The sequence below is a fragment of the Pantherophis guttatus genome, chromosome 4 (genome assembly GCF_059756535.1).
Source record: "Pantherophis guttatus breed Tessera chromosome 4, ASM5975653v1, whole genome shotgun sequence".
NCBI classification, from domain to species: domain Eukaryota; kingdom Metazoa; phylum Chordata; class Lepidosauria; order Squamata; family Colubridae; genus Pantherophis; species Pantherophis guttatus.
This window is the reverse complement of record NC_142066.1, coordinates 9442853-9514941: the sequence shown is the minus strand read 5'-3', so window position 1 is coordinate 9514941 and position 72089 is coordinate 9442853. Positions and strand designations below refer to the sequence as shown.

Below are 72089 nucleotides of genomic sequence, written 5' to 3'. Positions count from 1 at the left end.
GAGAGCTGGGGAAGCCACAGAGAAGATCCTCCCCCGTGGGCCCACCAGCTGGCATTGTTTAGCTGACCGGAGGAGGAGACCAACTCTGTGGGATCTTACCGGTCGTTGGGAGCTATGCGGCAGAAGGCGATCTTGAAGATACCCTGGCCCTGAGCCATGTAGGGCTTTAAAGGTAATAACCAACACCTTGAATTGTGCCTGGAGACCAATAGGGAGCCAGTGCAGCTCGCAGAGAATTGGTGGAATGCGGGTGTATCTAGGTGCACCCACAACAGCTCACGCAGCTGCGTTCTGGACCAGCTGCAGTCTCCGAACACTTTTCAAGAGTAGCCCCATGTAGAGCATGTTGCAATAATCTAACCGTGAGGTGACAAGGGCATGAGTGACTGTGAGGAGCACCTCCTGATCCAAGTAGGGTCGCAATTGGTGCACCAGGCGAACCTGTGCAAAGATCCCCCTAGCCACAGCTGTCAGATGTTGCTCTAATCTTAGCTGTGAGTCTAGGAGGACACCCAAATTGCGAGCCCATTCTGAGGGGGACAATTTCTCCCCCCCCCAAACCAAGGATGGACAAGCAACATAGTCTTTAGGAGGCAATACCCACAGCCACTCGGTCTGGTCTGGGTTAAATCTGAGCCTGTTGACTCCCATCCAGACCCTCACAGCCTCCAGGCACCAGCACATCACATCCAGTGCATCACTGAATTGATCCCTGGAATCTCTGTTCCACATTACATTCGTATGTCCCCACTACCAAGATATAAGATCAAGATTCATTTCTCCTATTTCCCAGAGATTCCATGGTTCACCCGATCTGTTCAGCCTTTATTTCCTACTCCAGGACACAGACCCCAATATAACTCCAAAGGTGGCAAATTTTTTTGCTGCAGTCGTGGCTGAAAAAAAATGGGGGAAGAGACGGGTAACCCCTACAGCAGAGGATCACTAGTATTGTTAGTACAGAGTGTATCTGAGGCAGTAGATGGTGTACTGTCCCATGATCTATCTATATTTGTAAAATATACTCCCCTTCTATGTGTATTTTAATTTGCCCTTTGACCGCAATAAAAGCTTACTTACTTACTTACAGCCTTGTCCACTTCCTCAGGAGTCACTGGCTCAAACTCCTCCCACACAATAGGACTAAAACCCTCCCCTGTCATCTCAGTCGGTATTGCCCAATCAGAGTCCAGGTCCATCCTAATCTGGGTGATTTTATCTGACAGAAACTGTACAAATTCCTCAGCTCTACCCTGCAAAGGCTCCTCCATTCTCCCAATATTAAGGAGGGAGCGAGTTACCCTAAATAAGAGGGTAACTCTTAAGAGCCTGGTGGCATGGCAGACTAAACCACTGTTATTAACAGTTATTAACATCAGCTGCCTGCAATTACTGCAAGTTCAAATCTCACCAGGCTCAAGGTTGACTCAGCCTTCCATCCTTTCTAAGGTAGGTAAAATGGGGACCCAGATTGTGGGGGCAATAAGCTGACTTTGTATAAAAATATACAGAAGTATGAAGGCTATTGCTTAATGCATTGTAAACTGCCCTGAGTCTCTGGAGAAGGGTGGCATATAAATTAAATTAAATAAATAAATAATAAATAAATAAATAAGGTAGCTGGGCGAGAATCAGTGGATGCAATAAGAGCAGAAAAATATGAACATTTTGCCGCCTGTATCACCACTAAGTAAGTCCTAACAAAGGCTCTTAAAAGTGTTTGGTCGGATTCGGATTTACCGGTCCGAATGTGTGTGGATACACAGGCACAAGTGTGGCAAAAAACAAATCAGTTTGAATTCTCCTTCAGGCTTAAAAGACCTTTAGCCTTGTAATCTCAAATAATTTAAAAAAAGTAGTCTGATCTCCTGTCCCTTCCCTGGCCGCCTAGCCTGTTGGCAGGCACTCACAGGTCCTGCTGCTGCTGCTTGCAACGAGCCTCAAATAAAGATATGTGCAGTGTTCATAGAAGTTTGTTCATGTTTGTTTCAAACTATAGTCCGGCCTCCAACAGTCTGAGGGACCATTATCCCTCCTTAATTCACCATTGGATGCTTTGTGTGTGTGTGTGTGGGGGGGGGGTGTTGATTCTTTCCTTCTGTCTGCTTCCAATGACTCTCAATGCCCATCTTGGGGGTTTTAGTTGCAGTCTGAATTGCTGCAGTTCTCAGTCTGGTTTATTGTGTGGTCATCTGAAATATGATCAGGAGTTATTTTGAAAGAAAATCTTGTTTGTTTTATTCCTTTTTCAATGGCCTATTTTAAAGAGCCTGAAGCTGCTGTTGTAATGAAGTTAGGCAAGTGGCAAGAAAGTTTGTGCTCTTTTTCCCTTTGTGGGGTGGATCTTATTAAGTAAATAGATTCCTTGGCTTGAGCAAGTACAGTTTAGGAAGGAGAAAGGCATAAAATGGACAGTTAAATTGGCCACGCCTACCCAATCACATGACCACCTAGTGACGCCCACCCAAGCACATAACCACCTAGCCACGCCCACCCAGTTCGGCCCCCCCAACAGTCTGAGGGACTGTGAATCGGCCCTGTTGTGGAGGAAATAAATCGATGTACCGTAAACCTTTATCTCTATTAAGATCTACTTTAACAAATGAGCCTCTGAAGCAGTTAACAATAAATATTTTTATTTACATAAGAATAAATATCCTGTCAGAGATAGATAGATAGATAGATAGATAGATAGATAGATAGATAGATAGATAGGGATATATGTAATTGCACTAAGCAATGTTAGCTCTGGCTATTCTTCCTCAGAAGAAAAAATCTTGTAAACCATCAGAACTGCATGAGAACTGCCCTTCTAGCTGAATTCCAAAATGCCCACAGTTTTCTAACAGAAGAGCTGAACGGAACTCTCCAAACTGCCAACCGCCTTCTGAACTGTTTTCTGGACTGCCAACGGTTTTCTGTCAAGAATCTCCTTTTATACTGTCAACTGTGACAGTTAGGGGAGGGAACATAGAGATTCATGGAGATTCAAACCCATCAGCTGCCTTCTGATTGGCTCACCCACTTGTCCATTCCAAAAGCCATTAATAGGCACAGCTATAGAGAAATAAATTTTCTCTAACAGGCCCCCTCTTTAAAAAGTTTGAGGACCTCTGTTTTAGAGGGTTCTTAAGGTCACCTGGAGGTTTTCTGTGTCATCAGGGTCACCTGAGTGGTGCAAATGGGTGTGGAGCCTTCTTGGAACTGCTGAAAGGACTGTGTGGTAGACTGGAGATAGATGATGCCTTATCCCTCTCCCTCTGTTGAGAGAGGGCTGTTCAATTTTGAAAGCGCCTTTGGGATAACTTAACCAATGTTCTTTTTATTTTATCTTATGCCTTCAGCCTACGCATGAAACTAACTTTTGCTCTCTATCCATTGCAATCTAATTTCGGATCTTTCAAATCAGAATCATTTATACATTCAAAGTAATATTAACTCATAGCAAATGCCTGGACAAGTTTTTTTCTTTTGTTGTTGTTAATAGCTTTATCGTTGGCGTGAGACCTCATAGAGAACCCACATGATATTCTCAAAAATAAAGACAATGCTAAATGCTTTTTATTTTATCATATTATTGTTTTATTTTTCATTCCTATTTCATATTTTATTTTAATAATAAAAAAAGTGCTGATTCAGTGGTGAAATCCATTTTTTTTACTACCAGTTCTGTGGGCATGCTAGGTGGGTGTGGTGAAGCTTGGTGGGCGTGGCTTGGTGGGCGTGGCAGGGGAAGGATACTACAAAATCTCCATTCTCACCCCACTCCAGGGTAAGGATACTGCAAAGTCTCCATTCCCACCCCAATCCAGGGGAAGTATACTACAAAATCCCCATTCCCCTCCCACTCCTGGTGGAAGGATATTGCAAAATCTCCATTCCCACCCCACTCTAGGGCCAGCCAAAGGTGGTATTTGCCAGTTCTCCAAACTACTCAAAATTTCCATTACCAGTTCTCCAGAACCTGATGGATTTCACCCATGTGCTGATGTACCTTTACATAATATGGAATGGAGGGGAGTTGTATGATTTGTCAGTGTAAGGTTCACATGCTGTCATTAAACGATTGTTTCAAAGTGAATTCATGTAACCCGTCTGTTTTGGTTTGAATTTTGACATTTCAAAAACACAGGACCAAATTTCCTGCAATATAATCACAGAAAGGATAATTTCTTAAAAAGAAGAAAGAGGACTGCAGCTCACTAAATGCCTCATTGGAAAAGTTAGATATGAAGAAGGGGGAGATTAGGAGAACTACCAAAGGAGTATTTCCACTTTTTTTCCTCAGCCGTTCTTGTGCGAACGCTAATAATGCTATCATTAAGTGATCCTAAAGATGCTTTTTCAAGGGAGACATTTTTCCTCATGGAAAAACAAAATCCAGCTGCCTTTTGAAAAAGCACTTTCAGGACAACCATGATTTGGATGACTGACAATCTCCATAGATATCATTAACTGATACTCTGGTGTATAATTACAACACAGACAGTCCTGCTGGCTGACTGACGCCACTCCTGGTAGAGCTTGTGTTAATTCTTGGGTTGAATCGGAAACTAAAAATATAAATTTTCTTATCTGCTGGCTATAAGCATGCCACAGTTGGATAACTAATGTCCAATTCGACAGACATCTTATTATGCCATTGTTTATTTTTCCGGATAAAGACTCTGCAATTTGGCTTTTGATGTTTCCTCAGCCTCAGTGTTGAGAATAAGACCACTTCCAGGCCTTTGAGAGTTGCAGGCCTCAAGAGAGTTTCTCACAAACCATCTCAGCTCTTTTCACAGCTGAGATAATTTCAATTTTAACTAGAATTTGCTGACATGGAAACCAAATTGCTTGGAGGACATGTGAATAGTTTAGAGAAGCCACAGAGCTGCTGTTAATATGTGGATGATTAAATATTTTATTTCCTATAATTGTAAGGTTTTTTTTTATCAATTTGTCTTCTGTCCCTTGTAAAATTTTATCTAATTCATATTGACCTTTCTGAAATCCAAATTGTGCCGAATCTGTCTTATCTCTAGATTTATTTACAAGTATGGCCACCAATCAATGTCTGTACCCATTTCTTTCAGTTCTTGTCTCGATCTTAGTTCTCCTTGATTGTTTAGCAGGTCTTTATTGGTTTTCATTTTGGCAGTGTCCATAGCATTAGGGTAAATCTGTGTCTCTATAGTCGATAGCCATTCCAGAATTTTATCATAGTGCGTCTTTTTTATCCCCTGCCATGTCTGGAACAATGCTTGTCTGATGATGTGTTTTTGAAAATATCCGTGTTGCTTATCTTTTGGGGAGGGGCAATAATAGTAACAAGGTGATGTCCTATTTTTTACATATACAACAAACATGTCAAAAACAACTCCCGCTGGCCGGATGGTCCCATATCTGGCCTACGGGCCTGCACTGGAGATAGCAAGGGATCAACTTCACTGTGCAGGCCCTGGCCCAAACTGACTGGCCACCCTTCCCAATGTGCAAACAGGGGAATCATGCAGGGGCCAACAGTGTCTGGGGCACTTAGCAAGGGCACTCTGGAGTTGTGCAGCCCACGCAGCGCAGATGAGTCTTGATGCTGTGACTGCCAGGCTGGCCCTTCCAGCAGCAGGTGGAGCCACAGACATGGGAGGGACATGCTCCGACCTGCCAGATGTGCTGTGTGGTCAGCTGCCCACTCTGTCCCACAGTCTGTCTTTGCTTGCCTCTGGCCATGACCAGGCAGGCAGCTGTGCAGTGCCTGCAGCAGGCCAGATCGAGTGCCTCCACCCATGCCTCTGTGGTTGGACAGTGAGGTCGAGCATGCAGGGGCCACACCATGGTGCCATCCTCTGCCATCTGTCTCACCTTGCCATACCACAGCAGCAATGACAGCAGGCAGAAGTAGAGGCATGAGAGGACAAAGATGAGCTGGCCCTCTGGTTGTACTGTACAGCCCCCCTTCCCCATCGTGGCTGTGGGCAGGCAAAGATAGACAGTTGGAAAAAGTGGGAGGGTGGCCAAATATTGCATCCAGCTGGCACCCCACCTGCGAGATCACCCATAGTCCTTCTTTTCATTAGACTAGACATACCCAATTCCTGCAACCTTTCTTCATATGTTTTAACCTCCAGGCCCCTAATCATCTTTGCTGCTCTTTTCTGCACTCTTTCCAGAGTGCAGAAAGGATTAATTTGAAGTGCAAAGAAGCTGGAAACCAGATGTATTTGAAACACAGAGAAGCCATAGAGTTTATACAAAACCTTTCATTTAGGTTCACAATGCTGTCACTCCTATAAGTATTTTTTGGGATTAGTTAAGATTATGAAATTCATGGGAAGAAAAAAAAATCCTTGCATTGGTAAATCATAATGTATTAGAGACGAATATTCCTTAAATTCAATTTAATAAAAATGGTAGAAAATTTAGATACTATCCCACCGAGGATAAAGTCACCAGGCTGGTACCACTCAAGTGGAACAAGGAAAGCATCTCTTGTAGGGCAGCTCAGGGGTATTTGTTTGTGCCCCAAGAATATCAGAAGGATATTAAAATCAAAATTTGAAAATCCAAGATGGATCAAAATGTCCATCTCTTTTATCAAATTATAGGAAAGCAGTGGTAAAATTCAAATGTTTTTACTACTGGTTCTGTGGGCGTAGCTTGGTGGGCATGGTATGGCTTGATGAGTGTGCAGGGCCAGATTTTCCTATAGGCTAACTAGGCTTCAGCCTAGGGCCTCAAGATCAAGACGGGCCTACATTCAAATTGTTAGCAAAATTAAAATTACACTTTCACTATAGGTGAAAGGGCCTCATAAGTGGAATAGCCTAAGGCCTCTTTTCATCTAAATCCGGCCCTGTGGGTGTGGCTTGGTGGGCGTGGCAGGGGAAGGATACTGCAAAATCTCCAATCCCTCCCTGGGGGAAGGAGGACCCACTCCTGGGGGAAGGAGGACTGCAAAATCTCCATTCCTACCCCACTCTGGGGACAGCGAGATGGTGTTTGCCAGTTCTCCGAACTGCTCAAAATTTCTGCTACCGATTCTCCAGAACCTGCCAGAACCTGCCAGATTTCACCCAGGGGTGGTTTCTATTTACCTCTGCTACCGGTTCGCAATGGGAGTGCGCATGCACACATGCTTCTGCACATGCACAGATCGTTCATGATAACTTCCGGGTGGGTGGGCAGAGCCTTCCATCACCATTACTACTGGTTCGCAAGAACCAGACCGAACCGGGAGCAAGCCACCACTGATTTCACCCCTGTAGGAAAGTAATACAATGGTCATCCAATGATTGAGCTAAGGTTTATGCCTGAGAGTGCACTTAATGACAAAAATCCATCAATATCTATTTGAGGATCCCTGTGAGTGCCAATTCAAATCTTGGCTATCACCGGGGTGTGAATAGACATTCTGGCAGAAGGGAGAGGCAGAAGGGTCCTTATAGCAATGAATCCAACTGGCCCATTTCCCCCCTTGTGCCCATTTCCCTGTGATTCAAGAGATACTTTATAAGCTTGCATCTTGATTGTTGTTGAATTTTGCTTTTGCTCAGCAAGCTTGGGCCTAACTAAGAAAATATTGCAATTCCTGTAGGAAATAATTATTTTGGTATTGATGAGATAATAAGTGTCGCATGACTTAATATTGAGAAGATGTCAGTTAAGATGATCAAGGGAGAATTACAATAAATATAGGTTCCATTGTTCAAATTCAGGTTCATTTCTTACAATAGAGCAGGACTCCCATTAACCATGTAAAATGAACAGAGTAGTTTAATAGAGAAGACGAAACTTTTTTTTAACCTATTAAGGAATTACACCAAATAGCCCTTTGGACGAGGAATTCATCCACTTTTCCAGCAGAGAATGCTAATGTCAGCAATACTGACATCATGGAATTAAAACACAAACACACACACATAAATATACAAACATGCACATACACACACACATATAGATTTTATTATTTTTACAAATAACTCAAGGCATTGAAAATATCTAACACACTTTCATCTTCCTATTTTCCCTAAATAACAACCCTGTGAGGTGGGTTGGGCTGAGAGAGAAGGACTGTCCTAAAGATAGCCAGATGACTTTCATAGCTAAGGCAGGACTGGAACTCAGGGTCTCCTGCTTTCTAGCCTGATGTGGTATTTTATTAGCCATTGCATGATGGAAAGGGTCTTATCCAAAAGACTAGTGGAAGACACACCCAAATCAAACCAAATTAAATCAAAATTTATTCTGGTCAATGATCAGCATATACTTCTAACGGGATGAGTTAGAAGGAAGATTATGTTTTATATAATGTCCCTAAATTGCAACATTATTAAAATTGGATAATTAGGTACAGTAGATATATATTGGTTGATGGAGAGTGATCCTTCATGAAAACTTTAATTAAATCATTAAAATCTTGTTTGACAGAAACAATGACATCTATAATTTCCTGTAGATAGCAGCACTCTACTCTTTTTGTTCTGTTAATCATTTCCATAGCCAGAAAGAACACATGATGCCCTACATTCTCTTTATAAGTTGCTCCCGGTGGTTTAGCTCAGGCCTGAAAACAATGATGTAGCATTTTGGCAAAAATATGCATCCCAATAATGCAGCACTGGAGGACAAGATGGAGAAGACCTCCACAGCTACCATGGCTTTGCCTTTTGTGCTCAGATAGGCTGGAAAGAAGGAGATTCACACACTGCAAAAGGCCAACATGCTGAAGGTGATGAACTTGGCTTCATTAAAGCTGCCGGGTAATTTACGGGCAAAGAAAGCCACAATAAAGCTGGTGATGGCCAAGATACCCATGTATCCCAAGACACAATAAAAGAAGAAAGTTGACCCCTCGTTGCATTGTAAAATCATTTCCTGGAGCTCTGAGTGCATGTCCAACTCAGGGAATGGAGGGAATGAGAACAACCAAATAGTACAAATACATACTTGGAAGAGGGAGCAAAAAAGGACAATAGAAAAGGCCAATTTTTTTCCCACCCATTTTCTCATCTGAGAACCAGGTTTAGTGGCCATGAAAGCCACAACCACGGTGATGGTTTTGGCCAGTACAGTGGAAATGGCCACTGAGAAGGTGATGCCAAAAGTTGGTTGCCGGAGAAGGCAGGTCACTTTGCCAGGTTGGCTGAGGAAGAGCAAAGAGGAGAGAAAACAGAGCAGAAGAGAGACAAGGAGGGTGTAGGTGAGGGACCGGTTGTTGGCTTTGACAATGGGAGTATCCCTCTGCTTAATAAAAATTCCAAGTACCCAAGATGTCAAGAGGAAGAAACAAAGAGCTGCCGAGGCCAAACCAATTCCTATGGTTTCTTCAAAGGTTAGAAACACCACCAGTTTCAGGATACATCCTTTCTTTTCTTTATTTGGATAATGATCTTCTGAACATTGAAAACAGTCATCCATATCTGGAAGGGAAATCAAGGCATGATTTTATACATTCCATATTTTTGAAAATAATATTTTATGGGTGCCAACTGTTATCCCTCCCATTTTTTTTCTATTGGCTACCAGTTGGATCATGTTTCTAGGGAAATGCAGTTTTTCCATCGTTGTATCACCTGGGACCACCATAAAATAAGCACAACGGAAAGGGCAATTATTCAATCCTGTCTAATAAATTTTCAAAATTATTAAAATTTAGACCCTTTTGACGTTTCCCATTTTTCCAAAACACAGAGAAGAAATCTGTAGGGGTGGATATAAAAGCTCAGCTCTCATGGCATTGTGATTCACAGGTATAGAAATGGATACTCACCTTGAAGAACTCACAAAACTACTTGCTACACTAAAGTAGTGAATTACAATTTGCTTCTATTGAGGACTTGCTGGAATGTCTAACCTACCCTTTTGATTTGAAACCTTCCCTTCTGGACACAGAACACAGTCGTAGCAACAGAATTGTTTTCCTTCCAACCCTTTCTTCCAGGATCCAGGGGAGCAAGGGTCATTACACACAGAAATTGGAAGAACCTGGTGATAAACATAAAAGATTTTTGCAAAGAGAAAATTTTAAGCAATTTGTATTGTTCTTCTTTATGGTGAGAGGAAGAATATTTGAATTCTCAAAGGCTTATTCCAGGTATATTTATAAGGTAAAGGTTTCCCCATCCAGTTGTGTTGAAATCTAGGACACAGAGTTCACAGCGTTTCTTGACCAAGGGAGCCAGCATTGTCCAAAGATATTTTCCATGGTCATGTAGCCACCATGGCTATATGACAAGGAATATTGTTACCTTCCCACCAAAGTGGTACCTATGAATCTACTCACATTTGCATGCTTTTGAATTCCTAGGTGGACGGGAGCTGAGGCAGGAATGGGAGCTCACACTATTGCATAGTGCTCAGATCTCAAACCCGGGCTGGCAGCTTTTCAGCTTCTCAGTGTCTTTCACCACTGAGCCATCACATTTTTTAACTATACATTAAAATGTTGACACTATAAGTATGAGCAAAGGGTGTATTTGGAGAATGGCAGGGTGAATAAAGAAATATATGTGATTACAATATTATGGGAACAGTATCTTAGGATTTCAAATGGAAATGCAACCCAAATGTGAATACCTATCTTTTAAATTGTAATGTCATTTTGTCAATTTGATGAAAGATTGATCATTGTCAATGTTTGTACAGAATATGCCATTTCAAAAATCACAAATTAGATTTCTAAAGAGACTATGTTAAGTATTAGATCATAATGCATCAAGGAATAGTTGATTAAATGAGTCCACACCTGGTTAAAAGCTGGGTGCCACACAATCACATCTTCGTCAATGATTAATTCCTTCGCATTGGGAATATGAGGATCAATCTTTCCAACTTTGACTTTCTGAAAGGATCTATTTGGAAAAGTGATAAAGTTGGTGATGTCAAATCCACTTGTTGCTTCCCCTTTCTCATTCAGGAACACTCTCTCCCCAGCTGAATTGTTGAAAGAAATGCCTTGAAGAAATGAATGGAGCTATTTGAAAGAGAATGGAAGAGAATTGGAAGAATAATAATGAAGTAGTGGTCAGTATATTTAACTTTCTCTTAATCATTCTTTCTATTGCGCTAACAAATATCAAATAAATACACTTAAAATATAGATAATCTATATTTCAGAGAAAGACACAAGTCTCTTCTAATATTAATTTAATGTTACTACCAAGGGAAAAAATGAAACAACAGCAGCTAACAAATCAAAATCAAAACAAGGTATTGGCATTACACAACTTGATTAAGATATGATTTATATTCACTATTTAAACAACTAGACAATCAAAATTGGACCATATCTAAACTCATCCTCCATTGTTTGTTCTTTGTTAGTGCTAAGGTATTTGACATCCTGAGACCTGACAATTTTTTTTAGTCAGATTTTATCATTTGAGACTCAATTGTTTTGAGAGAGAGAGAGAGAGGGAGGGAGAGAGAGGGAGAGGGAGGGAGGGGGAGGGAGAGGGAGATATTCTTTCAAAGATAGAGTTGTTTCAAAGGGTAGAGGACACAGCTCAAAAGGACTGACATTTGGTCCATTTTTCTTGAAATTGATAGCGAGAGAAAGCTCTCCATCCCAACTCTGAAAGGTTCATGATCCAAGGAGAAGTAGATTAGAGAACTGGCTGAGTATAATTTTGGATAGCAACAGCACTTAGACTTATATAGTGTTTCACAGTGTTTTGCAACCCTCTCTAAGCAATTTACAGAGTCAGCATTTTCGCCCAACAATCTGGCTCCTCATTTGACCAACCTCAGAAGGATGGAAGGCTGAGTCAACCTTGAACCTGTGGGCATCGAACTGCCAAACTGCTGGCAACTGGCAGCCAGTACAAATAACCTGCAGTACTGCTTTCTAACAACTGTGCCACCATGGCTCTGATGAGAATCATTATTCACAAGCTAATAAGAAAAGTGAAATGTCTATATTTCAGAAATGTTTTTTTGGGCACAAAAAGAAGAAAGACTGCCTTCAGACACAATGCAATTGAATTCTTCTTGAAATCTGGTTGGATAAATTCACAAGAAAGGCCAAATCTATGTAGAGTTGAAAAGTTATTTATACAATGAAAATTGATGCATACAGTAAATCCCACTGACTATCCTGAAATTAGTTAAGATCCAGTTTATGTTCATCCTCTTATTTTATAAAATTAATAGCTCTATTGCCTCAGTCTCTCTATAGATTTGTAGCCATAGACCAGGGTAAATAAGCTATATTAGATTTTATTTATTTATTTGTTTGTTTGTTTGTTTGTTTATTTGTCAAACATATATAAGATAACAGATATAAGTATAAACATGATTATGAATACATGAAATGGATACAATAAAAGAGGACATTGATGGTAGGCACATTGGTGCACTTATGCATGTCCCTTACAGACTTCTTAGGAATGGGGTGAGGTCAGTTTGACAGGAAGGAACGTGGTGAGACAGACGGGGAATAGTGGGCTCTGATGAGCCTTGTGAAATCCCAGGCTGACAAACTGCTGTCGAGGGGTCTTGGGACCAGATCTGTCCTGTAGGGACGGAGAAGAAGGAGAGGCACCTCGGACGACCAAATGGAACAGGCAAGTTTCTTGGAGGTCAGAGGAAACTCTTTGACTTGGCAGCGGGGGCAGCGGCCACTGCGGCCGTCACAAAGATGGGGCAAGTTTTGAGCAGGAGCGGTGATTTGAACGGAGTATTGATGTTGGGTGAGTGATTGCCAGCTCATAGGCAAAAAAGAAATATGTTTAAGTTGTTAAAAGGTGCCCCAGCGATATAACAGCAGCTAATGGGTGTGGGAGAAATGAAGGAAGAAGAATAAAGTGGAAGTTTAAAGTGGCAAAGCCTGAAATGAAACTTGATTTTTGAACTAAAATGTGTGGAGATAATTAAAAAATTTGAAGGAAAAAAAACCCCATAATAGGTATGAAGAGGATTGGAAAGAATTTAAAAATATTTTTGTTGACTACTGAAGAAAGGACAAAGGGAAACTTAAAATTAAAGCCCTGTAATAGAAGATTCTTTTTTAAAAAAAAACTGGATTCAGTTTGAATTTGGATCCTAAATTGACTGGGGAACTATAAAATTAAGAAGAAAAAGATAAAAATTGGTAAAGATTGGTAATGTGGATTTTAAACAAAATGGATACTTTCTTAGGCTGTTGATTGGAATTGTGGATTGGAGAGAGACATCTGCAGGCAAAAAAAGAACATTACAACATTGAACTTTTATTTTGGAAACAAAAAATCCTTTTAAAGTGATAAGAGCAGTGGGAACTTTTAAGGAGGATTTGTTTGTCCACAAGTTGTTCGACCTTGACAATTAAAGAAGGTGGATTATAACAAAACTTAAAATTGGAATAACAACAACCCAGATATAATAAAATGACGCAGTAATTAATTGAAATTATTAAAAAGATGCGTATACCACTGAAAACAGAACTAAATAAAATGATTATAATGATGCATGGAAAACCTAAACTTGATGAACCAGAAACTACGTTAGAATACACACAAGTGGATAAAGAAACTACAAATGAGAAGGAAGAAAATACAGGGTGAAATAGAAGACTTCAGGATTTTAAAATGGAGGAGGGAAAAAGGTAGGGGGAGAAAATATTAAAAAATGGGAGAAAAGGAGAAAGAAATAATTGATGGAAAGGGAAAAGAGAAATATGCTGTATACATTTAGAACTAAAAATGAATTAAAGTAAGATTTATAGATATAAATGAATTTTAGAAAAATCAGTAGCAGAGATTGTAATACTTGGAATGTTTTTAATTGTAATAATGAAACTAAAACATTTGAAATTAAGCTGAAAATTAATTCTGTTTAAATTATGTACAAAGCAATGGATAATTACTTTGAATTATAACTGAATTGAAATAGGATTTATAAATACAAATAAGTTCAATATATGAGATTGTAATATTTGGAATATTTTTAATTGTAACTTTGGAATTTAACTAAAAAATCGGAAACTATATTGTATTATGAAAATTAATTAGATTTACTGTTTAATAAGAAGTGATTAAGATATTGTTGAAGAGGTATAGAAAATATATATATTTGAAAAAGCAATCGAAAATTGGATTTGCATTAAAAATAATGAGAATTGAGAAATAGAACTATAAATGCATTGAAGTAAGATTTATGATAATGTATTGTGCAAAATAATTTGGTTTATTGCTTAATAGGAAGGGATTGCATGTATATCTGAAAAAGCAATGGAAAAGATATGAATGTTTTTAATGTTATATATTTAAGTGACTTTAGTAAAATATTGGATTGTAATATTTGGATAAATTGACAAAGAAAAATATTTGTGATTGGAATAAGGGAATTTAGGGAAATACTGGAAATTATATTATGTTGTGAAAAGGATGCAATGGGGAAATATTTCAATAGGATGATTTAGAGTTAAGGTTAATTATTAGAAAAATGATTACTTTCAAATTTGAGGGTTTTAACTTGGAGAAAGTAAGGGAAAAATTTAATTTGATTAAGATTAGAGATTAGGATGAACGGTATATTGGTTATTAGAAAAAACTAGGAAAATAAAATAAAAATTATGGCAAAAAGTAAAATATATAAATTGTGTTGGAGATAACTAACAATTGTATAAATTTGTGACTCGGCCAATATGCATTGTTTGTTTGTTTGTTTGTCTGTGTAAAAAATAAAAAAAAACTTTTACAAAAGAAAAAGAATAGGCTGAGGTTGACAGTAGACAGTCTAAAGATAAAGTTTTGGGGGTTTGGGGAAGAAACTACAGAGTCAGGTAGTGCATTCCAGGCATTGATTGGTGATTGATTGATTGTGGATGATTGTGGATAATCATTGAAATACACGATAGGTGTGGCATGGAAAGATTACCTGCCAAGATAGCAGATTTGGAAATTCAACCCTTCGAATCTCTCTTGGTTGGGATTTTGATCTCACTGCCTCATGCAAAGAATGTGCCACTGCATAAACAGCATTGTAGATACTGTAGCTTTGGCCAGTCATCTGAAATTCAAAAAAAGGTGAAGGCAGATTCTCCAAATTCTCTTCTCCAGTACAAGTTTCAGATAATTCTGTATTTGAAAATGAACATTCAAACAATCGCCCCCAAACATGTTGAAGAAATTCATCTTTGCGGGTAGAAGGTTTGATGACGTGAAGAAATTCTTTAAAGCCTTGAATGTCTCTTGAATTCACTGTAAAGGAAAGAGCCCCATGGAACATCTGGAGATCCCAACTCCTTTGAGTTCCCATCAGAATGAAATCAATTGGATTCATCAGGATCCAAACCTTCCTATATAATGCACTCTCTTTATTTTCAGGATCATGTAGAAACATAATAGTTCTCACCCACACTATTGTGATTGTTTCTCCATAGACAAGAAAAACATTTGCTTTTTTATCTAACAGTTTAACAGAAATAATTGAGAATGAATTAAGCAATTTGGATAAGACTTCAAAGTTGAGATGTTGTGGAATGTTTTGTGTGAAAGCTAAACAGACTCTGTTCTGTGAAAGCAATGGCTGCAGTTTCTGCAAAAAACATTCTTCCTTATTTTCAGAAGCAAAGAGTCCAATCCACGTCCATCCAAAATGGAGAAGAAGTTGTACAAGTCCAGTATACTGATGCTCCTCTTTTGGGACCATGCAATAAAGCGGAAATAACTCAGTAATCTGAAAGTCTTCTTGGGCAAAGGAACTATAAGTCAACTAAACAAGCGAAAAAGAGAAATTTGTTATTTATGGGGAAAATGTGAAGAAGACTGCTGGTTAGAAACTTAATGAAGATCTCCATACATTGAACGTTTGTGTCCAAGTCTACATAGATTATGACAATTCTGATGAAAAAGAGAAGCAATTAAAATCCCATGATGAAATATTTTCTCATCTGAAATATAACTTGATTACAACCACACTCAGTTTCCTAATACAGAGTTCCAGTATGTTCATCTGCTTAGAACATCTGGAAGCTTGTTAACTATCTGAGCTTGTGAGCTCTTCTCAGCCTAAGGAAAGGATTCTTGAGAGCTAGATTTACCTTCTTCCCTAATTTGTAGCACATAAAATAAAATACTGATACATGAAAGACTATGCCCATGAGATTCTGGGTTAATCATGTCTTCATTTACTACAATTATTTTAGAGATCTCCAAAAGTACCATGTAGCCCTAATCCTTCAATAATTTCCAGGCAAATCAGTTGAGTTTTAAATTCAGTTATTACTATCAGACCCAACCAAGACATACCAAGATAAGTTGTCACCTATTGTGAGGGGCTTGGTGGAATCTGGAGCTGAGTTGAGGGCTACAGTGAAAATGCTGATACCTTTGAGTTGGGGATGGGCAGGAAGTGGCTAAAAGGAGATCCTCCCTTAAACCATGAGATACAATAACAGTGTTTCAATATTTGAGGGGCTCCTACAAAGAGGAGGGTGTCAAACTATTTTCTTAAGCACCAAAAGACAAGACAAGAAACACTGGATGGAAATTAATCAAGGAGAGATGCAATCTAAGGAGAAATTTCCTAACTGTGAAAACAACTAACCAATGGAACATCTTTCTTTCAGAAATTTGGGTGCTCCATCATTGGAGGCTTTCAAAAAGAGACCGGACAGTGATTTATCTGAAATGATATAGGGTCTCCTGCTTGAAGAGGGGGCTGGACCAGAAGACCTCCAAGGACCCTTCCAACTCTATTATTCTATGTTCTATGTTCTAGCTAGTCTTTTCTATCCTCCTATTGCCACAACTCCAGATTTCACCACAGATATTGGTCAAACCACAACAACAGATTAAATAAATAAATAAAATTTATTTTAAATAAAATTAATTTTGTACTGTAATTTGTGATTTAAATTTTCTAATCTACAATTGCAATAAAAGAATTAGAATTTCTTGACTGATTATTTTGAGCCAACATTTTGAGTTGTGGGAAAAATTGCAGAAGGGAGAGCAAAGAGAGCAAAATTGAAGTCCTGCAGAAAGACATGGCAAAATACTAACTAACCCTACAGCACCAATCCTTCAACAATTGCTAAGAAAAACAGTTGAGTTTTACACTAAACTACTTTTATCCTACACCAAGCAAATTGTAGTAAGAAGAGTTGTGACCTATTGCTAGTTGGCTGTCAAAACACATGTAAGATTGTAATAAAAGATTTTGTTTTAATTGGATTACCTTGAGCCAGTCTATTGAATTGTAGGAAAAATAGATGAGGGGTGATAAATGTGTATTTAATTGAATTCCTGCAGAAAGGCAACGAGTATCTACTATCAATTACAAAAGATTTTTCTCTCTCACTCCACCCCAAACTACCTGTGGAATTTTGTAGACATGTACACTTTCTGCCATAAAGGATGATGTATCAGGACCTAGTCCCCCAATGATGGCCATGAGATTCTTCTGGCTATCACATTTGTAGTTTGGGACAAATTCCTGGGATTTGAAAAGGAGGTCCAGGGTGGTGCGATAGGTCATCCTTGGGTTGTTGTAACTGTCATAGATGTGGAACCCGAGAGTGACGTTAGGTAAGATCTGGGAGTCCTCATTGATCTCCTTCACAGCAAAGGCCAAGGCGAGGGCATGCTGGTAGAACTTGGTTATTACACTGCAAATAGTTTAAACACCCCCATTGAACAAAATAAGTTGACAATTCTTTTATGGTGAAAGCATTGATATATGAGTAGCAACCATTTTCTGTCTCTGTTGTAAGTGAGAAGATGAGAGTCTTTGTAAAACACTCAATAATTTGTATAGTTTTCAACAATGCAAAGTGTGTCCATGATTTGCAACAAATAAGTATAGAACAAAATCGTGATTTTTTTTTCAACCTCTCACATTTATTTCTATCAATTTGGCACAAAATAGAATACTACCAGCAAATATCACTCTTTTAATACATGTAAGTTATGAGAGGAGTGACTGCACAGACTAGATAGTTTTAATTATCTTGCATTCCCTAAATGTTCTCCAAAAGACTTATTTCAGAATAGTTTCACACATTTCATGATTTAGATTTTAACCCAATGAAAATGATTTGTTTTCCCACAATCTGATAAATTTGAAAGACAAGGAAACAAGTGTAAGTTTATATACAAAACCATGCATTTATTCTCAAAGAGCTATTAGTCATATAAGCAATTATTGGAGATCTGGCTAAGATTAGAAAATGAATGGAGAGCGAAAAAAATCCTTACTCTGTTAAAGGATAAGGTTTTAGAGAAGGATGTTCCTTAAATTCAATTTCAAAAAAGGAGTGAATTATCTGAGACACCATCGCACCCACGATGAGATCACCAGGCTGGTACCACTCATGGGGAATCGGGAAAGCATCACTGGCAGGGCAGCTCAGAGTAACTGCTTTCTGCACCAAGAGCATCAGAAGGAACAACATCTTCAGGCATTTGTTATAGTGAAAATATTTCTGTCTCCTGTCCATAAGGAAGTTTGTATTTCAGTGGTTCATTCAATGATTAATAGCCAAGGTTGATATCTGATAATGCACCTAATCAGAAATCCCATCAATTTCTATTTGAAGTTCCTTGTGTGTGCAAATTTGTATACTGACTATCACTAGGATTGAACAGATGTTCTGGAAAAGAAGAAAGGAGGAATGAAACTTGTAGCAATGAATCTTATGGAGCCATAATTATCCCTTTCTGCCAAACTCCCTGGGGTTCAAGAGTTACTATAGAACCAAATAGATACCTTAATTGTTGCTGAATTTAAATACCTGTATGCACGACGCTTAATGTTTTGGCCTAGCTAAAACAAAAATAATAATAATAATATGGTGATTCCTGTAGGAGAAAATTATTTTGTTTTTAGTGAGAGAATAAGTGATTCAACTGAAGGTTCAGCTTTTTGTTCAAATGAGCAAATGCTAATAAAAGTAATCTGAGGGACATTGGCAATTAAAAGCAGTCTCAAGTGTTGAAATTCATGTTGATTCCTCACAATGGAGCAGGTTCCTATTTTCCATATAAAAGGAATAGAGTTGTTTAGTACAGAAGAAGACACATCTTTTACATATTAAGTAATGACAAAAAAGCCAAAAAAATTTTTTGAGGTTTTATTCACATTTATAGTCAAAGAATGTTGAAGAATGAAATGATGACAACATTAATGCTGATATTTAAAAAATTGCATTAGACATTGACTTGAGTTTAATACATTTATACTGATATTCAGAAAGTAGCATTTCCCATTGGTTTCAGTTTAATAATTTACCCCTCCAAATCTTTATTTATTTATTTACTTATTTTATTTGTGTCCCTTCCTCCTCCTATTATAGCATATGATAGAAATTATATAATATGGTGTGATATGATATGATAGATATCATAGGATAGGTTAGGATAGGATAGGATATATATGATAGCAGTTTTCCAATATCTAAGGCATTGCCACAAAGAAGAGGAGGTCAACCTATTCTCCAAAGCAGTTGAAGGCAGGACAAGAAGGAATGGGTGGAAACTAATCAAGCAGAGAACCAATCTAGAACTAAGGAAAAATTTCCTGACAGTGTGAATAATTAATCAGTGGGACGACCTGCCTCCAGAAGTTGTGAGTGCTGCATCACTGGAGGATTTTAAGAAAAGATGGGACAACCGTTTGTCTGAAATGGTGTAGGGTTTTGTGCTTGAGCAGGGAGTGGGACTAAAAGACCTTCGACTCTGTTATTCTGTTATTCCTATTTTGCCCACAAAAGCAAGAAGGTGGGTTGGGCTGAGAGAGAGAGTGACTGGCTCAAAGTTAACCAGTGGGTTTTTGTGGATAAAGTGAGGCTTGAACTCATAACCTCCCACTTTCTAACCTGGTGCCTAAATCACTAGACCAAACTGCCTCTCAAATCTGACACTGCCTATCAAATCAAATATTGCACTTATAAGTGAATGTGTCAGGGTTCCGACAGATGCCCTAATTAATTCATGAGCCTCAAGCCAAACTTCAAAAGAAATCCAATTATTTATTGGGAGCTTCGTGTCGGCACTGACCAGGTGGAGCCAACTCTGACCTCAGTTAATTCCTGCATTGCCTCTGACCCTCTTTTCCCCTCCCCCCAATATGTTTCATCAGCCACATTCCCCAACGAAGCAGTTTGGCAGGTTGTAAAAGTCACTCTAGGTATTTCCATGGAGATGTCCTTGGCATATGGGTAGGAATGGCTTTGTTTGGACTGAGATACCAAGTCCTTGATGCAGCTGTGAACTTTGCTTTCCCATCCCCCTTGCCCCGGAATGGGACTTTTAGTCTCTGACTTTTCATTCTCCTCAGGCGTTTCTCCTCGGGCGATTCTCCCCCGACTTATCTCCTCAGCTGGAAGGCCTCCAGTCATTTGCCCTGGGGAATGGGCCACCAGCCCCTTCATCCCACAACCTTTGACATGGCCCATTCACAGAAAGAGGGTTCGTCTGGGTGTTCCGCCCTCTGTGACAGTTAGCCCCCAACCAATTAGCTAGAGGGGATGTAATAGAAATCCAGCCAAAGGAGAGAGGTGTAAAAGAATTTGCCAAAATGCCTGACTTCCTTCCTTCTTCTCTCCCCATCCCCCAAATAGAGGGAGGAACAGTTGGTTTACTCAAAAGTAAGTCTCACTAAATTCAATGCTAGGATTGCAGCGTGAAATATTCACCTAGTATTTCAAATGGAACAGTTGGAGAATCACCTGAGAAGAAATGCCTGAGGAGAATGAAGTTAGAGACTAAAAGTCCTAGATCCCCCTTGCCTATGGCAACTCGAGAGCAGGTCAGGAACGCTTCGCCAGTTGACAGAATGCAGGAATCTGTTTTGAGCAGGGAACTCCAAAGCTAAAAACCAGAGTACAAAATATGGAACTGATACTCAAAGAAAAGAAAAATTGTGGTTGCTGGTTGTGATTGTCAGAATTTCCATGGCTCTGTTTCAGTAGGTTGTGTGTTCTCCATTGAACCCTTATCATCATGTACATTGTCACATGGGGACACTTGAATATCTTCTCTGAAATTTTCATTGCTACGTTAGCAAATTATAGTCTGCAACATGTTTCCTGAGTGCTGGTTCTTTCATTGTTGATTGTCCCAAAAGTGACTTTTCAAAAGGCAACTGGACTTTCTTTGTTTTTGCTCGAAGACATTTTACTTCTCATCCAAGAATCTTCTTCCGTTCTTGGTCAGAGTCAGAACTGAAGAAGCTTCTTGGATGAGAAGCAAAACATCTTTGAGGAAAAACCAAGAAAGTCCAGTTGCCTTTTGAAAAATCACTTTTGGGACAACCATGACCTGGATGACTAAGAATCTCCATAGATATTTATTGTTGGTTGTTGATCCTGAGATGCAAAATGTACATAAACATCAGGATCTTGTTTATCAATTCTAAGGATGGTTGCTGCATGTTAATCCAGGTTCATAAACTATGTTTAATCATATCCCCATTTCTAATGGATTTTGCCAGGTTTCCATTTCATGCAGTTGCCAAAGGCCACAATAATATCTAACAACTTTTAATAAGTGGTTGTGCATTTTGTGGCAATTGACTCTCGATAACATGCAAAAATCCATTACACGTGAGATAATCATTACTCTTTAACAATTATTCAAAAGAATCAAAAATTAGTCAGCATAAGCTTGTAGTAAAGGGTGAGATGGAAGGAAGAATACATTTCATTTCCCTTCACCAATTCTTTTGTATTATTAAAAGAATAGGTTACATTGGAAATAGGTAGATAAATAGAGAGTGAGCATGATTTTTTTTAAAAAAAAAATACTTCAGAAACTCTATAACGTTCACATTTCAAAGACCCCAGACCTATCTAAAAAGGATATCCCCCTGATACCGTGTTAAATACATCTTCATAAAATTAGTGTCCCTTTTTATTACATTTATGAAATAATTTATAAATAGTAAATATTAAAACCATAAAAATGGCAAAGTCCCATCCCCTGAGGAGGTACATTGGGTGGGACCCAAAAGAAGGGCCTTCTCCATGGTGGCTCCACCCTCTGGAAAATCGTCCCTTCAGAAATTAGACTGTCCCCCACGTTGACATTCTTATGAAAGGCCCTGAAGGCCTGGTTTTGCCAGCAGGCCTAAGTAACCCAGAGCGGGATGGAGCCTATCAAATGGTTTATTTGAATGTGTGTTGTTGCCAGAGGGAGGATATAGTTTTTTTATTATTTTCTATATTGTATTTTATTGCCAGTAAGCTGCCTCGATTGGTTGTGAGCAAGTAGAGTGACTATATAAATTTCCTACATAAATAAATAAGGAACTGCAAACATTGGACATGGTTTGATTCAATATCTCTAATCTTCTAATAGGAGAGCTGGATTCTCAGTGCCTTGCTATCTTGGGGTGTTGAGCATTTCTTTTGCAATTGGCAACTGTAATAAATCTTAATGATCAGGATAATCCTCCATCAATGCTCTGTTTTCAGAATTAATGACTTCTATATGTCTCCTGAGGGATGCGGTGGCCAGTAGCTAAGATGCTGAGCTTGTCGATCCAAAGGTCGGCAGTTCAGCAGTTCGAATTCCTAGTGCCGCGTATTGGGGTGAGCTCACATTACTTTTCCCATCTTCTGCCAACCTAGCAGTTCGAAAGTACCTAAAAAAGGCAAGTAGAAAAATAGGGGCCACCTTTGGTGGGAAGTACCAGGACTCCGTGCACCTTTAGTCATGCCAGCCACTTGACCATGGAGATGTCTTCGGACAGCACTGGCTCTTGAGCTTTGAAACGGAGATGAGCACCACCCCCTAGAGTCAGGAACGATTAGCACATATTTGCGGGGGGAACATATACCTTTACTTTTACCTAAATGTCTCCTATGGATAGCAAAAAACCATTCTCTATTTATTTATTTTAGTGAGCAATTTCTCAATGCCAGAAATATTACACTATGTGCTAATTCCTCTTTATCAGTTGTTCCCTGTGGTTTAGCTCAGGCCGGAAAACAATGATGTAGCATTTTGGCAAAAATATGCATCCCAGTAATGCAGAGCTGGAGGACAAGATGGAGAAGACCTCCACAGATACCATGGCTTTTCCTTTTGTGCTCAGATAGGCTGGAAAGAAGGATATCCACACACTGCAGAAGGCCAACATGCTGAAGGTGATGAACTTGGCTTCATTAAAGCTGTCGGGTAATTTACGGGCAAGGAAAGCCACAATAAAGCTGGCAATGGCCAAGATACCCATGTAGCCCAAGACACAGTAGAAGAAGAAAGCTGACCCCTCATTGCATTGTAAAATCGCTGCTTGGGACTCTGAGTGCATGTCCAACTCAGGGAATGGGGGAAATGTTGACAACCAAAGAATACAAATGCATACTTGCAGGAGAGAACAGGACAGTACAGTAGAAAAAGTCAATCTTTTCCCCACCCATTTCCTCAACTGAGATCCTGGTTTAGTGGCCATGAAAGCAACAACCACAGTGATAGTTTTAGCCAGAACACTAGAAATGGCCACTGAGAAGGTGATGCCAAAAGTTGGTTGTCGGAGAAGGCAGGTCACTTTGCCAGGTTGACTGAGGAACAACAAAGAGGAGAGAAAACAGAGCAGAAGAGAGACAAGGAGGGTGTAGGTGAGGGACCGGTTGTTGGCTCTCACAATGGGAGTATCTCTGTGCTTAATAAAAGTTCCAAGTATCCAAGATGTCAAGAAGAAGAGACAAAGAGCTGCTGAGACTAAACCAATTCCTAAGGTTTCTTCAAAAGTTAGAAACACCACCAGTTTCAGGATACATCCATTCTTTTCTTTATTTGGATAATGATCTTCTGAACATTGAATACAGTCATCCATATCTGAAAGAAAAGTCAAGGAATGATTTCATACATTCCATATTTTTGGAAATAATATTCTTTATGGGTGCCAATTATTATCTCACTCAAGTTTTTTTCTGTTGGCTACCAGTTGGATTATGTTTCTATGGAAATGCACATTTTCCATCACTGTACCAGCTGAGACCAGTGGTGGGTTGCTACCGGTTCTCCCCAGTTCTTGCAAACCAGTAGTGGAAATTTTGAGTAGTTCGGAGAACTGGTAAATATCACCTCTGCCTGGCCCTGCCACCAATCTATTTGCTGCCTCCCGACTCCCAGCTGATCAGCTAGAAGGAAAAAAATCAGGGCTCACTTGACAAAGAAGAGTAAAAAAAACAAAATAAAACACCATTGCTTTAAATTGAGAAGCCAAGAAGCTTCCCAACTGATTGGCTAGAAGGAAAAAATCAGGGCTCACTTGGCAAAGAAGGGGAAAAAAAGATGTCATTGCTTTAAATTGACAAGCCAAGAAGCAGCTGCTAGAAGGAGGTTTTTACTTGCAGAAGCAAAGTGACATTCAGCAGTTCGTTTCTGGGTCAGCTGAACAACAAACTGGATAAGAGGAAGGATTCTTATATGGTTCTGTTTTTTTAAAAAACAAAAGTTTTTTTATTTTTTATATTCAAACAACCAAACATTACACAATCAATTATCATACATCATTTTATCCCCACCGAACCCCCCCTCCCCAATTCCCCCCCCGACTTCCCAGAGCAAAAACAGGATATAGCATTTAACAAACATAAGCTAAAATATGCTAACTATTACAGAATTCAAAACTCTTTCACACTTGTTAACTCCCCTTTTTAAAAATTACACTTCAACCTTCCTTTTATAAATTCTCTTATCACATTTCACATTTATAAAAAAACAACAACATAATCTTATTTTAAACATTTTAAAATCTCTTAATACATTAGCAGAACATTCTCCAAAATATCAGTTTCAAAACTTTCCAAAGGTTATCCATTAAATTTTAAGTTATCCAGCTTTAGAGTTCAATACTTTAAAACTACCATAAAATTCAGAAGTTATCCAACTTTAATTAAGTCTTTTAACATCATGAGACAATCTCCAAAATATGACCAGTCTTTCTCTCTTTCTATATTTTTCCCAGTCCTTCTTCAATAATACTTTCTTCTTCAGCATTGCTCCTCCCCCTGTTCCAACTTTAATTAAATCTTTTAACATCATGAGACAATCTCCAAAATATGACCAGTCTTTCTTTCTTTCTATATTTTTTCCAGTCCTTCTTCAATAATACTTTCTTCTTCAGCATTACTCCTCCCCCTGCTTTTATTTTCAAAAAATTTGGGTTTGAAATTGTAGTTGGTATATCTTAGGAATTTGTTCTCTTCTTGAGGTTGTTTCCTTTAATTTGAAGCCCCCATTTTGACTCTTCTGCATTTGTAGTCCATCAGTTCGTTCCTTATATATTGATTCTGTCTGTAGATCCAAAACTTGTCAAAATATTTATCAACCTGCAGTAAAGAGTCTTCTTGCTGTTTCTCAGTTAATTGAATGGAAGCTTCCTCCAAAGCCTGTGATTTCGGTATAATAACCTCCATTTTAGCCCTAACAATGTCTCTTTTGTCCTCCAAAGGCACATTGTCCTGATTAATTTCTTCCTCTTTTCCAGCCAGCAAGTCATTATTATTCCCCAATTTTAAATCTTGAATAGTTCTTTTAATTATCTGTCTTATCTCAGCAGTAAAAGATTTTAAAAAATCTTTTAAGTCCTTCGCAGTCACTACTTGTAAGTTTGCTGACTCATATAGTCCATCTTTAATTTCAGCCATTTTTCAATTGTCTCTTTATATTTGTATTAATTTGGCTATCAGGTCATTAACTCAAATTATTTCCAGGCAAATTAGGGATGTGAGTTAATTAAAATCAATACCACAGTCTTTTTCATTCCACTTCCACTTTAAATCTTTTTCTTGAGTAACCAGATAGCTTTAACAATGTTACTGATGTTAACAAGGACTTTCACTTATAAGTGAAGGTGTCATCTTTCCCTTTTTAAATGGAGTTAACATATAATACTTGCATTTTTAGTCTCCTGCCAGCATCCAAAATCCAAAATCCAAATTCTTTATTATATTTCTAATTTCTTTGCTGGTGTGGGCATGATGCTTCGGTCTGCTTTAAGCAGACTCGTCCTGGCTCTGGAGCTTTGAAGGGCTTTCAGGGAGCTCTCACCCTGCAAACCCCAGGCTTAAAAAAAACCTGGGGGTCTAGGGGAGCTCTACCCAGACCCTTCTGCTCTTCTCTCCCCCTTTTCCCTGGGGGAGAGTTTTAAAGCCACTAGACAGCTGATTTTTGCTGTTCTAGTGGCTATACGGAGTCACGGGGCTGGAGCTCCTAAAAGGAGCTCCGTCGGCATTTCGCGAAGCCACCGGAAGTCCATATGGTTCTGTTTTTGAAGTTTTGGGGTTTATGCAACATTGGCTTTGTGTTTCTAAAAAGGTTTGGGCAATTTCCCTGGTGAAATATACTTTCTGCCTGCTTGTAAATGGAGCCGAACTTCCAGCTTCCACTTTCTATTATCTCTAAGCACCAGTAGCTGTTTTCTTCTTACAAAGTTTCCTTTATGCAGCTGGCAGGAATGTGGAATGAGTATCAGGCAGGTTCTTTGTTAACAGCTTGATTTTTCCTTGCTTTTCTTATGAGTAATATTTTATTTGGGGAAATCAAGAGGGGGGAGTTTGATTCCTTCCCAGAGCAGGTTAGTGGGGTGGGGAGGGAATGGGGATTTTGCAGTATCCTTCCCCTGTCATGCTCGCCATGCCATGTCCACCAAGCCACACCCACAGAATCAGTAGTAAAAATTTTTGAAACCCACCACTGCATAAGTCCATCTTAATATTCTAATCCTGGTATGTGATGTTTTGTATGCATACAGAGAAAGAAGCATTCTTGTAATCTTTGAATTTTAGGCTTGCTGTCAAACATCAGCCATAATACTAATGACTATTTTGAACGATATGCAAGTTGTATTACATGAATGGCTATTTTATATGTGAAAATATGACTGAAATATTTATGCACCTATATTGGTTCACACTGTTAGGAAGTTTCTCCTTAGTTTTAGGTTGCTTCTCTCTTTGTTCAGTTTCCATCCTTTGCTTCTTGTTTTGCCTTCTGGTGCTTTGAAAAATACATTGGTTCCCCCCTCCTTCTTTCTGACAGCCCCTTAAAAGCCTGTTGCCTATCACACTCTTGAGCAAAGCATGTGAGCCATTTCTTCCTTACAGTGGTCCATGAAAGTGCATCTATAATATGTAGATAATAAAGTTGAAAAAAGGTGAACAACATTTTTACGGAACTATAGATACATTAAGGCTGGGTTTGACAAGGATGGGCTGGGAGGGGAGGGGCCAGGCGAGGCACCCCTTGACATGAGTGACATTGAGTTGGCCATGCCTACCCAGTCACATGACCATCAAGCCACGCCCATTGTCACATGACCATCAAACCACGCCCACAAAATAAGCCACACCCACAGAACTGATAGTAAAAAAATTTAGAACCCACCCCTGGCTGAGACCACCACAAAAGAAGTTCAGTGGGAAGGGCAATTATTCTATGAGATGCCATCCTGTGTAGAACTGTCAAACTTATTAAAATTTAGAGCATTTTGACTTTTTCCATTTTTCCAAAACATGGAGAAGAAACCTGTCAGGGTGGATAGAAGAGCTTAGCTCTTCTTTAGCAAACTTTGAATTCAAATGACAGGTTGAGATTCACAGGTATAGAAATGAATATTCACCTTGAAGAAAACTAAAACTACTTGCTACACTAAAGTAGTGAATTACAATTTGCTTCTATTGAGGACTTGCTGGAATGTCTAACCTACCTTTCTGATTTGAAATCTTCCCTTCTGGACACAGAACACAGTTGTAGCAACAAAACTGTTTTCCTTCCAACCCTTTCTTCCAGGATCCAGGGGAGCAATGGTTATTACACACAGAAATTGGAAGAACCTAGTATTAAACATAAAAGATTTTTGAAAAGAGAAAATTTTAAGCAATTTGTATTGTTCTCCTTTATGGTGGAAGGACGAATATTTGAATTCTCAAAGGGTTAGTCCAGGTGTATTTATAAGGTAAAGGTTTCCCCGTCCAGTTGTGTTCTACTCTAGGACACAGAGCTCACAGTGTTTCTTGACTGAGGGAGCCAAAGATATTGTCCAAAGATATTTTCCATGGTCAAATAGCCAGCATGGCTATATGACAAGGAACATTGTTACCTTCCCACCAAAATGGTACTTTTGAATCTACTCACATGTTCATGCCTTTGAATTCCTAGGTGGACAGGAGCTGAGGGGGGAATGGGAGCTCACCCTGTTGCATAGTGCTCAGGTCTCAAACCCAGGCTGGCAGCTTTCTAGCTGACAAACTCAGTGTCTTTAACCACTCAGACATCACATTTTTAAACTATCCATTAAAATGTTGACATTATAAGGATGAAGAAAGGGTATGTTTGGAAAATGGCAGGGTGAGTAAAGAAATATATATAATTACAATATTATGAGAATCCTGTAGCTCCTTTTTATTGCAGAGTTCAGTCCATTTAAGTTAATTGGCAGTAATTTTATTTCTTCTTCCATAATTTTACTTATAGAATGGTTTTGTTGTTCTAGTCGCTCTAGGACTTTTAGTAAATTAGAAAAATTAAAGTAAGATATAGTTTGCTTGCAAAAAGTTCATATTAATAAAACAACACAACAAAATATTGGAGTATCCCAAAATTGGGAAGTTATATACTTGTTTATCACAACAAAAGAAGAGAGGAATAGCTCTTTGTGTGAAAAAACAATAAATGTCAAGCCAATTTTTACGGATGAGAAAGGGAGGATTTTGATGGTGGAGATAACAATGAACTATAAACAGATCCTTTTAGTTGCAATATACGCACCAAATAGCAACCAAGAGGACTTTTATGATGAACTTCAAAGGAAAATAATAGAATTGGAGTATGAAAATATATATATACTAGGAGATATTAATGCAATTGTGGATGCGGAGTTAAACTATAAAACTAGAAAAGTAAATAAAAAAGCTAGGAAAACACTTCCAAAAGCTTTTTTCAAAATGGATGAAGAACTAGGTATGCAAGATGTATGGCAAGAGTTGCATCCTAAGGAAAATCAATACTCATTTTATTCAAACAGACATATGTCTTGGTCAAGAATAGATATGATATGGACATCAGCAGAGTTAAAGTCTAATGTACAAGAAATAAATATAGAAATAAGTAATTGGGCAGACCACAATCTGATAAAAGTTATATGGAAGGGGGGGAAAGGAAATCAAGATGGACATTGAACTAATCAATATTAAAAGAAAAAGAATTTATCCAATTTATGGAAAGAGAATTGGATGTTTTCTTTAAAGAGAATAGAAAAGAAGAGACCTCATTACAAAATGTATGGAACACAGCTAAGGCATATATTAGAGGGTTAACCATAACATATATGAGAAAGAAAAATAAAAAGAAGAGACAAAATCAAAAGAAATTAGAAGAAGAATATAAGAGAGTAGAGATAAAACTACAAAAAGAACCACAAAAAAAGAATTTAAAAATCAAATGGAATTTAAAAAACATAAGATGAACTTAATAGATAAAGAAGAATTAACACAAAAAATTAAAAGGGCTAAACAAAATTTCTTTGAAAATGCAAATAAACCAGGAAGATGGTTGGCATATAAATTGAAAAAGGAGAAAGAAAGGAAACGGATATATCAATTAATGGATGATGAAGGAACTCTTCACTATCAAAATGATGATTAAAAAGAAAGTGATTCAAAACTACAATGAAAAACTATATGACAAGAGACAATTTCAAAAGATAAAATAAAACAATATTTAGAAAAAGTGGAACTACCTAAAGTACCTGAAACAATGAAAGCTATGTTAGATGAATGTATAACAATGATGAATTTAATAGAAGCAATTAAGAGAAAAGAATGGCAAAACCCCAGGTCTGGATGATCTACCAGCAGAACTCTATAAAGATTTACAAAATACTTTAAGTATACCAATGTTGGAAGTATTTAATGATCTATTGCTAGAAGCAGAAGTATCAAATTCATGGATGTAAGCATATATTACTCTCATACCAAAAGAAGATTCTGACTTACAACAGATAAAAAAACTATAGACCGATATCTTTATTGAATGCTGATTATAAAATATATGCCTCAATAATTGTAGAAAGACTAAAAAGATTCTTAAACCAATTTATACATTCAGATCAAAATGGATTTTTACCTAAGAGACAAATTAAAGACAATATGAGAATAATTTTAAATACAGTTGAGTATTATGAAGCACATCCAGAGATGCAAATGGTGTTGATTTTCCTAGACACACAAAAAGCATTTGACAATGTGAACTGGCAATTTATGCTAGGCAAACTGCTTAGGTGATGGTAAATGGAGATATGATTGAGAAGGTTAGCATCAAAAAAAGTACAAGACACGGATGTCCATTGTCTCCCCTGTTATTTATATTGACACTGGAAGTATTATATAGAAATATTAGAATGTGCAGAAATGAATAGATTAACACTTGCAATTAAGGAGAAAGAACAAACTGAATATTACATGGGATGGGAAATATTTTATCAGAGAATAAAAATGGAAGATAGAAATAGGGAAATAAAAGAAGATCAGTGAAATATAGAAAATATGTTAAGAGATATATGTCTCATAAACCCTATTATTATTATGACTATTAGGATTATTATGTTTAATACTACTATTATATTCTTATTAGAAGATACGTTAAGAGGGAGAAGTGAATATGTTTATTATGTTCAATATTAGTATTGTAAAATCAGAGAATTAATATTAATGTAATGAATACTGTTGTCATTTCTGATTATTACTGCACAAAGATATTTGTACCCAGAGGACACACTGTTTAATGGAAGATGGAATTATTATACTAAAAAATAATATATATATTGCCTGCATGTTAGGCAGCCTAAGTTCGAATCCAAGTAAGGGTATGGCTAGCTGATGAGAGCTAAATTGCTTGAAATAGATCTATACTAGTCTCCCTTTATTTCTTTATCAGCGAAATATATAAATGTGATATATATAAATATATATAAAAAGAGAATCATGTGACTCCTATGATTTCAAATGGAAATGCAATCCAAATGTGAATACCTGCCTTTTAAATTGTAATGTCATTTTGTCAATTTGATGAAAGCTTGATTTTTGACAATATTTGTTCAGAATATACCATTTCAAAAATCACACATTAGATTTCTAAAGAGACTGTGTCCAATATTGGATCAGAGTGGATCAAGGAAGAGTTGATTAAATGAGTCCACACCTGGTTAAAAGCTGGGTGCCACACAATCACCTCTTCATCAATGATTAATTCCTTTGCATTTGGAATATGAGTTTCAACTCTAATTCTCTGAAAGGATCTATTTGGAAAAGTGATCAAGTTGGTGATGTCGAATCCACCTGTTACTTCCCCTTTCTCATTCAGGAACACGCTGTCCCCAGCTGAATTGTTGAAAGAAATGCCTTGAAGAAATGAATGGAGCTACTTGAAAAAGAATGGAAGACAGCTGAAAGAATAATAACGAAGTGGCCAGTATATTTAAATTTCTCTTAGTCATTCTTTCTATTGCGCTATGGTGACAATATGGTGAGAATCATTATTCACAAGGTAATAAGAAAAGTGAAATGTCTACATTTCAGAAATGGTTTTTGGGCACAAAAAGAAGAAAGCCTGCCTTCAGACACAATGCAATTGGATTCTTCTTGAAACCTGTTCGGATAAATTCACAAGACAGGCCAATTCTATATGGAGCAGGAGTGAAATTCTTCCAGGTGAACCACTAGGAATTATGGGCATCAGTTTGCTGAACCAGTAGTAACTACTCCTCCTTGATCTCACCCATGCCCGGCCGGTCACCGTTCATCTCTTCCAGCCACTCGATATTCCACGGAATTCAATGTTAAATGCAGCAGAGAGAATGCTAACTTTTCTCCCTCCATTCAGAATGGAGCTGCTGCAGCCTGTCCCTTTTAAGGTAGTCCTCAGGAGGGATGGGGATGGGGGGAGCAGCTGGAACGGAGCCGTTTTTGTGAAAGACAGGAAAATGGGGAAGGGGATTTTCCTGCCTGTCATCCATTGCTCAATCTCAGCAAAGACTGAGGGAAGGATGGTAGGCAGGAATATTCCCCTCCCCATTTTCCTGCCATTCGCGACAAGGAGTGGCTGGGGGGGGAGGGTGAGGAGCCCCTTCATGTGAGTGATATCAAATTGAAATTAGGAAATACACAGTTTAGGTTCACCCTCTTATTTTATAAAACTAATAGCTTTGTTGCCTCAGTCTCTCTACTGATTTGGAGCCATAGACCAGGGTAAATAAGCTATATTAGATTGTGGATGATTGTGGATAATCATTGAAATACAAGATAGGTGTGGCATGGAAAGATTACCTGCCAGGGCAGCAGATTTGCAAATTCAACCCTTTGAATCTCTCTTGGTTGGGATTTTGATCTCACTGCCTCATGCAAAGAATGTGCCACTGCATAAACAGCATTATAGATACTGTAGCTTTCGCCAGTCATCTGAAATTCAAACAGAGGACCAGGTAGATTCTCCAAAATCTCTTCCCCACTACAAGTTTCATTGATCAATGAAGGTAAGTCTGCCTTTGAAAATGAACAATCGAACAATCGCTCCCAAACCTCTTGAATAAATCCATCTTTGTGGGTTGAAGGTTTGATGACTTGAAGAAATTCTTTGAAGCCTTGAATGTCTCTTGTATGCACAGTAAAGGAAAGAGCCCCATGGAACATCTGAAGATCCCAACTCCATTGAGTTCCCATCAGGATGAAATCAATTGGATTCATCAGGATCCAAACCTTCCTAAATGATGCACTCTCTTTATTTTCAGGATCATGCATAAACATGATAGTTCTGAGCCACACTATTGTGAATGAATCTCCATAGACAAGAAAAACATTTGCTTTCTGATCTATCAGTTTATCAGAAATAATTGTGACTGAATTCCACAATTTGACCAAGTCTTCAAAGTTGAGATGTTGTGGAATATTTTGTGTGAAAGCTAAACAGAGCCCATTCTGTGAAAGTAATTGCTGCAGTTTCTTCAAAAAACGTTCTTCCTTATTTTCAGAAGCAAAGAGTCCAATCCACGTCCACCCAAAATGGAGAAAAAGTTGTATAAGTCCAGTGTACTGATGCTCCTCTTTTGGAACCATGCAATAAAGCGGAAATAATTTAGTAATCAGAAAGTCTTCTTGGGCAAAGGAACCATAAATCAACTAAGTGAACGAAAAAGAGAAATTCATTATTCATGAAAATCATGAAATTTGGTTAGTTAGAAATTTGGTTGGTTAGAAATTTAATGACATTGAACGTTTAATTACATTGAACATTTGTCCAATTCTATGTAGATTGTGTCAATTCTGATGAAAAAGAGAAGGAAATAAAATTCCATGATGAAATATTTTCTCACCTGAAATATAATTAGATTACAACCACACTCAGTTTCCTAATACAGAGTTCCTGTATCTTCATCCCTTTAGAACATCTGCAAAATTGTTAACTATCTGAGGTTGTGAGCTATTCTCAGCCTAAGGAAAGGATTTTAAGAGTTAGACTTACTGGATTGCCTTATTTCCTTATCTGTAGCAGATAAAATAAAATACTTATACATGAAAGACTATGCCCATGAAATTCTGGAGGAATAGAAAGAATTAATCATGTCTTCATTTACTATAATTATCATAGAGATCTCCAAAGGTACTACAATCCTTCAACAGTTTCCAGACAAATCTGGAGTTATTACTATCAGATCCAACCAAGACATACCAATGACAGTTGTCACCTATGGTATGTTGGGTAACTTTGGGTAGCTTGGTGGAATCTGGAGCTGAGTTGTGGGCAGCAGTGAAAATGCTGGGTAGCTTTGAGTAGGGCAGGAAGTGGCGGAAAAGCGATCCTCCCTAAAACCGTGAGACATGAAAGCAGTGCTCCAATATTTGAGGGGCTCTTACAAAGATGAGGCAGTCAAACTATTTTCCAAAGCATCAAAAGGCAACATGATAAACAATGGATGGAAATTAAACAAGGAGAGAAGCAACATAGAACTAAGGAGAAATTTCCTAATGGTGAAATTGATTAACCAATGGCACAATTTGCTATCAGAAGCTGTGGGTGCTCCATCACTGGAGGCTTTCAAAAAGAGACTGGACAGTGATGTATCTGAAATGGTATAGGGTCTCCTGCTCGAAGAGGGGGTTGGACTACAAGACCTCCAAGATCCCTTCCAACTCTATTATTCTATGTTCTGTGTTCTATGTGCTAGCCAGTATTTTCTATCCTCCGCTTGACACAGCTCCAGATTTCACCACAGATAGTGGTCAAATCACAATATCAGGTGACCCTCTCAAATAAGATTGATTTTGTGCTGCAATTTGTGATTTAAATTTAATTTTTCTAATCTATGATTGTAATAAAAGATTTAGATTTGCTTGATTGATTACTTTGAGCCAACATATTGAATTGTGGGAACAATTGCAGAAGGGAGAGCAAAGAGAGAAAAATTGAAGTCCTGTAGAAAGGCATGGCAATATACTAATTAACCCTATAGCACCAATCGGTCACCAATTGCTAAGAAAAACAATCTGACTTTTACACTAAACTACTTTTATTATACACCATGCAAATTGTAGTAAGAAGAGTTGTGACCTATTGCTGGTTGGCTGTCAAAACACATGTATGATTGTAATAAAAGATTTTGATTTCATTTGATTACCTTGAGCCAGTCTATTGAGTTGTGGGAAAAACAGATGAGGTGTGATAAACGTGTACTTAATTCAATTCCTGGAGAAAGGTATAGCAAGCAACTAATATCTACTATCAGTTACAAAAGACTTTTCTCTCTCACTCCATCCCAAATTACCTGTGGAATTTTGTAGACATGTATACTTTCTGCCATAAAGGATGATGTATCAGGACCTAGTCCCCCAATGATGGCCATGAGATTCTTCTGGCTATCACATTTGTAGTTTGGGACAAATTCCTGGGATTTGAAAAGGAGGTCCAGGGTGGTGCGATAGGTCATCCTTGGGTTGTTGTAACTGTCATAGATGTGGAAACCGAGAGTGACGTTAGGTAAGATCTGGAAGTCCTCATTGATCTTCTTCACAGCAAAGGCCAAGGCGAGGGCATGCTGGTGGAATTTGGTTATTATACTGCAAATAGGTTAAACACACCCAGTGAACATAATAAGTTGACAATTCTTTTATGGTAAAAGCATTTATATATGAGTAACAACCATGTCTGTCTCTGTTGTAAGTGAGAAGATGAGAGTCTTGTAAAACACTCAATAATTTGTATAATTTTCAACCACATACAGCATTTCCATGATTTGCAACAAATATCTATAGAAGAAAGTTGTGATTATTTTTTTTCAAGCTATGGTATTTATTTATCTCAATCTAGCACAAAATAGAATACAATCAGCAAGTATCACTTTTTTAATTTATGTAAGTTATACAAGGACTGCATAGACTAAATAATTATACTCCTTAAATGTTCTTCAAAAGACTTCTTGCACCATAATTTCATAAACTTCGTGATTAAGATTTTAACACAATGGAAAGAAAATGATTTGTTTTCCCACAATCAGATAAGTTTGAAAGGCAAGAAAGCGAGAGTAAGTTTATATACAAAACCATACATTTATTGTCAAAGAGCTATTAGTCATAGAAGCAATTTTGGGAGATCTGGCTAAGACTGGAAAAGAATGGAAAGAAAAAAATCCTTACAGTGGTAAAGCATAAGGTTTTAGAGAAGGATGTTCCTTAAACTCAATTTCAGAAAAGGTTTGAATTATCTGAGACACCATCCCACCCACGATGAGATCACCAGGCTGGTACCACTCATGGGGAATCAGGAAAGCATCACTCGCAGGGCAGCTCAGAGTAACTGCTTTCTTCCCCAAAAGCATCAGAAGGAACAACATCTTCAGGCATTTCTCATAGTGAAAATATTTGTGTCTCCTGTCCATAAGGAAGTTTGTATTTCAGTGGTTCATTCAATGATTGAGCCAAGGTTGATATCTAACAATGTATCTAATCAGAAGTCCCATCATTTTTTCTTTAAAGTTCCTTGTGTGTGCAAATTTGTATACTGACTATCTCTAGGATTGAACAGATGTTCTGGAAAAGAAGAATGGAGGGAGGAAACTTGTAGCAGTTAATTTGAAGAAGCCATTATTAACTCTTTGTGCCAAACTCTCTGGGGTTCAAGAGTTACTTTATAACCAAATTGATACCGCAATTCTTGCTGGATTTAAATACCTTTATGCACAGCCCTTGATGTTTTCACCTAGCTTAAAAAATATGGTGATTCCTGTAGGAGATAATTATTTTGTTTTTGGTGAGAGAATAAGTGATTCAACTGAAGGTTCAGCTTTTTGCTCAAATAAGCAAATGCTAATAAAAGTAATCTAAGCGACATTGGCAATTAAAAGGTGTTGAAATTTTTAATTTCAAGTGTTGAAATTCATGTTTATTCCTTACAATGGAGCAGGGTTCCCATTTTCTATATAAAATGAATAGAATTGTTTAGTACACAAAGCGGAAATATTTTTTACATGTTAAGATCTGACAAATAAGCCAATAATTTCTTTGGAGGTTTTATGCACATTTTCAGTCAAATAATGTTGAAGAATGAAAAGATGACAACATTAATGCTGATATTTAAAAAGTTGCATTAGCCATTGACTTGAGTTTAATACTCTACCCCTCCAAATTTTTAGTTATTGATTTACTTATTTTATTTTATTTTAATTGTGGGTGCTCCATTATTCAAGAAGAGATTGGACAACCTTTTCCCTCAAATGGTATAGGATTTCGTGCTTGAGCAGGAAGTGGGACTCTAAGATCTCCAAGGTCCCTTCCAACTCTGTTCTTTTGCCCACAAAAGCAAAAAGGTAGATTGGGCTGTGAGAGAGTGAATGGGTCAAAGTTACCCAGTTGGCTTTTATAGCTAAGGTGGGACTTGAACTCATCACCTTCCGCTTTCTAACATGGTGCCTAAATCACTAGACCAAAGTGACTCTCAAATCGGCTCTCCAATAATATATAATATATATATTATTATCTGGAGAAGGGCGGCATATAAATCAAATTAAAAAAATATATATATATAACCCTTAGAAAGGATGGAAGGCTGAGTCAACGTTGAGCCTTGGCGAGATTCGAACCTGCAGTAATTGCAGGCAGCTGGTCTTAATAACCAGCTTAATAACAGGGTGCCTTAGACCACTGTACTACCAAGGCTCTTGGTAGTACAGTGAAATGAAAAATATTTCATTTATGAGTGAATGCAGCAATCATTTTTGAGAAGGGAACTCCAAAGCCACAAACCAGAATAGGAAATACTGAACTGATACTCAAAGAACAGAAAATTTGTGGTTGCTGGGTGTTACTATCACAATTTCCATGGCTTTGTTTCAGTAGGTTGTGTGTTCCTCCATTGAACCCTTAACTTCATGTATATTGTCACACAAGGACACTTGAATGTCTTCTCTGAAACTTTTGTTGCTACCTTATGAAATTATAGTCTGCAACATATTTCCTGAGTGCAGGTTCCATTATTGTTGATTGTCCCATAAATGATTTTCCAAAAATCAACTGGACTTTTTTTGTTTTTGCTCAAAGACATTTTTACTTTTCATCCAAGAAAAGTTTTTGCTCAGAATCAGAATCAGAATCAGAACTGAAGAAGCTTCTTGGATGAGAAGCGAAACATCTTCAAGGAAAAACCAAGAAAGTCCAGTTGCCTTTTGAAAAATCGCTTTTGGGACAACCATGACCTGGATGACTAAGAATCTCCATAGATATTTATTGTTGGTTGTTGATCCTGAGATGCAAATTGTACATAAACTTCAGGATCTTGTTTAACAATTCTAAGGATGGATGCTGCATGCTAATCCAGTTTTATAAAACTATGTTTAATCGTATCCCCATTTCTAATGGATTTTGCCAGGTTTCCATTTCATGCAGTTGCCAAAGGCCACAATAATATCTAACATCTTTTAATAACAAATTAATTAATTTAACAACTTTATGTGGTTGCGCATTTTGTGGCAATTGATGCTCGACAGCATGCAAAAATCCAGTACATGTGAGATAATCATTATTCTATAATAATTATTTAAAAGAAACAAAAATTAGCATAAGCTTCTAGTAAAGGATGAGATGGAAGGAAAAATACATTTCATTTCCCTTCACTAATTCTTTTGTATTACAGTATTAAAAGAATAGGTTACATTGGAAATAGGTAGATAAATAAAGAGTGAGCATGATTAAATATATATATATATATTTCAGAAACTCTATAATGTTCACATTTCAAAGACCCCAGACCTATGTAAAAAGGATATTCCCCTGATACCATGTTAAATACATCTTCATAAAATGTATTTCTCTTTTTACTACATTTATGAAATAATTTATAAATAGAAAATATAAAAACCATGAAAATGGCAAAGTCCCGGGTAGGTACATGTAAGGAGGTACATGTCAGCCTCCGCCTCTATATTGCTTGCTTGCTTTGGCTGCCATTGTAACGCAGGAGGGGGGAGCTGTCTGGGTTTTTGGGAGTGGGGAAGCGAGCTGGTGGAGATGTCTCGTAACAGGGAGTGAATTGGAGACAGTTTTTCTCAGCACTTTCTCTGCAGCTGGAAGGCGTGCTGATAACAAGTCAAGGTCAACCGTCTTGGTATACCAGAGGGATGGAGCCATCTGAAGCTGCACCTCACATGACACCTTGGGGGGAATGTGGATTGGATAATCCTGACTGGACCCTTGGGGGGAGGGTTTTGGGGATGCTTTCTATATGTGAAATTCATGCCTATTGCCTCAGACCTTGGTTTTCTTTGGTTGCATTCAGTTCATAGTCAGTAAAATTACCTTTCTCTATGAAAATGGAGTCGGGTTTTTTCTTTCTTGAGTTGTGAAAGGAGGCACACCTGACATTTGGCGGGACCCAAAAGAAGGGCCTTCTCCATGATGGCTCCACTCTCTGGAACATCGTCCCTTCAGAAGTTAGACTGTCCCCCACTTTGACACTGTTATGAAAGGTCCTGAAGGCCTGGTTTTGCCAGCAGGCCTAAGGAACCCAGACTGGGGTGAAGCCCATCAAATGGCTTATTTGACTGTGTGTTGTTGCCAGAGGGGGATATAGTTTTTTATTATTTTCTATATTGTGTTTTATTGCCAGTAAGCTGCCTTGATTGGTTGTGAGCAAGTAGGTGACTTTCTAAATTTCCTACATAAATAAATAAGGAAACTGCAAACATTGGACATGGTTTGATTCAATATCTCTAATCTTCTAACACAAGAGCTGGATTCTCAATGCCTTGCTATCTTGGGGTGTTGAAAGACAGAAGGTGTTTAATTAAAGAATCTTGGAGAATGATTGCAAATGCAGCAGCATGAGCATTTCTTTTGCAATTAGCAACTATAATAAATCTTACTGATCAGGGTAATCCTCATCAATCTTCTGTGGTCAGAATTAAGGACTTCTATAAGTCTCCTATGGATAGCAAAAAACAATTCTCTCTCTCTCTCTTTATTTATTTATTTATTTATTTATTTATTTATTTTTGTCAGCAATTTCTCAAAGCCAGAAATATTACACGATGTGCTAATTCCTCTTTGTGAGTTGCTCCCTGTGGTTGAGGTCAGGCCGCAAAACAATGATGTAGCATTTTGGCAGAAATATGCATCCCAGTAATGCAGCGCTGGAGGACAAGATGGAGAAGATCTCCACAGCAACCATGGCTTTGCCTTTTGTGCTCAGATAGGCTGGAAAGAAGGAGATCCACACACTGCAAAAGGCCAACATGCTGAAGGTGATGAACTTGGCTTCATTAAAGCTGTCAGGTAATTTACGAGCAAGAAAAGCCACAATAAAGCTGGCAATGGCCAAGATACCCATGTAGCCCAAGACACAGTAGAAGAAGAAAGCTGACCCCTCATTGCATTGTAAAATCATTTCTTGGAGCGCTGAGTGCATGTCCAACTCAGGGAATGGAGGAAATGTCGACAACCAGAGGATACAAATCCATACTTGTAATAGAGAGCATGAAAGGACAATAGAAAAGGCCAATCTTTTCCCCACCCACTTCCTCATCTGAGATCCTGGTTTAGTGGCCATGAAAGCCACAACCACAGTGATGGTTTTGGCCAGTACACTAGAAATAGCCACTGAGAAGGTGATGCCAAAAGTTGGTTGTCTGAGAAGGCAGGTCACTTTGCCAGGTTGGCTGAGGAAGAGCAAAGAGGAGAGAAAACAGAGGAGAAGAGAGACCAGGAGGGTGTAGGTGAGGGACCGGTTGTTGGCTTTCACAATGGGAGTATCCCTGTGCTTAATAAAAGTTCCAAGTACCCAAGATGTCAAGAAGAAGAGACAAAGAGCTGCTGAGGCTAAACCAATTGCTAAAGTTTCTTCAAAATTTAAAAAGACCAGCAGTTTCAGGATACATCCTTCCTTTTCTTTATTTGGATAATGATCTTTTGGACATGGAAAACAGTCATCCATATCTGGAAAAAAAGTCAAGGCATGTTTTCATACATTCCATATTTTTGAAAATAATGTTCTTTATGAGTACCAACCATTATCCCTCTCAAGTGTTTTTTCTATTGATTACCAGTTGGATCATGTTTCTATGGAAATTTTTCCATCATTTTAAGCTGGGACCAGCATAATAGAAGCGCAATGGAAAAGGCAATTTTCACAGAAATACGGTCCTGTCTAGCACTTTCAAAATTATTAAAATTTAGACCATTTTGACTTTTCCCATTTTTCCAAAACACAGAGAAGAAATCTTATATCTGGTGTATATTAGAGCTCAGCTCTTATGGGCATTGTGATTCACAGGTATAGAAATGAATATTCATCTTTAAGAACTCACAAAACTACACCATAGTAGTGTATTACAATTTGCTTAGGTGTATCTAATGAGAACTTGCTGCAATGTCTAACCTACCCTTTTGATTTGAAATCTTCCCTTCTGGACATGGAACACATTTATAGCAACAGAATTGCTTTCCTTCCAACCCTTTCTTCCAATATCCAGGGGAGCAATGGTCATTACACAGAGAAATTGGAAGTACCTGGTGATAAACATAAAAGATTTCACAAAAGGAAAATTTTAAGCAGCTTGTATTATTCTCCTTTATGCTGGTGGTGGGAAGAAGAATATTTGAATTATCAAAGGGTTAGTCCAGGTGTATTTATAAGATAAAGGTTTCCCCTTCCAGTTCTGTTGAACTCTAGGACACAGTGCTCATCTCTGTTTCTTGGCCGAACATTGTTACCTTCCCACCAAATGATACCTATGAATCTACACAGATTTGCATGCTTTTTAATTATTAGGTGGGCAGGAGCTGAGGCAGGAATGAGAGCTCACACTATTGCATAGTGCTTAGTTCTCAACCCCTGGCTGTCAGCATTCCAGCTGACAAACTCGGTGTCTTTAACCACTGAGCCATCACATTTTTTAACTATCCATTAAAATGTTGACATCATAAGGATGAGCAAAGGGCGTGTTTGGAGAATGGCAGGCTGAATAAAGAAATATATGTGATTACAATATTATGAGAATCCTGTGACTCCTATGATTTCAAATTGAAATGCAATCCAAATGTGAACATCTGTCTTTTAAATAGTAATGTCATTTTGTCAATTTGATGAAAGCTTGATCATTGACAATGTTTGTACAGAACATGCCATTTCAAAAATCACAAATTAGATTTCTAAAGAGACTGGGTCCATTATTGGATCATAATGCATCAAGGAATAGTTGATTAAACAAGTCCACACCTGGTTAAAAGCTGGGTGCCACACAATCATCTCTCCATCAATGATTAATTCCTTTGCATTGGGAATATGAGGATCAATCTTTCCAACTTTGACTCTCTGAAAGGATCTGTTTGGAAAAGTGATCAAGTTGGTGATGTCAAATCCACCTGTTGCTTCTCCTTTCTCATTCAAGAACACTCTCTCCCCAGCTGAATTGTTGAAAGAAATGCCTTGAAGAAATAAATGGAGCTACTTGAAAGAGAATGGAAGACAGCTGAAAGAATAATAATGAAGTGGCCAGTATATTTAAATTTCTCTTAGTCATTCTTTCCATTTCTTTAATTTCTTCTAAGTACACTTAGAATATAGATAATTTACATTTCAGAGAAAGACAATGATCTGTATTAATTTAATGTTACTTCCAGGGGGAAAAAATGAAACAACAGCAGTTAACAAAACAAAATCAAAACAAGGTATTGACATTATAAAACTTAATTCAGACATGATTTGTATTCACTATTTAAACAAGTGGACAATCAAACTTGGACCACATCTCAACTCATCCTACATTTGTTAGAGAGAGGGGGGGGAGAAGGAGGGAGGGAGGGAGAGAGAGAGAGCGCTTTCAAAGGGTAGAGGCCAGAGCTAAAAAGGACTGACATTTTGTCCATTCCTCTTGAACATTGATAGAGAGAATGCTCTGCATCCCAATTCTCAAAGGTTCATGAGCCAAGGAGAAGTAGATTAGAGAACTGGCTGAAGATAGTTTTGGATAGAAATAGCACTTAGACTTATATAGTCTAACAGTCTACAGCTTCACAGTGCTTTGCAACCCTCTCTCTAAGTGGTTTACAGAGTCAGCATATTGCCCATATCTGGCTCCTCATTTTACCAACCTTGGAAGGATGGAAGGCTGAGTCAACCTTGAGCCAGTGGGCATCAAACTGCAAAACTGTTGGCAACCAGCAGCCAGTACAAGTAGCCTGCAGTACTGCTTTCTAACTACTGCACCACCATGGCTCTGGTGAGAATCATTCTTCACAAGTTAATAAGAAAAGTAAAATGTCTACATTTCAAAAATATTTTCTTGGGCACAAAAAAAAGAAAGAGAGAAAGAGAGAGAGAGAGAGAGAGAGAGAGAGAGAGAGAAAGAGAAAGAAAGAGAGAGAAAGAGAAAGAAAGAAAGAAAGAAAGAAAGAAAGAAAGAAAGAAAGAAAGAAAGAAAGAAAGAAAGAAAGAAAGAAAGAAAGACTGCATTCACACACAATGCAATTATTTTTTCTTGGAAGCAGGTTGGATAAATTCACAAGACAGGCCAATTCTACGTGTAGGTGAAAAGTTATTTATACAATGAAAATAGATGCATACAGTAAATCCCATTGACTACACTGAAATTAGGAAAAAACATGGTTTATGTTCATCCTCTTATTTTATGAAATGAATAGCTTTGTTCCCTCAGTCTCTCTATTGATTTGTAGCCATAGACCAGGGTAAATAAGCTATATTAGATTGTGGATGATTATGGATAATCATTGAAATACATGATAGGTGTGGAAAGATTACCTGCCAGGGCAGCAGATTTGCAAATTCAACCCTTTGAATACCTCTTGGTTGAGATTTTGATCTCACTGCCTCATGCAAAGAATGTGCTACTGCATAAACAGCATTGTAGATACTGTAGCTTTGGCCAGTCATCTGAAATTCAAACAGAGGTGCAGGCAGATTCTCCAAATTCTCTTCTCCAGTACAGGTTTCAATGATTGTTGAAGACAATTCTGTATTTGAAAATGAACAATCAAACAATTGTTCCCAAACCTCTTGTAGAAATCCATCTTTGTGGGTTGAAGGTTTGATGATTTGAAGAAAATTTTTAAAGCCTTGAATGTCTCTTGAATGCACAGCAAAGGAAAGAGCCCCATGGAACAACTGGAGACCCCAATTCTTTTGAACTCCCATCAGGATGAAATCAACTGAATTCATCACGATCCAAACCTTCCTAAATGATGCACTTTCTTTATTTTCGGGATCACGTAGAAACATGACAGTTCTGAGCCACGCTATTGAAATGGATTCTCCATGGACAAGAAAAACATTCGATTTTTGATCCATCAATTTATTTGAAATAGTTGAGACTGAATCTAACAATTCTGACAAATCTTCCAAGTGGAGATGTTGTGGTATTTTTTGTGTGAAAGCTAAACAGACCCCGTTCTTTGAAAGCAAAGGCTGCAATTTCTGAAAAAAACGTTCTTCCTTATTTTCAAAAGCAAAGACTCCAATCCACGTCCATCCAAAATGCAGAAGAAGTTGTATAAGTCCAGTGTACTGATGCTCCTCTTTTGGGACCATGTAATAAAGTGGAAATAACTCAGTAATCTGAATGTCTTCTTGGGCAAAGGAACCATAAGTAAACTAAACAAACAAAAAAAGGAAATTCGTTATTCATGAAAATCATGGGAGAAATGTGAAGATTCCTTGTTAGAAACTTAATGAAGGTCTCCCTATATTGAACATTTGTCCAGTTCAGTGTAGATTATGACAATTCTGATGAAAAAGAGAAGCAACTAAAACCCCATGATGAAATATTTTCTCATCTGAAATATAACTAGATTACAACCACACTCAGTTTCCTAATACAGAATTCCAATATGTTCATCCCCTTAGAACATCTGGAAACTTGCTAAATATCTGAGCTCCTGAACTCTTCTCAGCCTAAGGAAAGAATTCTTAAGCACTAGATTTACTGGATTACCTTCTTCCCTTATTTGTAGCAAATAAAATAAAATACTTATACATGAATGCCATGCCCATCCTGAAGGAATAGAAAGAATTAATCATGTCTTCATTTACTACAATTATTATAGAGGTCTCCAAAAGTACTACAATCCTTCAACAATTTCCAGACAAATCAATTGAGTTATTACTATCGGACCCAACCAAGACATACCAAGGGGAGTTGTCACCTATTGTCCGGTAGTTTGATGGAATCTGGAGCTGAGTTGAGGGCAGCAGTGAAAATGCTGGGTAGGTTTGAGTTGGGGATGGGCAGGAAGTGACTGAAAGGAGATCTTCCCTAAAACCATGAGACATAACAGCAGTGCCCCAATATTTGAGGGGCTTCCACAAAGGTGGTTTTCCACCATGAGAAACAATGTATGGAAACTGAACAAGGAGAGAAGCAACCTAGAACTAAGGAGAAATTTCCTAACGGTGAAAATGATTAAGCAATGGAACAACTTGCCTTCAGATGTTGTGGGTGCTCCATCACTGGAGACTTTCAAAAAGAGACTGGACAGTGATGTATCTGAAATGGAATAAGGTCTCCTGCTCGAAGAGAAGGTTGGACTAGAATATCTCCAAGTTCCCTTCCAACTCTATTATTCTATGATGTTCTATGTGCTAACCAGCCTTTCCTATCCTCCTTTTGACACAGCTCCAGATTTCACCACAGATAGTGGTCAACCATCAGGTGACGCTCTCAAATAAGATTAATTTTGTACTGTAATTTGTGATTTAAATTTAAATTCTCTAATCTATTATTGTAATAAAAGATTTATATTCTATTGACTGATTATTCTGTGCCAACATATTAAACAATTGGAGAAGGGAAGAAAAGAGAACAAAATTGAAGTCCCACAGAAAGACATGGCAAAATACTAACTAACCCTACAGCAACAATCCTTCAACAATTGCTAAGAAAAACAGTTGAGTTTTACACTAAACTACTTTTATCCTATACCAAGCAAATTGTAGTAAGAAGAGTTGTGACCTATTGCTGGTTGGCTGTCAAAACACATGTATGATTGTAATAAAAGATTTTGATTTAATTGGATTACCTTGAGCCAGTCTATTGAGTTGTGGGGAAAACAGAAGAGGATTGATAAACATGTATTTAACTGAATTCCTGGAGAAAGGTATGGTAAGCAACTAGTATCTACTATCAATTACAAAAGACTTTTCTCTCTCATTCCACCCCAAACTACCTGTGGAATTTTGTAGACATGTACACTTTCTGCCATAAAGGATGATGTATCAGGACCTAGTCCCCCAATGATGGCCATGAGATTCTTCTGGCTATCACATTTGTAGTTTGGGACAAATTCCTGAGATTTGAAAAGCAGGTCCAGGGTGGTGCGATAGGTCATCCTTGGGTTGTTGTAACTGTCATAGATGTGGAACCCGAGAGTGACGTTAGGTAAGATCTGGAAGTCTTCATTGATCTCCTTCACAGCAAAGGCCAAGGCGAGGGCATGCTGGTAGAATTTGGTTATTACACTGCAAATAGGTTAAACACCCCCATTGAACAAAATAAATTGACAATTCTTTTATGGTGAAAGTATTGATATACAGAATGAGTAACAACCATTTCTGTCTCTGTTGTACATGAGAAAATAGGAGTCTTTGTAAAACATTCAATAATTTGTATAGTTTTCATCAATGTAAATCAGTAAACACTGATTTTCAACAATCAGTGCCCCTGATTTGCAACAAATAAGTATAGAACAAAGTCTTGATTCCCCCCCCTCCACAAGCTATCACATTTATTTCTATCAATTTGGCACAACATAGAATACAACCAGCAAAGAACACTTTTTTAGTCTATGTAAGTTATGCAAGGATTGACTGCACAGATTGGATATTTATACTCCCTAAATGTTCTCCAAAAGACTTCTTGCAGAATGGTTTCATACATTTTGTGATTAAGATTTTAACATAATGAAAGTGATCTATTTTCCCATACTCTGATAAATTTGAAAGACAAGGAAACAAGTGTAAGTTTATATACAAAACCATTCATTCATTCTCAAAGAGCTATTAGTCATCTAAGCAATTATGGGAGATCTGACTAAGGTGAGAAAATGAATAGAAAGAAAAAAATCCTTACTTTGTTAAATCATAACGTTTTAGAGAAGGATTTTCTTTAAATTCAATTTCAAAAAAGTAGTGAATCATCTGAGACACCATCCCACCCACGATGAGATCACCAGGCTGGTACCACTCATGGGGAATCGGGAAAGCATCACTGGCAGGGCAGCTCAGAGTAACTGCTTGCTGCGCCAAGAGCATCAAATGGAACAACATCTTCAGGCATTTGTCATAGGGAAAATATTTGTGTCTCCTGTCCATAAGGAAGTTTGTATTTCAGTGGTTCATTCAATGATTAAGCCAAGGTTGATATCTGATAATGCATCTAATCAGAAATCCCATCATTTTCTATTTGAAGTTCCATGTGCGTGCAAATTTGTACACTGACTATCTCTAGGATTGAACAGATGTTCTGGAAAAGATGAAAGGAGGGAGGAAACTTCTAGCAATGAATCTGATGGAGCCATTATTATCCCTTTGTGCTAAACTCCCCAGGGTTCAAGAGTTACTTTATAACCAAACTGATACTGAATTTCTTAATTGTTGCTGAATTTAAATACCTTTAGGCACAGTCACTGATGTTTTGGCCCAGCTAAAAAAAATAAAAAAATATGGTGATTCCTGTAGGAGATAATTATTTTGTTTTTGGTGAGAGAATAAGTGATTCAACTGATGGGGTTTTTTTTCTTCAAATGAGCAAATGCTAATAAAAATAATCTAAGGGACATTGGCAATTAAAAACAGCCTTAAGTGTTGAAATTCATGTTTAATATTTACAATGGAGCAGGCTTCCCATTTTCAATATAAAATGAATAAAATTGTTTAATAGAGAAGACAAAACATTTTTTTACATATTAAGGTCTGACAAATAAACCAATAATTTCTTTGGAGGTTTTATCCACATTTTCAGTCAAAGAACGTTGAAGAACAGTATTGATACTGATATTTGAAAAGTTGCATTAGCCATTGTCTTGAGTTTAATAATCTACCCCTCCAAATCTTTACTTATTTATTTGCTTATATTATTTGTGTCCTGACTTGTATTATTTCTACAAATAACTCAAGGCAGAGAAGATATCTAACACACCTTCCTCCTCCTGTGATTGTATATGATGTCAGGTTTCGATGTCAGGCACTGACATATGACAGATATGCTATGTTATGCTATGCTATGCTATATATCATATGATATGATAGCATATAATAGATATTATAGCAGTGTTCCAATATCAAAAGGGCTGCCCCAAAGAAGAGGGGGTCAATCTATTCTCCAAAGCATTTGAAAGCAGGAAGAAGCAATGGATGAAAAATAATCAAAGAGAGAAGCAACCTAGAACTAAGGAGAAATTTCCTGATGGTGAGAACCATTAATCAGTGGAACAACTTGCGTCCACAAGTTGTGGGTACTCCATGATTCAAGAAGAGATTGGACAACCTTCTGTCTGAAATGATATAGGATTTTGTGCTTGAGCAGGAGGTGGGACTATAAGATCTCCAATGTCCCTTCCAACTCTGTTATTTTGCCCACAAAAGCAAGAAGTTGGGTTGGACTGTGAGAGAGTGACTGTGTGAAAGTTACCTAGTAGGTGTTCATGGCTAAGGTGGGACTTGAACTCATTGCCTTCCACTTTCTAAACTGGTGCCTAAATCACTAGACCAAACTGACTCTGAAATCTGACACTAGCTCTCAAATCAAATATTTCATTTATGAGGGGAATGCAGCAATCTTTTTTGAGAAGGGAACTCCAAAGCTACAAACCAGAGTACAAAATATTGAACTGATACTCAAAGAAAACAAAAATTGTGGTTGCTGGGTGTGACTGTCAGAATTTCCATGGCTCTGTTTCAGTAGGTTGTGTGTTCTTCCATTGAACCCTTATCTTCATGTATATTGTCACACAAGGACACTTGAATGTCTTCTCTGAAACTTTTATTGCTACCTTATGAAATTATCGTCTGCAACGTATTTCCTGAGTGCTGGTTCTATTATTGCTGGTTGTCCAAAAGGGGCTTTTTCAAAAAGCAACTGGACTTACTTTGTTTTTGCTCGAAGGCATTTTACTTTTTATCCAAGAATCTTCTCCTGTTTTTGGTCAGAATCAGAACTGAAGAAGCTCCTTGGATGAGAAGCGAAACGTCTTCAAAGAAAAACCAAGGAAGTCCAGTTGCCTTTTGAAAAATCACCTTTGGGACAACCATGACCTGGATGACTAATAGTCATCCATAGTGATTTATTGTTGGTTGTTGATCCTGAGATGCAAAATATACATAAATATCAGGATCTTCTTTATCAATTCTAAGGATGGTTGCTGATGTTAATCCAGTTTTTATAAAACTATGTTTATTTATTTCTTTATTTAATAATTTTTTATTGAAATTTATTATAATTCAATACAATACAATCAGTCAGACCTTTTCTACGCAGGTTAGATCAATTCTTTCTTTATGTTTCATTGTTCCAAATACATATATATATCTTAAAATTTGTATTAACTTTCATTTATTTTTTATTCGGTTATCAATCCACCTGTACCAATCATCCCACACCGTATAGTATTCTGAATCCTCTTTTTCATGTAGTTCTAATGTTAATTTGTTCATTTTGGCACATTCTAAAACTTTCTAATAATGAGTTCTTCTGGTGTGTCCTGTCCTTTCCAATGTTGGGCATATGCTATTCTCGCTGCGGTGAGTATATGTATAATTAAATATCTTCTTCTTTTCCCATATTTAGTCTTTAGTATTCCCAGGAGAAATGTTTCAGGTATCAATTCATTCTTTTCACTAGTTAATTCTTGTAGCCAATTTTGTATTTTTCTTCAATACTTCTTTGCTTCGGGACAGGACCATCACATATGAAAGGTTAAGGTTAAGGTTTATTAAATTTGTATACCGCCCTTCTCCTGAAGGACTCAGGGCGGTGAACAGCTAAAATTAAAATACATACAGTATAAAAATTAAAATAAATTAAAACAGAATTAGATCAGTTTGGCTTCCCCAAATTTTAAAACCCTTTATCCATAAAATAGCCCAATAAAATTTTAAGCCAGCCCAGCTTGCTGAAATAAGAAGGTCTTCAACGTTTGGCGGAAAGTATGGAGGTCCGAGATCAGTCGTATTCCTGTGGGTAGCTAGTTCCAGAGGGCTCTCCCCCTGGGGGTTGTCAGTCGACATTGCCTGACCGACGGCACCCTGAGGAGACCCTCTCTGTGGGAACAGATTGGCCGGTGGGAGGTTATCGGTGGCAGAAGGTGGCCTCGTAAATACCCAGGCCCTAAGCCATGGAGCGCTTTAAAGATGAGAATCAATACCTTGAAGCGCACCCAGAAGACCACCGGGAGCCAGTGCAGCTCGCGCAGGAGAGGTGTTACATGGGAGTGCCATGTCACCCCGATAATTACCTGCATGGCTGCATTCTGGACCAGCTGGAGCCTCCGGGTGTTTCTCAAGGGGAGCCCCATGTAGAGAGCATTGCAGTAGTCCAGGCGAGAGGTGACGAGGGCGTGAGTGACTGTGCATAAGGAGTCCCAATCCAGAAAGGGATGCAACTGGCATATCAGGCGAACCTGATAAAAAGGCACCCTGGCCACGGCAGTCATATCCTCTTCTAAAGACAGTCGTGCATCCAGGAAGACGCCCAAGTTATGAGCCCTCTCCGTGGGGGCCAATGACTCGCCCCCAATAGCCAGCGATAGCACCAGCTGGCTATATTGGGACGCCGGCAGCCACAGCCACTCAGTCTTGGAGGGGTTGAGTCAGAGCCTGTTCCTCCCCATCCAGACCCTCAGGGCCTCCAGGCACCAGGACATCACTTCAAGGGCATCGTTGGGGTAGTCTGGGGTGGAGAAGTACAGCTGAGTGTCATCAGCGTACAGATGGCACCGCACCCCAAATCCAAAGATGATCTCACCCAGCGGCTTCACATAAATGTTGAACAGGAGAGGCGACAGGACCGACCCTTGTGGCACCCCACAAACAAGGTGCCTCAAGGTCGACCTCTGCCCCCCAGCCAACACGGACTGCGACCGGTCGGAGAGATAGGAGGAGAACCACGGTAGGACAGTGCCTGAAACTCCCAACCCCTCCAGCTGGTGGAGCATGATACCATGGTCAATGGTATCAAAAGCCGCTGAGAGATCTAATAGGACCAGAACAGAGGAACATCCCCTGTCCCGAGCCCTCCAGAGATCATTAACCAACGCGACCAATGCCGTTTCCATGCTGTACCCAGGCCTGAAGCTGGACTGGAACGGATCCAGATAGACAGTTTCATCCAGGTACTGTGGGAGCTGTCGCGCAACCACACTCTCAACAACCTTCGCCACAAAGCGAAGGTTGGAGACAAGATGGTAATTTGCCAAAACAGCTGGATCCAGAGAGGGCTTCTTGAGGAGGGGCCTCACCACCGTCTTTCAAGGAACTCAAAGAAGCATTTATAATCCTCTGGAGCCAGCCTCGTGTAACCTCCCGGGTAGCCAGCACCAGCCAGGAGGGACATGGGTCCAATAAACATGTGGTTGCGTTCAACCTCCCCAGCATCCTGTTCATGTCCTTGGGAGTCACAGGATCAAACTCCTCCCAGATAACATTCTCAAGACCCGCCTTGGACACCTCGCTGAACCCACCCAGTCAGAGTCCAGGCCGTCCTGAATCTGAGCAATTTTATTGTGCAGATAATACGCAAAATCCTCAGCACACCCTTACAAGGGGTCTTCCCGTGCTCCCAGGTGGAGAAGGGAGTGGGTCACCCTAAACAGGGCAGCTGGGCGATTATCTGCCGATGCGATAAGAGCGGAAAAGTAGTTACACTTTGCCGCCTTTATCACCACTAAGTAGGTCTTGATATAAGACCTCACTAGTGCTCGGTCAGATCCAGAACGACTAACCCTCCAACTACTCTCTAGGCGCCTTTTCTGGCACTTCATCTCCCTCAGCTCTTTGGAGAACCAAGGAGCTGGGCTGATTCAGCGCCGGGTCAGAGGCCGCAAAGGCACGACCCAATCTAAAGCACCAGTGGCCGCCCTATTCCAGGCGGCCGCCAGGTCTTCAGTCGAGTCATGATCCAGAGTCTCAGGGAATGGCCCAAGCCATATCTTGGTGGTATCCACACTTACAACATTTGGGGCTTACATTTGAATAAATTTTTGCTAATCTCGCAGGTGCTAGGTGCCATCTGTATAACATTTTATACTGGTTTTCTTTATATGTTGCCACTTTTGTTAATTTGTAGTTTCTAGTCCAGATTGTTTCCCATTCCTCCAAATTTATATTATGTCCAATATTTTTGGCCCACGCTATCATTGGCTCTTTTACAACCTCTTCCGCCCTGTCAAACTCTAGTAGATAGTTATATAGTCTGGATAGTATTTTTTTTCTGGACCTGTCAGTAATTTGTTTAATCTATTTGTTTCTACCTCAATACCAAATTCTTCTATATCTTTTTAGTATCTGGATTGGATCTGCAAATATGGCCACCAGTCAATATGTATTCCCTGCTCACTTAGGGCTTGGTTACTTTTGAGATTTCCTTGGTTGTCTAAAAGCTCTTTATAGCTAACCATTTTATTGATCTCTAATGTATTTGGGTATTTCATGGCTTCCATCGTCGATAGCCAGTTCGGGATTTTCATATATTGTTTTCTTCTAATTTCCTCCCATACTTGTATTAATGCTTCTCTTATCTTATGTCTATGGAAATACATTTTGGTCTTTTTCTTTTTGTCCCATAGAAAGGTGTGCCACACTTTTTTGTAGGTCGTGTTCTTCCAGGATTAAAATTCTTTTATTTCTTAAATTAACCCATTCTCTTATCCATACTAGGGTGGCCGCTTTGTAATATATTTCCCACGCTAGGATCCAAAACCTTCTCTACTTCTATTGTCAGGTTTCTATTTCATGCAGTTGCCAAAGTCAACAATAATATCTAATATCTTTTAATAATGAATGTATCAATTTAGCAACTTTATGTGGTTGCGCATCTTGTGGCAAGTGACTCTTGACAGGATTCAAAAATCCAATGTCATGAGATAATGATTAGTTAAAATCATTCTATAACAATTATTTAAAAAGAATAAAAAATGATAAAGCTAAAACAGGAAAAGATCAAATCAAATCACATTTTATGATGGTTATTGTCCAGCATATACTCCTAGTGAAGGATGAGATGGAAAGAAAAATTTCATTTTCCTTCACTAATTCTTTTTATTCTTTTAATACTTATTAAAAGTATAGGTTACAGTGGAAATAGGTAGATGATAGAGAGTGAGCATGATTTTTTTAAAAAAATTATATTTCATAAACTCTATAATATTAACATTTCAAAGACCCCAGACCAATTCAAAAAGGATATCCCCCGATACCATGTTAAATACATCTTCATGAATTGTATGTTCCTTTTTAGTACATTTATGAAGTCATTTATAAATAGAAAATATAAAAACCATAAAAATGCCAAAGTCCCATCCCATAAGGAGGTAGATTTGGTGGGAACCAGAAGAAGGGCCTTCTCCATGGTGGCTCCACCCTCTGGAACATCATCTACTCAGAAAGTAGACTGTCCCCCACTTTGACACTCTTATGAAGGCCTGGTTTTGCCAGTTGGCTTAGGGAACCCAGAGTGAGACAAAACCCAACAAGTGGCTTATTTGACTGTGTGTTGCTGCCAGAGGGGGATATAGTTTTTTAATTATTTTCTATATGGTGTTCTATTGCCAGTAAGCTGCCTAGATTGGTTGTGAGCAAGTAGGTGACTGTATAAATTTCCTACATAAATAAATAAGGAAACTGCAGACACTGGATATTATTTGATTCAATATCTTTAATCTTATAACATGAGAGCTGGATTCTCAATGTCTTGTTATCTTGGGGTGTTGAAAGACAGAAGGTGTTTAATTAACGAATCTTGGAGAATGATTGCAAATGCAATAGGATGAGCATTTCTTTTGCAATTGGCAATTATAATAAATCGTAGTGATCAGGACACTTCTCCATTAATCCTGTATTGTCAGAATGTATGATTTCTATATGTCTCCTATGGACAGCAAACAATCTTACTCTTCTTTTTTTGTCAGCAATTTCTCGAAGCCAGAAAGATCATATAGGGAACTAATTCCTCTTTATTAGTTGCTGTCTGTGGTTTAGCTCAGGCCGCAAAACAATAATATAGCATTTTGGGAGGAATAGGCATCCCAGTAATGCAGCACTGGATGACAAGATGGAGAAGACCTCCACAGCTACCATGGCTTTGCCTTTTGTGCTCAGATAGGCTGGAAAGAAGGAGATCCACACACTACAAAAGGCCAACATGCTGAAGGTGATGAACTTGGCTTCATTAAAGCTGTCAGGTAATTTACGGGCAAGGAAAGCCACAATAAAGCTGGCAATGGCCAAGATACCCATGTAGCCCAAGACACAGTAGAAAAAGAAAGCCGACCCCTCATTGCACTGTAAAATCATTTCTTGGAGCTCTGATTTCATATCCAACTCAGGGAATGGGGGAGATGTCGACAACCAAAGAATACAAATACATACTTGGGTGATGGAGCATAAAAGGACAATAGAAAAGGCCAATCTTTTCCCCACCCATCTCCTCATCTGATATCCTGGTTTAGTGGCCATGAAAGCCACAACCACAATGATGGTTTTGGCCAGTACAGTAGAAATGGCCACTGAGAAGGTGATGCCAAACATTGATTGTCGGAGAAGGCAGGTCACTTCGCCAGGTTGGCTGAGAAAGAGTAAAGAGGAGAGAAAACAGAGCAGAAGAGAGACAATCAGGGTATACGTAAGGGACCGGTTATTGGCTTTGACAATGGGAGTGTCGCTATGCTTAATAAATGTTCTAAGTACCCAAGATGTCAGGAAAAAGAAACCAAGAGCTGCTGAAGCTAAACCAATTCCTAAGGTTTCTTCAAAATTTAGAAAGACCAGAAGTTTCAGGATACATCCATTCTTTTCTTTATTTGGATAATGATCTTCTGAACATTCAAAACAGTCATCCATATCTGGAGGAAAAGTAAACAAGTTTTATCATCTATACATTCCATAATATTGAAAATAACCTTATTAATTGTATTCATCTGAGCAGTTTATTAAAGTTTGCTTAAGTCTAATGACCCCTTCATGGATTACTACCTTGTCGTGGTGAAGGGACATGTGTAGCTCAATGAAGCTATGAGCTATGCCGTGCAGGGATAGCCAAGATGGACAGGTCATTGCAGAGAGTTCTGATAAAACGTGATCCAATGGAGAAGGAAATGGCAACCTACTCCAGTATCTTTGTCATGAGAACCCCTTGGGCAGTACTAAAAGGAAAAAAGATATGACACCACAAAATGAGCCCCTCAGGTTGGAAGGTGTCAAATATGCTACTGGGGAAGAGCAGATGGCTAGTAGTGCCAGAAAGAGTGAAGCGACTGGGTCACAGCCGAAAGGACACTCAGCTGTGGATGCATCTGGTGGTGAAAGGAAAATCCGACGCTGTAAAGATTTTTTTCTCCATAGGAACCTGGAATATAAGATCCATGAATCAAGGCAAGCTGGACGTGGTCAAACAAGAGATGAAACAACGGAACATCAACATCTTAGGAATCAGTGAACTAAAATGGACAGGAATGGGTGAATTTTATTCAGATGACCATCAGGTATACTACTGTGGGCAAGAATCCCTCCGAAGAAATGGAGTAGCCTTCATAATCAATAAAAGAGTAGGAAAAGCAATATTGGGATACAATCCCCAAAATGACAGAATGATCTCAGTTCGAATACTAGGCAAACCATACAGTAACACAGTAATCCAAATCTATGCCCCAACCACTGGTGCTGAAGAGGATGAAATTGATTGGTTCTATGAAGCCTTACAGCACCTTATAGAATTAACACCAAAAAATGATGTCCTTATCATCATGGGGGATTGGAATAAAGTAGGAAGCCAAAAGATAACTGGAATAACAGGCAAGTTTGGCCTTGGAGTACAAAATGAAGCAGGGCACAGGCTGATAAAATTTTGTCAAGAGAATACAATGGTCATATTAAACACTCTTTTCCAACAACCCAAGAGACGACTCTACACATGGACATCACCAGACGATCAAAACAGAAATCAGATTGACTATGTGCTCTGCAGCCAAAGATGGAGAAGCTCTATACAGTCAGTAAAAACAAGACCAAGAACTGACTGTGGCTCAGATCATGAGCTTCTCATTGCAAACTTTAGGCTTAAATTGAAGAAAGTAGGCAAAAGTACTAGGCCACTCAGGTATGAACTAAATCATATCCTTCTTGAATATACAGTAAAGGTGACAAATAGATTTAAGGAATTAGATCTAATAGACAGAGTGCCTGAAGAACTATGGACGGAGGTTCAGAACATTTACAAGAGGTAGCAACTAAAACCATCCCAAAGAAAAAGAAAGGGAAGAAGGGAAAATGGCTGTCTGAGGAAGCTTTGCAAATAGCTGAGGAAAGAAGCGAAGCGAAAGGCAAGAGAGAAAGAGAAAGATACACCCAGTTGAATGCAGAATTCCAGAGAATAGCTAGAAGAGATAAGAATGCATTCTTAAACGAACAGTGGAAAGAAATAGAACAAAACAATACAATACGGAGGACCAGAGACCTGTTCAAGAAAATTGGAGATATGAAGGGAATGTTTCATGCAAAGATGGGCATGATAAAGGACCAAAATGGCAGGGACCTAACAGAGGCAGAAATGGTTAAGAAGAGGTGGCAAAATTACACAGAAGAACTATACAAGAACGAGCTTAACATCTCTGATAAGCATGAAGGGGTGGCCACTGACCTCAAGCCAGATATCCTAGAATGTGAAGTCAAATGGGCCTAAGGAAATCTGAGCAATAACAAAGCTAGTGGAGGAGACAGTTTTCTTGCTGAGCTATTCAACATCTTAAAAGAAGATGCAGTAAAAGTGCTACACTCAATTTGGAAGCAAATTTGAAAAACTCAACAGTGGCCACGGGACTGGAAAATGTCAGTTTAGATTGCAATTCCAAAGAAAGGCAATGCCAAAGAATGTTCAAACTATCGCACCATTGCACTCATTTCACATTCTAGTAAAGTTATGCTTAAAATCCTACAAGCTAGGGTCCAGCAGTATGTGGATCGAGAACCACCAGAAGCACAGGCAGGAATTTGAAGAGACAGATGAACTAGAGATCAAATTGCCAACATATGCTGGATCATGGAGAAAGCTAGGGAGTTCCAGAAAAACATCTACTTCTGCTTCATTGACTATTTAAAGCTTTTGATTGTGTGGATCACAACAAATTGTGGAAGTTCTTAAAGAGATGGGAGTACCAGACCATCGTATTTGTCTCTTGAGAAACCTATATGCGGGTCAAGAAGCAACAGTGAGAACTGGACACAGAATCACTGATTGGTTCAAAATTGGGAAAGGAATCCGGCAGTATACTGTAGGCTGTATACTGTCACCCTGCCTATTTAACTTATATGCAGAGCACATCATCAGAAAGGCGGGGCTAGATGAATCAAAAGTTGGAATTAAAATTGCCGGGAGAAATATCAACAACCTCAGATATGCAGATGATACCACTCTAATGGAGAAAGTGAAGAGGAACTAAAGAGCCTCTTTATGCCAGTGAAGAAGAAGAGTGCAAAAGTTGGCTTGAAACTCAACATTAAGAAAACTAAGATCATGGCATCTGGCCCTCTCAATTCCTGGCAAATAGATGGGGAAGAAATGGAGGTAGTGACAGATTTTATTTTCCTGGGCTCCAGGATCACCGCAGATGGAGACTGCAGCCAAGAAATTAAAAGACGCTTGGTCCTGGGGAGGAAAGCTGTGGCAAATCTAGACAGTGTACTAAAAAGCAGAGACATCACCCTGACAACAAAAGTGTGTATAGTCAAGGCAATGGTTTTCCCAGTTGCAATGTATGGCTGTGAAAGTTGGAACATAAGAAAGGCTGAGTGTCAAAGAATTGAGGCCTTTGAACTATGGTGCTGGAGAAGACTCCTGCGAGTCCCATGGACTGCAAGGCAAACAAACAAGTCAAACCTAGAGGAGATCAACCCTGACTGCTCTTTAGAAGACCAGATCCTGAAGATGAAACTCAAATACTTTGGCCACCTAATGGGAAGGAAGGACTCACTGGAGAAGAGCCTAATGCTGGGAACAATTGAGGGCAAAAAAAAAGGATACGACAGAGAATGAGGTGGCTGGATGGAGTCACTGAAGCAGTAGGCATGAGCTTAAATGGATTCCAGAGGATGGTAGAGGACAGGAAGGCCTGGAGGAATGTGGTCCATGGGGTCGCGATGACTTCACAACTAACTATAACAACAACAAAGTCTAATGAAAATTGTAAGAATGCCTACCCTACCATTTTGGTTTGAAATCTTCCCTTCTGGGCATGGAACACAATCATAGCAGCAAAACTGATGTCCCTCAATCCCTTTTTTCCAATATCCATGGAAACAGGGGTCATTGCATCGAGAAAGTGGAAGAACCTAGTGATAAGTATAAAGTATAAAAGCATCGCATACCAGAACAACTAGACACAAAGACAGTTTTTCCCCACATGCCATCAGTCTGCTAAACAACTAATTCCCACAACACTATCAAATTATTATTAAGAATGTATTACTTTTATTCTTCTCATCCTTCCTATTACCTATCTCCTTCTGCTTATGACTATAACCTTGTTGCTTTTATCTTTACGATTTATGTTGTTTTATTTAGTTTCCTAGTATGATTTTATTGCTTATTTAATATCCCAGGACAATCACTGTGTTGTATCTTATGATTCTTGATGAATGTATTTTATGTACACTGAGAGCTTATGCACCGAAGACAAATTCCTTGTGTGTCCAATCACACTTGGCCAATAAAGAATTATATTCCTTTCCTTTCCTTTCCTTTCCTTTCCTTTCCTTTCCTTTCCTTTCCTTTCCTTTCCTTTCCTTTCCTTTCCTTTCCTTTCCTTTCCTTTCCTTTCCTTTCCTTTCCCATTCGCATTCGCATTCGCATTCCATTTCATTCCATTCCATTCCATTCCATTCCATTCTATTCTATTTGGTTTTCAAATTGGAGATATTTAAAAGTTTGGTGTGTTTTCTCCTTCATGGGAGAGGAATTACTTTTGACTTCCCAAAGGATAGTGAATTCATCAACTTCACCAACAACTTAAAAAGATGTAAATATGACAATGATGTACAAAAGGTTCTGTTTGAACGGCAGATAAAATAATTGCACATGGTGAAAATTTCATGTAAAAATAGCCACTCTCGTGATTTAAAATGCAAATGCAAATGAAATAGGGAAAAATGGCTTTTGTATTGTAATATCATATTGTCAATTTAATGAGTGCTTGGTCATCATCGACAATATGCCACTGTTTCTTTAAAAAGCCAGTAATCAGGTTTTGAAAGAAACTGTGTTCAGTATGGGAACATAATGGATTAAGATGTGGTCGATTCACTAATTTGATACCTGATTAAAAGCTGGGTTCCAGACAATCATATCTTCATCAATGAATAATTCCTTCCCTTTCGGAGCCTGTACATCCAGCTTTCCAACTCTAATTTTCTGAAAGGATCTGTTTGGAAAAGTGATCAAGTTGGTGATGTCGAATCCACCTGTTGCTTCCCCTTTCTCGTTCAGGAACATTCTCTCCCCAGCTGAATTGTTAAAAGAGATGCCTTGGAGGAATGAGTGGAGCTACTTGAAAGGGAATAAAAGGGAGAGACAATTGAAAGCAATATAATAGAGAAGATAACATCCTATAACTATTATTGAATATGTATACTTAGAAATTTGATAATTGATATTACATGGAAAGGTACTTGTCCGCTCTCTTATTAATTTGATATTATTTTAAGGAAAAGTAAGATGGAATTGAAGCGGGATGAAAATAGGCTTTTGGAATTTTATAACTTCCTTCAGTTATGATTTGTGTCAGGGTTAAAATCTACTTACCTTCTCTACCGGTTCGGAATTGCATGGGCCAAAGTCTACACACACTCCAAGAGACAATTGAAAGTGGTTTTCCACTCAATGCCTTCCTTTATTTTTACACGGTAATACGCTTCTCTCAAGTCCAGCTTGACAAACACCTTTCTTTTGTCCAGCATATACTTCATGAGGGGGAGGGGGTACATGTTTTCCACACAAACACCATTAATCCCCCAAAATCCATACATAATCTCAAAGACCCATCTTTCTTTTCTTTCTTTCTTTGAAGAGCACCAGGGCTGCCACTCCAACAGGTATAACTCCACTGTGATTGCCAGTTGGTACCATGCCCCAAAGTTGTCTGGAATTCCTCAGGGCAGTCAGTGTTGGTATAGCTCCTTATTTAGTCTGCCTTGGAAGTGTTAGACCAGTAAGAGTTCCAGCCACCCTCTCAGCTTCCCAGCCAGGCTGCAGAACTCCTGAATGTATTCAGTTACTGGCTAACTCCCCTGCCTTATGGCATAGATCCCCATCTCCATCTGCTTAGTGGACCTGGGAGGGTCTCCAAACCTGGCTCAAAGTTCATCGAGGAGGACATTTGCATTCCCTAGTTTGGGCGTTCCTTCATTGTGGAGGTACATCATCCACTCTGCTACCTCATCTTCTAGGTTTGAAGTGATGGCATTCACGCAGGTAACTTTGTCTAGGTTCATTGTCCCGTATCACTCCAGATAATTCCATGCCTGGTTCAGGAAGTAGGCTAGTTTCTCCAGCTGCCCATCAGACATGGCTTTTAGAGATGGGGGCTCCTGATCATCCTGAACTAGCATGAAGCCGATGGCAGCTCTCCCCCCTGGAGGGCTGCTTGAGCCTGGGCTCCTTCCACTGTTCTTGCCCCACAGCTGCAGGGGGAATTGCAGCCACTGTTGGGGGAGCCCCAATTTCTTGGACAGTATTTCCCAGTCTCGCTCTTTGGTTGGAGAATGCTATGGGGCTTCTGGCACGTGGCCCATCTGAAACTCCACTCCTGGGACTGACGGATTCACCAACGCTGCTCCCCGCATCTCCATTCTGACAAATCTCTCACACGGTTACTCCACAGATGAGCTACAGCATGCTCTCAAGAACTTTCCACTCCCTTGACTCTTCCCAATCTTCAGCCCACCAGGCCTTCCATTTGCCTTCCCCACTCCACTCTGTCATCACGCCTTCAGGTCAGGGCAGATGGATCTGGCCATGATTCCCTCCTTTTGTACCAGTAGCTGCTCCATCTTCTCCACTCTCACTTTGGATCAGATTAGCACTGTCTGCACCCTGTTATCTGCTTGGGTGACTGTTGTTTCCTCCCAAGGAAGGAGCCATTTCAGGTTTCACTGTGGCATCAGTTTTCTGCTCCATTCCAGACATTGTTAGGTCACAGCTCTCTCAGGGTTATCTAAGTAGGCTGAGTTTAGTTATGAGAGCTGGTTTAGTATCAGCTGTCCAATTAGCAAACCGAAAACAAAGAAACACTCTCAGGAGAATTGAATCTCCAAAAATAAGTCTATTGGATACACCATGTTGGTACTGAAGAAACAAGCTCTGGTTTTCCATGCAAATGTTTTCCCAGTTAAACAATACATTCTCCTTCTCCCCACCCCTATTTGATCTCATTGACCAATTATGAGACAGTCTTTTTTTATGAGAATTGTCCATCTCTTTCTGAAGCACCTTGACCATCATTGGCGTGATGGCTCCACATTCTTACAATCTCTGTATCTGTTGTTGTTAGTTGCGAAGTCATGTCCAACCCATTGTGACCCCATGGACAACATTCCTCCAAGCCTTCCTGTCCTCTACCATCTTTTGGAGTGCATTTAAGCTCACTCCTACTGCTTTAGTGACTCCATCCAGCCACCTCATTCTTTCTCGTATCCTTCTTCTTTTGCCCTCAATTGTTCCCAGCATTAGGCTCTTCTCCAGTGAGTCCTTCTTTCCCATTAGGTGGCCAAAGTATTTGAGTTTCATCTTCAGGATCTGGCCTTCTAAACAGCAGTCAGGGTTAATCTCCTCTAGGTTTGACTTGTTTGTTCGCCTTGCAGACCAAGGGACTCACAGGATTCTTCTCCAGCACCATAGTTCAAAGGCCTCAATTCTTTGGCGCTCAGCCTTTCTTAAGGTCCAACTTTCACAACCATACATTGCAACTGGGAAAACCATAGCCTTGAGTATACACACTTTTGTTGTCAGGGTGATGTCTCTGCTTTTTACTACGCTGTCTAGATTTGCCACAGCTTTCCTCCCCAGGAGCAAGCATCTTTTAATTTCTTGGCTACAGTCCCCATCTGCGGTGATCTTGGAGCCCAGGAAAATAAAATCTGTCACTACATCCATTTATTCCCCATCTATTTGCCAGGAATTGAGAGAGCCATATCCCATGATCTTAGCTTTCTTAATGTTGAGTTTCAAGCCAACTTTTGCACTCTTCTTCTTCACCCCCATCAAGAGGCTCTTCAGTTCCTCTTCAATTTCTGCCATTAGAGTGGTATCATCTGCACATCTGAGGTTGTTGATATTTCTCCCGGCAATCTTAATTCCAACTTTTGATTCATCTAGTCCCGCCTTTCTGATGATGTGCTCTGCATATAAGTTAAATAGGCAGGGTGACAATATACAGCCTTGTTACACTCCTTTCACAATTTTGAACCAATCAGTGGTTCCATGTCTAGGTCTCACTGTTGTTTCTTGACCTGCATATTGGTTTCTCAAAAGACAAATAAGATGTTCTGGTACTCCCATCTCTTTAAGAACTTTCCACAATTTGTTGTGATTCACACAAAGGTTTTAGCATAGTCAATGAAGCAGAAGTAGATGTTTTTCTGGAACTCCCTAGCTTTGATCCATGATCCAGCGTATGTTGGCAATTTGATCTCTAGTTCTTCTGCCTCTTCGAAAACTTGCCTGAACTTCTGGTAGTTCTTGATCCACATACTGGTGGACCCTAGCTTGTAGGATTTTAAGCATAACTTTACTAGCATGTGAAATGAGTGCAATGGTGCAATAGTTTGAACATTCTTGGCGTTGCCTTTCTTTGGAATTGGAATATAAATTGACCTTTTCCAATCCTGTGGCCACTGTTGAGTTTTCCAAATTTGCTGGCAAATTGAGTGTAGCAATTTTATGGCATCATCTTTTAATATTTTGAATAGCTCAGCTGGAATACTGTCACCTAGCTTTGTTGTTGCTCAGATTTCCTAAGGCCCATTTGACTTCACATTGTAGGATGTCTGGCTCGAGCTAAGTGACCACTCCATCATGATTATCAGAGATGTTAAGCTTATTCTTGTATAGTTCTTCTGAGTAATTTTGCTGCCTCTTCTTAATCTTTCTGCCTCTGTTAGGTCCCTGCCATTTTGGTCCTTTATCATGCCCATCTTTGCATGAAAGGTTCCCTTAATATCTCCAATTTTCTTGAAGAGATCTCTGGTCCTCTGTATTCTATTGTTTTCTTCCATTTTTTTGCCCTGTTCATTTATGAATGCATTCTTATCTCTTCTAGCTATTCTCTGGAATTCTGCATTCAACTGGGTGTATCTTTCTCTTTCTCTCTTGCCTTTCGCTTCGCTTCTTTCCTCAGCTATTTGCAAAGCTTCCTCAGACAACCATTTTCCCTTCTTCCCTTTCTTTTTCTTTGGGATGGTTTTAGTTGCCACCTCTTGTACAATGTTCTGAACCTCCATCTATAGTTCTTCAAACACTCTGTATATCAGATCTAATTCCTTAAATCTATTTGTCACCTTTACTGTATATTCATAAGGGATATGATTTAGTTCATACCTGAGTGGCCTAGTGCTTTTGCCTACTTTCTTCAATTTAAGTCTAAAGTTTGCAATGAGAAGCTCATGATCTGAGCCATAGTCACTTCCTGGTCTTGTTTTTACTGACTGTATAGAGCATCTTTAGCTGCAGAGCACATAGTCAATCTGATTTCTGTGTTGACCGTCCGGTGATGTCCATGTTTCGAGTTGTCTCTTGGGTTGTTGGAAAAGAGTTTTTGGTGTGACCATCGTATTCTCTTGACAAAATTCTATCAACCTGTGCCCTGCTTCATTTTGTATTCCAAGGCCAAACTTGCCTGTTATTCCGGTTATCTTTTGGCTTTCTACTTTAGCATTCCAATCCCCCATGATGATAAGGATGAGCCCTGAGAGGCTCATCTTCCAGTGTCATATCTTTTTGCATGGAATAGCTCATAGCTTCATTGAGCTACGCAAGCCCCTTCACCATGACAAGGCAGTAATCTATGAAGGGAATCTCTGTATACATTTTCCCTATTCCATTTCTCTCCCCTCCCAGCTCATTGACAAATTGAAAAGCATTAGGTTTGAAAGATACAAAGCAATTCAGTCTTGAGATTTCCTCTAACCAAATTTTAGAATTTGAGATTCAAGCATTGTTTGATAGATGCATGAAGTGGAGATTATGGCAAACAAAATTTTGTTTCATACTATGGATGCCACATATAAAAAGGACCACTTTTATTTTATTCCACTAAAACTCTCATAGAGACCGAAATCTTTTCTTGTCACCTATGAAAATGTCATGAACCTCTTGTGTGTAGGTTCATGAGGTTCATGAACAAGAGAAGATCCAGGACCGAGACATCAAGGAATATCCGTGCAAAGCAAATATTTCAAAACTGGAGGAAACCCACAGAGACATAAATAAACCGATCACGATGATAGAGTTGATGGAAGCCCGGAAGAAACAGAAGAACAACAAGGTACCAGGCCCAGATGGAATTCCAACCAAATTTTACAAAAACTGTCAGTCTGCGATAGATGAGCTACTTCACCACGTCTTCAGCGACGCATTGTTAGAAGCAGAATATCCTAAATCCTGGGCTGAAACTATTATTTCACTTCTCCCCAAAGAAGACACGGATCTGACACAGGTTAAAAACTATAGACTGATCTCGCTACTAAACGTTGACTATAAATTATTTATGACAGTTATAGCACAAGATTGAAAACAGTCATACACAATTATATACACTCCGATCAAAATGGCTTTGTCCCAAGGAGACAGATAAAAAATAATACAAGAACAATTATAAACATCTTAGAATATTATGAGCAAAAAACTGATAAACAAGTAGCTTTAATCTTTCTCGATGCACATTCGACAATTTGAATTGGAATTTCCTTATATCACAACTAGAGTTTATGGATTTTGGCAATAAATTTTAAAAAATGATTAAGAAAGTATATTCTTCCCAGACAGCGAGAATTACAATTAATGGGGACATGACAGAAAAAATGGACATACAAAGAGGAGTAAGGCAAGGGTGCCCACTATCTCCCCTACTGTTTATAATATCACTGGAAGTTTTACTAAATGAAGTAAGGAAGGAAGAAGAAATAAAGGGCCTGAGGATACGAAAAGAGGAATATAAACTACAAGCCTTCGCCGATGATGTGGTGTTCATAGTGGAACAACCAGAAGCATCAGGAATTAAATTATTAGCAAAGATAAAAGAATATGGCAGAGTGGCGGGACTTAAAATTAACAGACAAAAAACCAAAGTTCTGACAAAAAACTTGACTAAGACACAAGAGACAAAATTGGAAGAAGAATTAGGAATACAAATTGTAAAGAAAGTAAAATACTTGGGAATTTGGCACACTACAAAAGCAACAACAATTAGAGAGGATAATTATATCAAACTGATGAAACAAATTAAAAAAGATCTGGAAATATGGAATAAATTACAGCTGTCACTTTTGGGTAGAATAGCATCAGTAAAAATGAACATATTACCGAGATTACTTTATCTCTTCCAAGTGATACCAATTGGCCCAGGAAAAGACTTTTTCAAGGGCCTCAATAAAATTATAATGAAATACAACTGGCAAGGAAAGAAGGCCAGAATTAAAATAAAATGTTTACAGGATACCCGGGAGAAGGGAGGCCTTGGTTTACCAGACTGGGAGTTATATTATAAAGCAGCATCGCTAAACTGGATTAGAGAATGGAAAGACTTAAAAAACAAGAGAACACTATATCTAGAGGGATTCAACTTGAACCGTGGCTGGCATGCCTTTTTGTGGGAAGGCACAGACAAGCAACATGGGTACTTTCAGCAACACATTATTAGAGGCTCATTATACAAAACGTGGCAAGAAATCAGAAAGCAACATTACACTAAAATCCCACACTGGTTGTTGACTATGGAAGCCTTAATCTACCCAAATACCATAGAAATAGGAAAAATGAGGAATTACCAAGAATTATTGAGTAGTTCAGGGAACTTATATACAAGACAAGAACTGGAAAGTCAGGGTATAGTTATCGATCGGTGGCCGTACCTCCAAATAGAGTCAAGATACATAGAAGATCGGATACAATATGGATTTCAAACTGAACCAAATGAATTGGACAAGATATTAAACGGTACGGATGAGAAAATGATAACTAAAATGTACAGATATTTAGTAAAGTATAAATTAGAGGAGGAAACGGTGAAAGAAAATATGATAACCTGGGCAAGAAATATAGGACACAGCATAGAATTGGATAAATGGGATAAATTATAGACAGAAAATTATAAGCTGACAATGTTGATACCATATAAAGAAAACCTTTGCAAGATGTTCTATAGATGGCACCTCCCACCGGCACGCTTAGCTAAAATGATTCCAAATATGTCTCCAATGTGCTGGAAATGTAAGTCACAAAAGGGGTCATATTATCATCTCTGATGGTCTTGTAGACGGGCGCAACATTACTGGCATGAAATCAAGATAATGATTGAAGAAATAACGAAACAGAAGGTCGAAATGAAACCAGAATTTTTCTTATTTGGAATGACTACATCACAATATACCAAAGAGATAAAATATCTTACTATTCATATCTTAACAGTGGCACGCATAGTATATGCTGAAAACTGGAAATCCGAACTACTACCAACAGAAGGAAAAATAATTGCAAAAATAACAGAATGTGCAGAAATGGACAGACTTACAAAAGAATTACAAGAGAAGGATGATACCGATTACTATTTAGTCTGGCAAAGATGGTACTCCTGGTTAGAGGGAAAGATAGGACTAATAAAATAATGCTCTTGGAGAATCTAACCAAGAACTACAGACAATTACACATGAGGAAGGACAAAATGATTGTACGTATAAACAGTTAGAATGATTTCTAGAAAGTTATATAAAAGCAATTGATACTTGCATATAGAAGAAAATTCAAAAAATAGAGTATAAATCTAAGACTTGGATATGCATAAATGTGTAAATAAGTAAATACGTAAAATAGATACGTATAGAGAAAAACAGGTGCAATAGAAAACAACCACCAATGCAACAGTCTTCAGAAGTCAGTCGGTAGACTGAATTAGTATTGGTTTGTTTTTTCTTTTGTATTGTCTTAATGTATTTATGTTTGTATGTATTTTTGTTTCATGTTTTTGTTTAATTTATAAAACTTTAACAAAAAACTTTTTAAAAAAGAAAATTTCATGAACCCAAAGAAAGTTCTTGGAGAATTGGTTATTTTGGGAGGAGACAATGAAAAAGAAGCTAAATTATCATTTTAACTATTCTTATTGTTCAAGGTAGGGTGATTTCCCAAATAACTCCTGCCAACTTCTAAACCACAATTTATACATTAGCTCCCTGATGAACAGAATAACAACAGAAACCATTTTTCTGCATCTATTTTAAGTTCAAGGAAGTTCAAGGAACTTAGTTCAAGGAAGAGACCCTATGCCATTTTAGACAAATGGCCATCCTTCTCTTTATAAAAATCTACAGTTTTGGAGCTTCCACAACTCCTGAAGAGAAGTTCTTCCACTAATTACTTGTTAAATGTTCTCACCATCAGGAATTTTTCCTTATTTCTACTTCATTTTTCATACTTGTTTCCACATACAGAAAATATTAAGACTTTCCACAATAAGTTCAAAGATAATTGTGCCTCAAACTGCTCATTGAAATAAAAGAATTGTCCAATGAAGAGAGAATACCTGCCAAGCCTGCAGTTGTAGAAGCTCAGGATTTTTACTCATCATAGTTTTTTTTCTATTGTATCACAAAGTATTCAGAGCCTGCAAAGCATGAGCCACAGCATAAACAGCATTGTAAACAGTGTAGCTGTGGCCAGTCATTTCCATTTCAAAGGCAGGTCCAGGAAGATCCTCCAGCTTCATCTCTCCAGTGCATCTCCTAATATGCATTCCTTGTAACTCTGCTTTTGGAAATGAACACTCAAACGATTGTTCCCAAACATTCTGTCGAAACCCATCTCTGTAGTCTGAAAGAGGTTTGATGGTCTGAAGAAATTCCCTAAAACCTACAACTGTTGTTGAATGAACAGTGAAGGAAAGAGCCCCATGGAACATCTGGAGATCCCAACTGATTTGAAATCCTGACAATATGAAATCAATCTGTGCAGTCATGATCCAGACCCTCCTAAATAATGCAATTTCCTTGCTTTCAGGATCTACCATAAATGTGACAATTCTTAGCCACATAATTGTCAATGATTCTCCATAGACAAGAAATGCATTGGCTTTGCTATTTGTCCAATTCATGGTAATAACAAAAATTCTTTCCATTATTTCTGGGAAGTCTTCCAAGTGGATTATCTGTGCGAGTCTTTCTATGAACGATGAGCAGATTCTGTTCTCTGAAAGTAAAGGCTGCATTTTCTGTAAGAAATTTTCTCCATTGTTGTTATCAACAGAAAATATCCCAATCCACATCCACCTGAAATGATGAAGCAGTTGGACAATCCCAATGTACTGATGGTCCTCTTTGGGGACCATGAAATAAAGTGAAGAGAATTTACTGGTCTGAAATTCCTCTTGGGCTAATGAGCCGTATGTTAGCTAAAAGAAAGTCCAGTAGTATTCATTAGAGTCTTTAGATTAAATTTAATTTTCCTATCTTGTTTTCATACAAAATATATCTAAGGAAAAAATTCCCCTCAGCATTCTTTAACGTATATAGAAACAAATTCATTGGAAATATTTCAAACATATATACTCGATCAATTGCTTTAATAGAAGCAGTTCAAATCTTCCCTCATGTATGGAATGACCACTACCTATAACTGGCATTGTAGTTTCAGAAAAGAGTGCTAGGTAGTAGACTTTGAGCCATGCAGAACATCTTAACAAGAATCTAAGCCTAATATTTGATGCCCATTAATTATTCCATAACAACAATAAGATTAAGGATTTTCTTCTCAATCCCTTCAGAACTTACTTGTGGAATCTTGAAGAATCCTGTAATTTCAGCCACATAAAATGATGTGTCAAAATCCAATCCTCCAATGATAGCCATGAGATTCTTCTGGCCGTCACATTTGTAGTTAGGGACAAATTTCTGGGATTTGAAAAGCAGGTCCAGAGTGGTGCGATAGATCATCCTTGGGTTGTGGTAACTATCATAGATGTGGAACCCAAGAGTGACATTAGGTAAGATCTGGGAGTCCTGATTGATCTCCTTCACAGCAAAAGCCAAGGCAAGGATGTGCTGGTAGAATTTGATTATTACACTGCAAGTGATTTAAATACCACAGCTGAAAAAGGAAGTCGATCTGTAGCGTTAGACTAAAATTATATATCTTATTATAGATAAATATGTATGTGACATGTATAGATAGGTATATGTAGGTATAGATATATATAATTGTATAGAATAAGGTATAAATGATTAATATTATATTATGTTTAAATAACGTATAAGGTGTAAGGTATATATTGTTATATCATCATTAGTATATTATGTATTAACTTAAAGTGTTGGAAGATGCTTGGGACCAGTCATGTCATATCTATGTCCAATGTTTTTAATTTTGAATTACTAATAAAAAACTTCTTTAAAAAAAAGAAAGAAAAAGGAAGTCGATCATTCTCATGATGTGGCATCATTTCTGTATGAATATCAAACATTTCTTTCTCCGATGAAAGTAGGAAAGTAATAGGTTTTCTAAAATGCTGAATTATGTGATTCAAATTTTCTTTTTCTACAGTATTTGCATAATTTACAACAAAACATCTGCTACAAGAAATAAAAATAGTGCTTTTTCATGGTACCAAAATTATTTTCTAACATTTTTTCACAAAATAGAATATGAACTAATCCAGCATGGATCAGTCATTTATTTTATGTATGTTTTGTTAAGATTGATAATACAGATTTTTTTTAAAAAAAAATATATTACCTTAAGTTTACTAAATGTTCTTCAAAAGATGTTTTGCACCCAGATTTCATACATTATATGACAAATGCTTTACCATAAGATAAAGAAAATTGTTTATGCTTCCATAACTAGAAACATTTGTAGGACAGAGAGTGTTAATTAGATATAAAGCCTACATTTATGCTGAAATCCTCTCACTCTCATAAGTAATTTTGGGGAGACTGATTTAAGATTGCGGGTGGGAATCTTACTTTGGTACATCATAAGATGTCATAGAAGGATGTTCCTTAAAATTAATTTCATAAAGGTTGTAAAAGATGCGGGACACCATCCCACCAATGATGAGGTCACTAGGTTGGTACCACTCATGTGGAACAAGCAAAGCATCACTCGCAGGGCAGCTCAGAGTCACTACTTTCTTCACCAGGAATACTAGGAGGAGCAACATCTTCACTCTTGATAATATCTCAATCTTCCATCCAACCTACAGGAAAGGTTGAATTATTTCAATGGTTAATCCAGTGATTAGCAATAACAATAGCACTTAGATTTACAGTATATACCACTTAACAGTGCTTTTACAGCCCTCTCCAAATAGTTAATCCTTGAAGCGGATTACTTCAAGGTTTATTTCTGAGAGTTCACCCAATCAGAATATCCACCATTGTGTATTTTGAGATCCGTTAGAGTGCAAATTTGGTGTCTTCAATATTATCAGGGTTTGAAGAGATATTCTGGCAGAGAACAGAGAGAGGAAGCTTGTGGCAATGACTTTGACATACAGCCATTATTATCCTTGTGCCAATCCCCCTGGGGTTCAAGATACTTTGATTGTTGTTGAATTGAAATAGCCTTCTGTTCAGTCTTTGATGTTTTTTTTTTCCTAATTAAGAAAATGCTGTGATTCCTGTAGAAGACAATTATTTTGTTTTTGAGGAGAGAATAAGTGGCCAATGTTTAAATGTTTTTTTTAAGACAAAAGTTTTTTATTTTTTATATTCAAACAACCAAACACTACACAATCAATTATCATACATCATTTTATCCCCACCCAACCCCCCCTCCCCAATTCCCCCCCCCAGACTTCCCAGAGCAAAAACAGGATATAGCATTTTTTTAAAAAAATGATTTATATGCCGCCCTTCTCCGGAGACTCAGGGTGGCTTACGGTGCATTAAACAATAGCCTTCGTACTTTTGTATATTTTATACAAAGTCAGCTTATTGCCCCCACAAACTGGGTCCTCAATTTACCTACCTTAGAAAGGATGGAAGGCTGAGTCAACCTTGAGCCTGGCAAGATTATTTAACAAACATAAGCTAAAATATGCTAACTATTACTTCAACTATTAATTCAAAACTCTCTCACACTTGTTAACTCCCCCTTTTAAAAATTACACTTCAACCTTCCTTTTATAAATTCTCTTATCACATTTCACATTTGTAAAAAACAAAACAAAAAAAACATAATCTTATTTAAAAAATTTTAAAATCTCTTAGTACATTAGCAGAACATTCTCCAAAATATCAGTTTCAAAACTTTCAAAAAGTTATCCATTAAATTTTAAGCTATCCACCTTTAAACTTCAATACTTTAAAACTACCATAAAATTCAGAAGTTATCCAACTTTAATTAAATGTTTTAACATCATGAGGCAATCTCCAAAATATAACCAGTCTTTCTTTCTTTCTATATTTTTTCCAGTCCTTCTTCAATAATACTTTCTTCTTCAGCATTGCTCCTCCCCCTGCTTTTATTTTCAAAAATTTTGGGGTTTGAAATCGTAGTTGATGTGTCTTTGGAATTCGTTCTCTTCTTGGGGTTGTTTCCTTTAATTTGAAGCCCCCATTTCGACTCTTCCTGCATTTGTAGACCATCAATTCGTTCCTTATATATTGATTCTGTCTATAGAGCCAAAACTTGTCAAAATATTTATCAACCTGCAGTAAAGAGTCTTCTTGCTGTTTCTCAATTAATTGAATGGAAGCCTCTTCCAGAACCTCTGTGTTCGGTATAATAATCTCCATTTTAGCCCCAGCAATGTCTCTTTTATCCTCCAAAGGCACATTATCCTGATTAATTTCTTCCTCTTTTCCAGCCAGCAAGTCATTATTATTCCCCAATTTAAAATCTTGAATAGTTCTTTTAATTATCTGTTTTATCTCAACAGTAAAAGATTTTTAAAAATCTTTTAAATCCTTCGCAGTCACCACTTGTAAGTTTGCTGACTCATATAATCCATCTTTAATTTCAGCCATTTTTCAATTGTCTCTTTATGTTTGTATTAATTCAGCTTTCAGGTCATTAAATCCAATTATTTTCCATGCAAATTAAGGATGTAAGTTAGTTAAAATCAATACCACAGTCTTTTCCATTCCACTTCCACTTTAAATCTTTTTCTTGAATAACCCGATAGCTTTAACAATGTTACTGATGTTAACAAGGACTTTCAC

General features: G+C 38.3%; 2 protein-coding genes and 1 pseudogene across 2 annotated transcripts; all 3 read right to left on the bottom strand.

The window, feature by feature from the left end:
* Positions 1–8502: 8502 nt before the first annotated feature.
* On the bottom strand, positions 8503–18358 carry LOC117657744 (vomeronasal type-2 receptor 26-like; annotated as a pseudogene).
* Positions 18359–22794: 4436 nt separating this feature from the next.
* LOC117657742 (vomeronasal type-2 receptor 26-like) lies at positions 22795–43625 on the bottom strand. The gene is made up of 4 exons (XM_087893282.1): positions 43209–43625; positions 41667–41894; positions 40831–40957; positions 22795–23744 (listed from the first exon to the last, which is right to left on the bottom strand). The coding sequence occupies exons 1-4, from the start codon at positions 43623–43625 to the stop codon at positions 22846–22848; spliced, it is 1671 nt and encodes a 556-aa protein (XP_087749408.1). The 3' UTR covers positions 22795–22845.
* Positions 43626–53318: 9693 nt separating this feature from the next.
* Positions 53319–60152, bottom strand: LOC148113692 (vomeronasal type-2 receptor 26-like). The gene is made up of 3 exons (XM_087893281.1): positions 60096–60152; positions 57869–57995; positions 53319–54514 (listed from the first exon to the last, which is right to left on the bottom strand). Exons 1-3 carry the CDS (start codon positions 60150–60152, stop codon positions 53616–53618), a joined length of 1083 nt encoding a protein of 360 aa, XP_087749407.1. The 3' UTR covers positions 53319–53615.
* Between the last annotated feature and the right edge of the window lie 11937 nt (positions 60153–72089).

What these genes read in the sequence shown, in the direction of transcription:
- LOC117657742 (XM_087893282.1), bottom strand. Translation starts at nt 43,625, where the DNA reads ATGAATTCAGTTGATTTCATCCTGATGGGAGTTCAAAAGAATTGGGGT. An exon ending in CAAATCTGCTGCCCTGGCAG is followed by an intron (nt 41,895 to 43,208) that starts GTAATCTTTCCA and finishes TCTTTCAAGTAG; the next exon opens with CTCCATTTATTTCTTCAAGG. An exon ending in GGCACCCAGCTTTTAACCAG is followed by an intron (nt 40,958 to 41,666) that starts GTGTGGACTTGT and finishes GTTTATCACCAG; the next exon opens with GTACTTCCAATTTCTCTGTG.
- LOC148113692 (XM_087893281.1), bottom strand. Translation starts at nt 60,152, where the DNA reads ATGAACCTAGACAAAGTTACCTGCGTGAATGCCATCACTTCAAACCTA. An exon ending in CTTCAAACCTAGAAGATGAG is followed by an intron (nt 57,996 to 60,095) that starts GTAGCAGAGTGG and finishes ACTTATCACTAG; the next exon opens with GTTCTTCCACTTTCTCGATG. An exon ending in GAAGATTTCAAACCAAAATG is followed by an intron (nt 54,515 to 57,868) that starts GTAGGGTAGGCA and finishes CTTTTCCTCCAG; the next exon opens with ATATGGATGACTGTTTTGAA.